At 39.9% G+C, this 65,983-nt stretch overlaps 1 protein-coding gene across 2 annotated transcripts; it reads right to left on the bottom strand.

The window, feature by feature from the left end:
- Window positions 1-21,735: 21,735 nt before the first annotated feature.
- On the bottom strand, window positions 21,736-60,520 carry LOC127570815 (potassium channel subfamily K member 10-like). 2 transcript variants are annotated; one of them, XM_052016667.1, is made up of 8 exons: window positions 59,778-60,520; window positions 58,079-58,348; window positions 57,582-57,904; window positions 51,936-52,053; window positions 46,024-46,184; window positions 39,468-39,654; window positions 30,826-30,968; window positions 21,736-24,186 (listed from the first exon to the last, which is right to left on the bottom strand). In XM_052016667.1, the coding sequence occupies exons 1-8, from the start codon at window positions 59,860-59,862 to the stop codon at window positions 23,581-23,583; spliced, it is 1,893 nt and encodes a 630-aa protein (XP_051872627.1). In that variant the 5' UTR covers window positions 59,863-60,520; the 3' UTR covers window positions 21,736-23,580. The 2 variants fall into 2 exon arrangements, with proteins under 2 accessions (XP_051872627.1, XP_051872636.1); XM_052016676.1 differs by lacking the exon at window positions 58,079-58,348 and having other exon boundaries at window positions 59,778-60,519.
- Between the last annotated feature and the right edge of the window lie 5,463 nt (window positions 60,521-65,983).

Here is a 65,983-nt window from a genome sequence, read left to right on the forward strand (position 1 = left end):
CTGTTGAGCGTACTTGTTATTACTGTAGGAAACCTGGCCACGTGATATCTAATTGTGCCTTTTGAAGAAAAAGAAGGAAGCTGGGCCCAATGCTTGCTTTCAGGCAATTAAAAATCAAAAAGGTTTAGGAGATGCTGTTAAAGATCAGTCCTTGCAAGAGGGAAAAGCGGAAAAGTTGGAGGAGGTGAGAAAAGAATTCCGTTCGTATGTATCAGAGGGTTTTGTTTCACTGAATGATGAGTCACCCCAGGTGCCAGTGAAAATTCTTAGAGATACTGGGGCTAGTCAATCTCTCTTGCTGGACAGTGTTTTAAATTTTGGTGAAGAAAGTGACACTGGTGAAGTAAATCTAGTACGAGGCGTTACAGGTGAGACCATGTCTGTCCCTTTTCACAGGGTGATTTTAAAGTCAAAGTTCGTAGAAGGACCAGTCGAGATAGGGATAAGACCTAGTTTGCCAGTGGAAGGAGTTTCTTTGTTATTGGGAAAATGACCTTGCAGATGGAGAAGTGATCCTGTGGTACGGTTAACGACCAAACCAAGGATTGATGAGTCTGAGAATGATCCAGATGTTTACCCATCATGTGCGGTGACTCGAGCTAGAGCTAGAGAATTAGCCAAGACAGACAGTCCGGTGCAGTCTGATGTGGTTCCTTGTGACAGTCCTAAACAGGAAGAAAATTATGATGCCTTATCTGAGACTTTTCTGTCTTCACTGGAGGATCAACATCCTTATAGTGAGCCTGAATTTAAAGATTTGTCTTTGTCGAGGAAGGATTTTATGGTGGAACAGACAAAGGACCCTGAATTGACAGAATTGAAAGAAAAAGCTCTCTCATGTGAGGAGATTGAAAAAGTGCCAACTGGATACTATGTCAAAAATGGAGTGTTAATGAGGAAATGGAGACCTCCTCATGTTCCTGTTACTGAGGAATGGGAAGTTATTCATCAGGTTGTTGTTCCAAAAGTTTATAGGGATGAGATTTTAAACCTGGCCCACAGTATGCCTTTGGGTGGTCATTTTGGTGTGAATAAAACTGTAGGGAAGATCTTGAAACAATTCTATTGGCCTGGTTTGAGAAAAGATGTGGTGATGTTTTGTCGAACCTGCCACACATGTCAGATGGTAGGTAAACCAAATCAAAACCCCCTGTGGCTCCTTTGAAGCCAATTCCTGCTTTTGGTGAACCCTTTTCGAAGGTGATTGTGGACTGTGTTGGCCCCTTACCAAAGTCTAAGACTGGAAATCAGTATTTGTTAACCATCATGTGTGCCACTTCTAGATTTCCAGAGGCAATACCCCTTAGAAATATTAAGGGCAAGACGGTGTCAAAGGCTCTTGTAAAATTTTTTACCTTGTTTGGTTTGCCAAAAGAAATCCAATCTGATCAAGGTAGTAATTTTATGTCAAAAATTTTTCAACAAATAGTCTATGAGCTGGGAGCAAAGCAGATTGTATCATCTGCATATCACCCAGAATCTCAAGGAACTCTGGAGAGATTTCATTCTACTCTCAAAAATATGCTGAAGACTTATTGCTTTGAAAACACCAAGGATTGGGACGAAGGTATCCATTTACTTTTGTTTGCCGTTAGAGAATCGATCCAGAAGTCAATAGGATTTAGTCCGTTTGAGCTTGTGTTTGGACATAGGGTGAGAGGACCTTTGGAGTTGTTAAGAGAGCAATGGGTTAATGAGGAAGTTCACTTGAGTCTGTTGGACTATGTCCAAAAATTTAAAACTCGGTTGGAGAGAGTCTGCCAGCTAGCGAGAGAGAATTTGAAAACAAGCCAGATAAGAATGAAGACATATTTTGATAGACGTGCTCGGCCTAGGACATTCGCAGTGGGGCAAAAGGTGTTGGTATTTTTCCCTAGCCAAAATAATCCCTTGCAATCTCGTTTTTCTGGACCCTATGTTATTGAATCTCGAGTGACTGATCTAACATATATAATCAAAACACCAGATAGACGCAAGAAAACACAACTCTGTCATGTAAACATGCTAAAACCTTATTATGAGAGGGATTCAGTTGTGGCCTTGGTGGATGGTGTAAAGGTTGTTTCTAGAATGCCTGATGTTGATGTTGAGGAAGGCCAATTTAGACCAAATATTGTTCCATCGAAACTAAAAAACCAAAATATCCTGGAGAACCTTGAAACGAAGTTGGACCATTTACAACTTTCACAAAAACAACAGATGAGAGAATTAATTTTAAAATTTAAAAATCTGTTCCCAGATGTTCCAAACAGAACATCGATAATTACCCATGATGTTGATGTTGGGGATGCAAAACCAATCAAACAACACCCATATCGAATGAATGTGGAAAAAAGTAAACTTGTTGATCAGGAAATAAAGTACATGTTGGAAAATGATATTATTAGACATTCTACTTCAAATTGGAGTTCGCCCTGTGTTATTGTACCTAAACCTGATGGAACTGTTAGATTTTGCACAGATTACAGGAAAGTGAATGCTGTAACAAAGTCAGATGCTTACCCTATTCCTAGGGTGGATGATTGCATAGACAGAGTGGGAAAGGCAAAATTTCTTACAAAGATTGACCTATTAAAAGGGTACTGGTGTGTTCCATTAACAGATAGAGGAAGGGAGATTTCAGCCTTCGTAACCCCTTCTGGATTGTATACACTCTGTACCATAAGAGCAGGAGCTGTGTTGTTGCAGAAGGGTGACCTTGATGATATTGACCATCCTGTAGCTTACTTTTCAAAGAAATTTAATGAGCATCAAAAGAATTATTCCACCATAGAGAAAGAATTACTGTCGCTTGTTTTAGCCTTGCAACATTTCAGTGTATATGTTTGCACTGCTCAGAAACCATTGACTGTGTATACAGATCATAACCCATTGGTGTTTCTGAGCCGAGTCAAAAACAAGAACAGAAGGCTGTTAAACTGGAGTTTAATTTTGCAAGAGTTTGATCTCATGATAACTCACATTAAAGGCAAAGATAATGTGATTGCTGATTGTCTTTCCCGATGTTAAATGGGAAACATGTATCTGTACTAATCTGATAGTCTGTAGTTGTGTAGCATGATAATTATTAACATTACTAACTGTATGCGCGGTTAAAATTTTCTTGGGAAAATTTTTTTTTAGGTGGGAGGTGTTACGGACTCAGTGAAAGTCCCTTTTAGAGAGTGTGTGTGTATGTGTGTGTGGGGCGTGCTTACGTCAATAGAAGATAAAGGACGTAATGACGTTGTTGAAGAAGGCAGAAGAAGAAGGAGAGAGAGAGAGAGAGAAGGGAGAGAGACACCAGCCTGCTTGTTTTCTCTATCGATGGATGAGAAACAATAACTGTGTTTGCCACTGAAATCCATGTATGGAAGTTGGAAGTAATCCGGTGGAGTTCACTTTGTTGCTGACCTGTAGAAGGAAACAGGTATTTGTATGTGGACGACCACGGTTCGGATGCTTTTCGGGGTGAGGAAGTCACTACCGAGTAAACACTGAAGTGTCGTTTGGGTTCCATCGTGGAACATTTGGATTTCGTATGTACTCTCTCTATGTTTTTCTACATCTACATCTTATCTTCAGACAACGGTGGTTGTTGAAGAAGCCCTTGCTCATGTTTCACCTTATGGCTTGCGGAACTGAACTTTAAGAACCATTCCGGAACTGGGAGTTTTGGACTTTGTCACACACACACACGAAGAGTTTAGTTTTGGGGTTAACGTTCCAGGTTTAACACTTTTGAATTCTAACATACTAACATTTTTTTTTAACTTTTATTTTACGTATTATCATAAGTAGTGATTAATAAAATAGTTTTTAACACTGAATCATGCTCAGTGTGTTTCTTTTGTTGCTGGTTTGTGACAAAATTAAGTGCCTGTCTAAATGTCTCTCAAATGTTGTGATAGTATCTGATTCCAGCACTTCCTCTGGCAGCAAGTTCCAGATATCAACCACTCTCTGTGTAAAGCTTCTCCCTCAGATCCCCTTTAAATCTCCTTTCTCTCACCTTAAACTGATGTTCCCTTGTTTTTAATACCCCTACCATGGGAAACTGGCTATCTACCCTATCTACACCCCTTATAATTTTATACACCTTCTTCAGGTTACCCCTCAGACTCCTTTGCTCCAGGGGAAAAGAAAAATCCCAGTTTATCCAATCTCTCCCTATGTCTAAAGTCCTCCAATCCAAGCTACATCCTGATGAATCTCCTCTGTACTATCTCCAGTGCAATCACATGCTTCCCGTGGTGTAGCAACCAGAACTGCACACAATATTCCAAGTGCTGTCTAATCAGTGTTTTGTAAAGTGGCAACACAAAGTCCCAGCTTTTATATTCTGTGCCCTGACCAATGAAGGCAAGCATGCCGTATGCCTACTTCTCCATCCTATAGACCTGTGTTGCCACTTTCAGGGAACTACGCACTTAAATCCCAAAGTCCCTCTATTCTTCAACATTCCTGAGTGCCCTACCGTTTATTGTATATGTCCTACTCCTATTTGACCTCCCAAAATTCATCACATAGCCCTCATCAGGATTAAATTTCAATTACCAATGCTCTGCTCAATTTTTCATCTGATCTATATTCTTCTATAGCCTTGGAAAACCTTCCTCGCTATCCAAACACCACCAACTTTCATGTTATCCACAAATATACTAATCATATCTCCTACATTCACACCCAACTTGCTCACAGGTTAGAACAAGGAAAGGTTTAGAAGGGTTGCTTTGTGTGAAATAGAGGTTATGGATTCAAGACCTCTTTTCATTCACTGGAATATTTTCTTCAACGGATCCATTATCCCGTTGCTTTGACAACCCTATGACCCATGGCAACAGACTTCTATGGCTCATTTTTCTTTGGATTCTGCCTTGAACAAATAATTAAAAATCACTTTGAAAGCTCCTGCCCTTTTTCCAGTCTGAAAATAGTTGATCAATTTTTATCTCAAGCAATAGTTTGATATGTTGATTGACAGATTTTGGTTTTCTAATATTTAAATTGGAATGGTGAGTCGTGAGTTGAATCAAGAATGGTCTGTCTCAGTATTTTTTGTTTTTATTTTAGATTTGTAGCCTTTTAATCTTCCTAATTAAGTTGATGATAACATTAATAAAATGCACATAAATGCAAAATATTTGATAATTTCTGCTTCTTCAAAATATTTTTGCAGCACTTGACTGTACTGTGATACCTATTATATCAGCTGTTGTCAGATCTCTGAACAATTTGCCTGCTTAATAATCCTTCCCAAAGCTTAAGACTTCAACATTAATTGTAATAGTAATAGACACCTGGAATAAGATTCTCTCTGCTTTAGAATCACATGGTTTTGGAACTGCAGCATTCACTACGTTTCAAAGTGAAGGAAAATAAAATATCTTTTACATGCCCTTCACACTAACCTAAAGCACTTCCGAACCAATGAAGTGTGTTGAATTCTGGCCCCTATTGTAATGACGGGAAATGCAGCAGCAATTATGAACACAGCATAGCCTGACATAAGATGTAGGAGCAGGAGTAGGCCACTCAGCCCCTCAGCTCTATGCTGCCATTCAACAAGATCATGCCATGGCAAATCTTCCTCTGTCCCATTTTCCTGTCCTGTACCCATTGTCCTTGATTCCTCTAATATCCAAAAATCTATCAATCTCTGTTTTGAGAGTATTCAGTGACTGACCCTCCATAGCCTTGGGGATAGAGAATTTCAAATATTCACCATCCTTGGAGTGAAGAATGTTTTTTTCATTTTAGTTCTAAATGGCCTACCCCTTATTTTGAAATTGTAACCTCTAGTTCCAGATGCCTCAGCTAAGGGAAACAGCCTCTCTGTATTTACCTTGTTGAGCCCTCTAAGAATATTGTAGGTTTCAATGAGTTCATTCTTCTATACTCTAAAGAATGGAGACTTAGCCACTCAATCTCTCTCATATGACAAACCTGCCATCTTAGGAATGAGTCTAATAAATCTTAGCTATACTCCCTTTATCGCAAGTATATCTTTTTTTAGGTAAGGAGATCAAAATTGTACACAATACTCCAGGTGTGAACTCATCAAGGCTCTATTTAATTGTAATAAGATATCTTCAGTCTTGTACTCAAATCCTCTAGCAATAAAAACCAATCATATTGTTTGCCATCCTACCTGCCCACTGTATCTATATGTTACCTTTCAGTGATGTGGACAAGGACACACTTTGGATATCGGCATTTCTCAGTCACTCACCACTTAAAAAAGACTTTGTATTTCTCTTTCTCAGTGTGATGAAGACCAAATAGCTGGTTTCAGAAATGTTATTTGACAGATAAATTGAATGGTTCCCTTATATGATGAGATGGACTCTGACCTCACTATCTATCTTGTTGTGACCTTGCACCTTACTGTCTACCTGCACTGCACTTCCTCTGTAGCTGTGACACTTTGCTCTGTACTGTTATTGTTTTTACCTGTACTACATCAATGCACTCTGTACTACCTCAATGTAACTGCACTGTGTAATGAATTGACCTGTATGATCGGTATGCAGGACAAGTTTTTCACTGTACCTCAGTACAAGTGACAATAATAAACCAATACCAATAAATTTTAAATGGGACACCATGCTCTTCTTTAAACCAGTGCCATGGGATCTTTTATATCCATGTGAGGGAGCAGACAGGAGCACTCATGCCTCATCTGAAATGTGGCTCTTCCAACAATGCAGCACTCCTGCAATACCACACAGGAGTATCAATTTACACTTTTGTATTCAAGTCTTTGAATTGGAGCGTGAACCCAGAGTATCAAAGTTGAGAGATGCGAGTTCTTTCTGATCTACTCCATGACATTCAGTTATTGATCTGAATGTTTTGTGGAAGTGAAGAATAGGGGCCATGAACAATTGCTTTGGGCTGTGCTGAAAATCGGAGTCCAAGAAAGGTTTGTTTTTGGCCTACACTCATGCACATCTCCACCAATGGTTCAAAGCAATACACAGTCTGGGGGGTAGGTTTCTCAGAATGAACAAAATGAATTTCTAACTAATAATCTGAAATTGCATCAATAAAGTATGATTGCAAAAACAAAATTTCACTCATTGATTTCAGAAGAAGTTATTGTAATTTGTTTATTTTCAAAGGTAATTTGTATCCATGAATATGTAACAGTGATTTATTGCAATTCTAATAGTTGTTGCCTTGACAAATATGAAATGTAAAGAATTAGTTTGAACTGTGGGCCCATTAAAAAGAAAAGTCAATAAATTTTTGCTCAGAAAAATGGAGTTTATATATTCTAGTGGACTATACAATTCAAATTAAAGCATGTTGTAGCTTTTTGTAGTATTGGCATTGATATAAGAGCATTCTGGCACATAACCTGTACTTGAGTTATGATTCATTATGGCTATTTCCATGTCAAATGCTCTTACATTTCATCAAAAAGGTTCAATGATGTGTAAATAAGAAATGAATCATTATGTATTCTTTTTGACTGCATGCAGTAATTGTAGCCTTTAAAGACAAATTTGGAAGTTTAGAATATCTACAGTAAATATATGCATTTATTTAATATACGTGAATAATATTTGAGGCTGATTAGGATTATCTAAGAATAGCAATCTTTGGAGGTAAACAATGGTGTTATATAAAACCACAGAACTATTAATGTTACTATTGAAACCCATTTAGAAACGAGTATTTTTATCACAAAAGGTTCCAACTTTACTTCTAGGTTTGATGATTAAATTATTTATTTTCCTTTCTCTAATCTAGAGAGGGTACAGAAAATATTGACAAGGATTTTTCTGGATTGGAGGGCTTGAGTTATAAGGAGAGATTGGATAGGGTGGGTCTGTTTTCTCTGGAGTGTAGGTGGCTAAGGGGTGACATGATAGACGTATATGAAATTATGAGAGGCATAGAAAGGGTAGAAAGTCAATGTGTCTTTCCCATCGTAGATGTACTTAAAACTGGAGGGCATAGGTCTGAGGTGAGAGGGAGAAGGTTTAAAGGGGATCTGAGCAGTAAATTTTTCATACAAAGAGTAATTGGTATCTGGAACAAGCTGCCAGAGGAGGTGTTGGAGGCAAGAACATTTAAAAGGCATCTGGACAGGTACTAAAATGAGCAAGGCATAGGGGAATATGGAATTAACACAGGCAAGTAGGATTAGTATAGAAAGGCATGATGGTCGGCAGAGACATAGTGGGCCAAAGGGCCTGTTTCTATACTGTACACCTCTGATTCTCTATAACTCCATAACAAAATTTGCAATAGCAACTTTCCAATTGGTGGTAGGGCAGTGAGTGTGGATCGTAAACTTCTGGTTTTAATGGGAATGATTTGCCTTTAATATGAATATTTCAGTCAGGTTCAGTTTCTAAAAGTACTGGAAATAACCCACATCAAAATTTATTGTGTTACTTGACCAGGAAAAGTTTCATTAGTTGTTGACTGAGATCATAAAATTAATTGCACATGGTAGGTAGAGTGTATAACAGTCCAGTAATTTCAGGAATATAATGCCAGGACCCATTATTAGCTTACAAAAAGTCCAACCAATTGCCATGAGAAAGAGATGTCTAATGAGTTGTCAATTTTCACACAGTCTGGATGATTTGCACTAATCTGCTGTTAGCCTTATTGACATCAGCGTCAAATGAAAATGAAGAAATTGCTGGATTTCTGCCAGAAATATACATGACTCTTGCTACAGGAATTTAAGGCTGCAATTTCAAGTGTTCGGACTCTATTAACCATGTAGTTTATCATCGTGACATGAAATGCAAATTTGGGGGCCCAGAAAGGGAACAATTTAAACTGTGGAGCCTTGTGGACAAAATTCTCCTAGAGCTATTCCAAGTTTAAAATTTCTCTCTTTCAAAAGAGCTTTGCAGGACTTCAGTTGTGAGGTTCAAGAGCGATGCTGTTGGGTTTCCTTGCCTAATGCCACAAGGTGTCAGTTTCAGCTTGGTGTTCTCTATTGATCATCTGCATGTTCTTGCAGCTGCCAATATTTAGTTTAGTGGTTGTACACAGCAACCAGCTCTTAAAGGGATATCCCATAACACAAGCACTCTTCAGTGATAGGGAAGTGTTGCTACTTAATGAATGGATATTGCAATGGAAGTGGGAGATTGCTCCCATAAGGGTTAGAGGGGTATATCAATAATTATGGGTTCCTTTAATCTACAAATAGACAGAAAATACAGATGGACAAATGTAGTGTTATGGGGATAGCTTCTTAGAACAGTACATTGTGGAGCCAACCAGAGAGCAGGCTATACCAGACCTGGCACTGAGCAAAAAGATAAGATCAATTAATAATTTCAGAGTGAAAATGCCCCTAGGTAACAGTATCATAATATAATTACATATTGCATTCCACTTGATGGAAAAAAGAATGGGTGCAAGACCAGCATTTTACATTTGAATAAGGCTAATTATGAATGCACAAAAGCAAAGTTAGTTGAGGTGAACTGGCAAATTAGGTTAAGGGATCATCAGTCAAGATGCAGTTGAGCACATTTAAGGAAATCTTCCATAATAAACTGAATAGATATGTTCAAGTGAGAATGAAAAAAAATATTTATGGGGGTCTGACCATCCATGGTTAAATAAAAAAAGTTAAAGATGTTATCAGACTTACAGAAAAATCATATAATTGTATGAAGGCAGGTGGCATGTCAGGAGATTGGACAGAACGTAAAAAAACAAGGAACTGGAAATTAATGAGGAAAGAAAAGTAAGAATACGCAAATCTATCTAAAAACAAATAGCAGGAGTTTCTATACTTTAAAAAAATAAAGTTAACAATGTGAGTGTTGGTCCAATAGAAAGTGAGTCCAGGGAATGAATAATGGAAAATAAGGAGCTGACAAATGAACTAAGCAGGTATTTTGCACTGGTCTTAATTATAGAGGGTACAAGTAACATCCCAGAAGTAGCTGTAAATTGGGAAATGGAGGAAAGGAGAAACTTATAAAATTACAATCACCAAGGAAGGGGTACAGAGCAAATTCTTAGACTTGTAGGCTGAGTCCTAATAGACTTCATTCTTGGGTTTTAAAGGAAATGAGTAATGAAATTGTTGATGTGTTGGCTTTAATTTTCCAAGATTCCCGACATTTGGGAAGATTCCATTTGACTGGAACATGGCAAATGTAAGTCCTCTACTCAAAGAAGGAGGGAGACAGAAAGATACTGGCCAGTTGGCTTAAAATCTGTCATAGAGAAAAAGTCAGAAGGCAAAATCAGAAAAGCTGCAGATGCTGGAAATATGAAATAAAAATAGAAAATGCTGGAAAATGCATCAAAAGCTATTAGCAACAGACTATAACAGGATACTTCAGAAAAATTGAAGATAACCACACAAAGTCAACATGGTTTTTTGAATGGGAAATCATGTTTGACCATTTTATTGGAGTCCTTTGAAGCAGTGCTATGGATGAAAGGGAACCAGTCATTCAGTGTTGGGGTATCAACTTCTAAAAATTATATAAGTGACTTGGATGAAGGTACATTGCAGACTTTCAGGCTGTTATAATGAGGTCCATCATGTGTTTGTGGAACAGGACCTCATCTTCTGACTGGGCATGTTCTGGACTCAATATCAAATTCAATGATTTCAGTTAATTCAGTCTACTTGCATCAGAACAGGCCAGTTTTGCTGTTGGTCCTCCATATGTAAAATTGGCTCTGTATTCCTCTCTCCCTATTGACATTCCCTACAGTTTTGCATTTCACAACCTTTACATTTCCTTTGCTTGGCAGGCACGGTGGTGTAGCGGTTAGTGTAACACTTTACAGCCCCAGCGACCTGGGTTCGATTCCGGCCGCTGTCTGTAAGGAGTTTGTACATTCTCCCTGTGTCTGCGTGGGTTTCCTCCAAGTGCTCCGGTTTCCTTGCACATTCCAAAGACATACAAGTTAGGAAGTTGTGGGCATGCTATGTTGGCGCCAGAAGCATGGTGACACTTGCGGGCTGCCCCCGGAACACTACGCAAAAGATGCATTTCACTGTGTGTTTTGATGTACATGTGACTAATAAAGATATCTTACTTATCTTTAACTTTCCTCATTAACCCAACAAATAAATAGCTTTATCGATGGCTTATCCCTAAGGCAACCCTGAAGTTAACCTATCAGAGATATTCCCTTTATCTTATCCATGCCTGTCAGGTTTTCAACCTGTAATGTTAACTCTTGTTTCTCTCTGTGCACATGCCACCTGACCTGTGGAGTGTCTCCAGGGCTTTCTGTTTTTATTTCAGACTTATAGCATCTGCAGTATTGTTGTTTGGCTTTCATTATAGGGAGGAAATTCAATCCTCATGACTTAATAAGGTAAGATATAAGACTTCGAAACTTATCTTAACTTTACTAGAGAGAAAAGGATAGGAAGATAATCAATAACATTCTGCTATTATAGTTTTCATAATTTTATTTTAAATTACTACTACCATAATTCTGTTATTTATAACTATCTCTATATCTCATTTAACTTATGAAGATAGATACATGGACGGGAGAGGTCTGAAGAGTTATGGACTGGGTACAGGTAAATGGAACTAGTGGAATATCGTTTCAGCACAGACTAGAAGGGCCGAATGGCCTGTTTTCTGTGCTGTAGTGTTCTATGGTTCTATGGTTTTCATATTATGGCAGAAACTTCCTAAGTGGGCATAACGATGTGGGCTGCAGGCTGATAAACTCATTGGAGCAGTACATTTCCAGAAAAATGCTGGTTCATTGAATTCTCTGATGAACAGAGGAATTTCAGGAGGATGCTCTCAATAAAATGTTTTGCAACATACAATGACTTTTATTTTCAGACTCTATAAAAGTGAATGTATACAAGTTGCATTTACATAGTAACTGTTCATGGAAACCAAACACCTCAAACTTGCATCCTTTCAATAAGAAGGAATACTTATACCTATTTCTGTTTCTACATTCAATTTGCATTCCTGCTTTGATAGTCAATTCCTACCTTACCTCCCAGTGGAGAGGAGGTGGTCAGCTAGGAGATGTGCCACAGAGTTTGTGAACTGAGGGATAGGAAAGATGCATTCTTCAGCGACACAGACAGCTAATTTAATGGCCAAAGCTACACCTCAATCGCATTTTATGTAAGCCCAACTAAGGGTCACACTCTCAAATCCAGCAACAAGAACAAGCTGAGCTAGGGAAACTTTTAATGATTTCTTGTGGACCAGGTAGAGACAGAGAGATGCCTGAAGGACCATCTTTAACTGAAGTGCCCAAAGCATGCAAAATTGCCTTCCTTACAAGCACTCAATACTGAGGCAAAAACAAAGAGCAACAATGCTCTTAACCCTATTTCATGATTCATAAATACCACAAGTTCCTTATTTTCTCTCACTCAGATGAAGCTTTCACAACTCCTTCTTAACCTAATTTTTTTACTTCTCTAATTTAATGGCTCGCTATCAAAATGGTTAAATATAGTGTTAAATGCATTGAACAATCATGGGCTTGTTTGTGCATTCTCTCTCTGGGAGGTTTGCTAAATGCTGCTATCATGCATGGTCACTTATATTGTAAAGTCAGGAAACATATGAACATGCCCTATGACATTATAGAGACAAATACATTTCTCCTCCTTCCAGGACTGAGGCAGGATTCATCCTTTCACCAACTTTTAGCCCTGCAACAACACTATCCCCTTCTGCTTTAGGATCTCAGCCTTACTCCAACCAACTTACCATCTCAGGAGCAGAATGACTTTACGAGCAACCAGCAACCATTGAAAAGCAGACTGTATCAAACATTTCCACTCAATCCTCATGGCTCTCCAAAGAGACTTGTGCTGTGTTCCAAGATTGAAGCCATATCTGGTAATCAAGTTATCTCATGTTTTTACTTGAAGTTAGCTAATAGAGTCAGGTGAAATGGGTTTGGAGGAAGTTCATGTGAAATTTAGATACTAGCAAGGATACTTGCACCAAATGGTCTGCCTAAATACTGTAAGAGTTATGAAATTCTATGTGAGGGGACTGCAAAGTGATGCAATATTAGGGAGAAAGTTGCATTTAGTTCCTTACAATATTCTCCAAATTTAAACAAAAAAATGACTGCTTCACTGAAACAAAAATAATTTAGGCTTGATGAGGAGGATGGCTGCTGTGCAATTTGCATTTCCATTACAAAGAAATGGCTCTAAATACTTTAAAAAGAACAAAGTGCATTTAGAAATTTAGTCAATAGATCTTGCATAACCACCTCTCCCTCCTGCACAGTAGAACCAGTTTTTATGGAATTCCTTGTGTGCTCACAATAAAATCTGCTATTTTAGATGAAGTATTACAATTAGTTTGTGGGAATTTATAGGAGATAATTTCACCAATTAATCAAAATCAGTCCCTGTGGAATTGTTGTCACAGTGTTTGCTTAAGTACAGTGTTCTGTAAAGGAACCTCATCCACAGAAGTGCATTCAACTTCCATATGTTCAATGATCATACCCTCCTCAACTCTACAACCAGCTCTGTAGCGTCAGACTAGACGCCTGATCTGAAGCCACAGCTCCTTCAATTTACATCAGAAAATTGTGTCATCATTTTCAGTCCCCAGTTACGCTCTGATTTCATTCCCCTTCCTGGCCAAGCACTTGGAATGAACCCAGCAGTACAAATTCTTGAATACTTGATCGATCTCACATTAGTCCAAGAAAACCAGCTATTTCTGCCTGCATGATGTTGCCCAATCTGCCACGTTCTAGCTCCATCCCCATGGAAACACTAATCAATACTTTGATGTCTTCAAAAACAGATATTCTAAACCCGTCTCTTACCTGCCATTCTCTACAAAACATAAGCTAGTTGTCCACATCTGTCCCAAAATCTATAGCTACTTTTACAGATAATACAGACAAAATGAACATAAATTACTTCTTAAATTATTCTCACGTTGCCAAGATGTGCAGAAGTGTCATCTGGGCCCAAGTGCATTTTCAGGTGTTGCTGCTGCCACAGGATCTCCTTTCATCGTCATGAATCTCCCTCTTCCTGGTCTGGTAGACTCTGTGACTCTATATTGCATCAGCCTGAATCAGCCTGAAGCAGGCAACAGGTTTTGGGACATTTGTCTGATGCGTTAAGCACTTTGGTTCTATTCAAATAAGGTAGCCCCCGCCTGCTTACTCCTAGCACAGTGGGCCATGGATTATTCTGCTGATTCACCCACCCAATTCCTAATATCTCCCCTGCACATACCACAGCCCCAGGTGTGTTGAGCATTCATTTAGCTTTTGGATGGCTTTACTGGAGAAGTGTGCCATTACCCAAGTGCAAGGGGAGGTAACACCACATTCTACGTTAGCTTCACTTAAACAAAGCTACCCATTGGTATCCAGTTGCGATTTGTTAGATTCAGGCAAACAAAACCTCAGATAGGTGATTTGCTGTAAGGACAATCTGGGGGGAGGGTTGGACAGGTAGGTGAAGTGAGAGTGGAGGAAGGTGGAGATGGCGGCAACTCTATTTCCCAACCATGAAGGAGGAGACCCCTGGAAAATCAGCCTTCCTGCTCATCTTTCTGAGGCCTGGCAGAGCAATTACACACTTCTTGGATCCATAGAAATCAGTCTAAACTTGTCTTATTCCTCTTTGTGAATCATGTGAAGTTCCTTACTACTGCTAACTGGGCTCTGGCATAGTACAGAAAATGCCTTATTTGCATTTTACAAGGACCATCAAAACACCTGTGCAGATTGAACACTAAAATGAAAGCCCCTTTAGAAGTGAAGCAGTGACAAGTCAAACAATTGAGGCCCTTAGCATTTTTCTCATTGTGATTTGGCTAAATTGGTCCCATTATGCTGTTCTATTAAGTCTTTTCCTGAAGTCTCCGTTGATACTTATTACGTTTAGTCTTCCTATATTCCTTCCACCGAACCTCTGTTTTAATTATGTACCTTCCCTCATCTAAATTATATGAGTCATTCCCAGGGAAGTTACAAATGTTAAGCTAAAAGGAGCAAAACATATTATTTTAAAGCACTCTGTTCTAATATTTCAGGATGTTAATAACAATCAACCATATAGAAATAGTGATAAAAAACTTATGGCCTGAATTTTGTTAGTAAATGTCGACAGTTTATCCTTTTCATTCTCAGCAGATCCCAGACTTCCAAACATGCCAAGTTATATGCAAAAGTCTCAAATCCAATGAGTTTAGTGGCTGTTGTATGTTTCAATACACTCCAATGCTGCTCTTCTATGAAGGTGAGACCAGGCAAATGATCCTTGTTCCCAGTGAGTTTAAAGGGAATGCACAATTGTAGGGAACAAAGGCAATTGGAAATTTGGTTCTTTTATTAAATTATTTTGAATGTATTTAATGTTTTAAACAATTAATAAATGTTCTTATTTGTTGTTTCATTGTTATAAACAATTTAATAACTTTTTAAAAGTTACTTTAGTTGTTTTTAAATGTTTCTGATTCATTGGGGCATTCAAACACATTTATTATTCTCTGACAGTTTTGACAGCTGGCAAAACTGGGATCTGGAACTTTCTGCCTGTCCATCAAAGCTTCTCATAGTGTTTTGGGGTAAGTTTTTTTCCAGTGCGGTGCTCGAAACCCAGCTCAGGCCTTGCTTCTGGAGCCTGGGATATTTCAAGTTTTTGGATAGGTCCTCTGTATCTTGATCAAGTAGGTTTTGATGAGGGATTACCGTGGATAGCAGTTGCACATGGTGGGCCCACGCTTGCAAGATCTGGCCCATTTAATTTGTTTAGAACCATTATTTCTCTCTATACATATGATGTTCTTTGTTGCTTTATCAAGTGTTCTTGGATAATGAATATCCATACAACTGCCTCAGGAAACAAGACGTAGCATCATGGTTCATGTGCAGGAAATGGCAAGGAATCACTGGATGTGAATTCAAAATAGCTCTTGTCATGCCCCAGGCCATTGGCCAAATGAGGACCACTTGCAAGGAAGAAAGTGAAAGAGAACTGATTGGTACTGATGGGATTGCTATGAGAGCCAGAACATACTTGATGGGCTGAATAGCTTCCTTCTATGTGTAAGGACATATGAAGATAAACCACAGTAACTTCATGGCACCATTTAACTAACATCCCTCACACATTTTCCCTATACCATGAGGAAAACAAATGGATATATGGGGGTGAGGGGGGCAGGCAGAGAAATTCAAGTTTAGTCCCCAGCACTAATTAGATCAAATTCTAACTTATTTTCTCTCCTTCCCCATTTTGACAAAGGGTCTTTGACCCAAAACATATATCTCTGTTTCTCTTTCCACAGATGCTGCCTGATCTGCTGTGAGTTTGCAGTGTTTTCTGTTTTCATTTCTAAATCGATGGAACAGTATTAGCTGACAGTTGCACTTGCTGCCCTCTCCCTGGCCCATGTCTCCACTACAGTTGAGAAGTGAACACGTATCAAAGTGAACACATAAGAAAAGGCAAGATTTTGCTGAGGGATTTTAAAGTAACAGTTTGCACCATCTGCAGTTAGTGAATCATAAGAGATTGTGAGATCAAGTGAATCGGTTTGGGAGAGGACTATTAGGTATAAGGATAGTGTTGCCTTCAGTGGATTCATCACCACCACTGGCTACAGCCTTGGGAATGGTGTTCTTTTATTTACTAGTTCCACCTTGTCCAAGGGGATTGGGGTTACAGGTGCACCTTTCTTGCTACCTCTGATTGTGCATCACCTTCTCTCGCTAGAGAGAGGTACAGTAAGTGTGTCATTGAGACTGGATTACGTAGTTGTTCTAGTGAAATAGCTGATAATATGTGTAAACTGAGTGATGTTGGTGCGAGACTTGCAGCAGTATTAAATATATGAGGGTGTGGTAATGCTTATGAATATTAGATATGAGAGTTGATTGATAAAGGTTGTTGGTACATGAATATTTGGTGTGTTAATTAATAATCGAGGAGTGTCTGAGGCTGAAGGTGCACATGGTAGAATATTGCATTAACATAGTATTATGTAAGGCATACTGTAGAGGAAAAGGCCATTGCCCCATGCTAACATTAATGTTGCTTTCGAGCCTAATCCCATATTTGCTCATCTACATCTACTGGTGTAACGCTTTACTCCCTTTTCCCTCATATCCTTATCCAATCTCTTAAATGCATCAATATATTTATTTCAACCATTCACTGCTATCACAAGTTGCTTGCTTTACTTTGGCTACTTGTATCAGGTCATTAAATTTCTTGCAGCATTGCATCCATTCTCTTGGCATTGACCTCCTGGGGTATAAATTCCCACTACTTTCTCTTTATAGGTCTGGAGAACCTCCAACCCTCTTACCCACTTTAAATATCTCCCCTTTTCCATCTCTTTGACAAATACCCCACCTTCGTGCAGGATCAGAAAATTTGGATTAATCCACAGCACTACATCAATGATCTCAGCAGCTCTGGCAACCATAATTCTCCTTCTCTTTAAGAGGCGTGCACTGCCTTGATGCAATGATTGCTCATTTAAAATATTGGGCCCCAAATGTAAGATGCAGCCAATGAATAGAACTGTTTGCACTGGCTGCATGCAACATTCATAATGAACATGCTGTATGGACACACAGTAACTATGCATCAAGATCCTAACATGCAACTAAGTGCCCCACACCCCCTCACATCCAGCACACATAGTAAAGCTTTCCTGATCTACCTGAAGGAACCATTTGACCTCTTGTGGCCCTTTAATATATCTCACTTTATTATCATTTTGGGATCTCCAACAAGTGTACAAGAAAATAGCCCACATTCAGATTTAGGTCCATATCTACCTCCACACTGAGAGATACACAATTGGTGGGGCAGATCTGGTCACTGCATAATACTGGGTATAGTACAGGTGGGCACAGCTCGCTTGCTGGGACTTACTGAATCTCAAAGAGCACCTTTAAAGAGCTGGTGCAGGCTTGACAGGGTGTAAGTTTTTTTTTAAGTTAGCATTCCTCTCAATGTCTGCTGTCTGATATTATTCCTTTTGGAGATAGCCATGTATGATTGAATTTGAGCTGTTCACAGATAAAGCTGGTGGTGCAAAGTAGAGTGATTGTTGAGAGTGGGCAAGGAAGAAATGTGTGCATCTTCCTGACAGAAGCAAACATTAGATTCTTTGTTTTTTCTGAATAACCTGCAGTGTTGCCGTTAGAACTTACCCCTCAATGCAATAGCACACATATTGAGAACTGCACTACTGCCAAAGGTGGTCAGATTTCAGGAACAGGTAGATGGCAGATACAATATAATGTTTTCTTTTCCCCCTATATGCCATTTTACAGCATTTTATTGTAATGTTCACTGTTACAGCAGAGAGCTTGGCCCAGAGACACTGTGCTGGTCTCAGGATCTTCTGTAGTAAAGGACACAAAAGTCCAGTTCCACAAACACCACTGAAACAAGCCCCACCCACAAGAGAATGTGTGAGCCTACAGTTCCCTGTTTGATGCCTGTTTGACCTGAGTATCAATAATCATAATCCCCCGCCATCTGCTGAAAGATTTCAACCACTGGCTTTAACTTATTGCCATTCCCAGTGCCGGTCCTCAGCTCATTATCATATCTGATTGCTCTACAGTGGCACCACAACATTCACCACAGCACATTGGCACCAAAACAAAGAGATGCCTCTGGGAGAAGATACCTATGTCAGAAGCTAATGGAAAATTATATGTCACAACAAGACATCCTTGATGTCATTCTACCCAGAATGCAACATACCTCCAGGGCTCTTGGGAATTCATAGAATCATACGGTTGTAGAGTCGTATATTTATATCAGGTTACCTCTGAGCTGCCTCTGCTGCAGGGAAAACAAACCCAGCCTTTCCAATCTCTCCCCATATCTAAAGTCCTCCAATCCAGGCAACATCCTACACTCCCTCCAGCGCAATCACATGCTTCCTATAGTGTGGCAACCAGAACTGCATGCAGTACACCTAATGTAGCCTAACCATTGTTTTGTAAAATTGCAACATAACATCCCAACTTTCATTTTCTATGCCCTAAACTATAAAGTCAAGCATGCCACATGCTTATGACCTGTGTTGTCACCTATTGACTGCTGTTGCTATTTTCAGGGAACTATGAACTTGGAACTTTATATCTCTCTATTTATCAACATTCCTTCATGTTCTGCAATCTTCTGTATCCCCATTTGAATTCCCAAAATGCATCACCTCGCACCTGTCGGGATTGAATTCCGTCTGCCAATGCTCCACCAACCTTCCTATCTCATTTATATCCTGCAGTAGCCTCAGACAACATTCCTCTCCATCCACAACACCACCAATTTTTGTGTCATTTGCAAGCTTACTCATCATACCTCCAACATTCACAATCGAGTTGCTAACATATATCACAAACAGCAAAGGTCCCAGTACCCATCCCTGTGGTACCCCACTGGTCACAGATTTCTAGTCAGAAAAATGTTCTTCCACCACTACCCTCTGTTGCCTATCACCAAGCCAACTTTGGAACCAATTAACCACTTCAGCTTGGATCCATATGCCCCAACCTTCTGGGCCAGCTTACCCTGCAAAACTTCGTCAAATGCCTTACTAAAGTCCATGCAGACAGCATCTATTACTCTGCCTTCATCAATTTCCTTTGTCACCTCCATAAAAATCTCAATCATATTAGTGAGGCAGGATTCCCCCACACAAAGCCATGCTGACTATCCCTAATTAGTCCCTGCTTTTCCAAATGTACATCAGTCCTGTTCCTTGGAATTTTCTCCAATGATTTCCCTGCCACTGACATAAGGCTCAACGGATTTAACTTTTCTGAAAAAAACTTCCAAGCTATTCTTAATTAAATTAAGAGGACAGTTTACAAACTGCCTTTGTTCAGGACCTAAAGTTCAATGGCACTACCTAACACCTCTCTGTTTTTTGGCACTAAATGGGCATTGAGCTTTAAATATAGTGGGCAGGAAACTTGGGTTCATTTTGAGCAAGAAGCACACATCTCACTATATCTGAATATAAAAAATAAGTAGGTATCCGTAATGATGTAAAAGTTTGATTGCCAGTTTGTTACCCTGTGTAATGTTGATTTTCCCCAAGGTTGCCAGCGCCAAGTTTAAAATCAGCCGGTTGGGCAGTCCCTACAATAACTGCTGTAGGCTGCACCACAAAGGTGAAAATGCCCACAATATTCAACTGAATGTGAATTTGGACATGGCAGGGATGTTCCTCCTGAATATTTAATAAAACCACAGCATATATTGCTAATTATGACCAAAATCCTCCCACATTACCAATAGAATCCACCCCACCCACCCTTTCTCCAGCTAATCCCACCCCAATCTGACTGGTACCCTCCTGAACATCCCCTCTCCCATTTGGCCCCATTGGGAACATAGCTGAGGTTTGGTACCAACTGTACAGGGACTTGATACTTGAGGTTTCTTCTCTGGTGAACTGCTGGGAAAGACATTAAGTGTCTTCAGCTTGTAGGTTTGATGATAATGTGACTTAAATCCCAATATTAGGTGTTCATTGCATCTACTCAATCAGACAAATGCCCATTTTTGAGCATAAAAAGTTCTAAACACACTGTGTTACAAAATGTTCTACAGAAAGAAACAAACACAATAAACTCCTGATCTGTAAAATTCTATGCTATGGGCTGTATGTTTACAGACACAAATCTATCCTGGTTTAATCTTTGCAGTAGAACTGTGATTACCACCACTTGTACTGAGGGTATCAAATTCAAGCAGTGGGTTAAGGTTAGGTTTCAAACAAAGAAATCTGTAAAGGACCATCATGAGTATCTTTGAATACACTGTTGGGTTGGGAAACAGTAATGTTGCCTTGGCTCGCTACCATGGGGAAACAAAGAGGAAGGTTCTAAGCAACATTTTAAAGGAGGAAAGAGAGATAGTGAGACAGAAAGGCTTAGGAAATTTCTGAGCTTTGGACCTTGGCATCTAAAGGGGCAACTGCCCCTGGTGGAGTGATTAAATTCAGGGATGAGCAGGAAGCTCTTAGATATCTCAGAGAATTATACTGCTGGAGGAGATTATGCATTGCAAAAGCAGAAGACCCTTATGCATAAGAATAGTTTGAAGTTTATGAGGGAAGATAGAAGAATAATTAGAGAAAGATAAACATTTGATAACCTACATGTGCACAAAAATCAGAAATCAGCTGTCAGTTTCACGGGCAGCATACACTGACAGTCTTGTCATCAATAATACCTTAGTGGTTAATCATGTAGATCAATGTATCTTCATATTCTTTGAGTGATCAATCACCTACACCTTGTCAGAAGAATATCACATGTCCATGGTGCCAGACTCCTATTTTGGAAAAGAATTAGAAGTATTAAATGCAATGGGATAAATTGCACTAGGAAATTTCTGTAGAGCTGTTATTTCTGTGGGTTTATTCTTCGCTTGGAAAAATTGCATTGCATTCTAGAATTGAAATAGTATCACATAATGGCACAACAGTAGCACAAATGTTATTTTCCTGAGGAGTTTATGATGTGCGTTATGTCAAAATTTGAGCCCAATAGGTTTTCTAGAATATTACTTATCTTTAACTTCAGGAGATGAAATCTGATGGAACACAGTCATCAATGCTGACAAAAAAAATCACAGAAAGAAAACATTTGAAAATTATTAATTCTTTAGTTCAAAAATTTTACAACTTTACAGAAAAATAAATATGAAAAATATGAAAATTGGATTTTCAATTAACCAGTTGTAAATAATCTTACATTAATCCAATATGATCTTCAATCTGAAACATTAACTCTGTTTCTCTTTGCACAGATGCTGCCTGACCCTCTGAGTATCTCCAGCATGTTCTGATTTTATTTCAGAATTTAAGCATCTGCATTTTTATTGATTTTCATTTGCATAATTCTAATGCTGCTTCAAAATGTACTATGCATAGATTGTTCTATGCTTAAAAACATAGCCACAATTTAGGGCCTAAATTTGTTGAACTTTTCAGCAGATTCCTCATATAACTTTATGAGAGAGCCTGTTGGAACTGCCACAAAATCAGCCAGGCTTCCTTCAGTTAGCAGTCTCTGAAGCCCAGCTCCAGTGTTGAGTCAGCACAGAACCTCAGGTGCATTTGCAACAAGAGACATGGGATCCCATTGATGCAGGCCAGAAAAGCTTTGATAGATTGCACGTGGCTCCCTGACAGGGTAAGGTGCTAGGGACAGGGCAAGAGGGGAAAAAAAACACAGGCAGTGGCCCAGTTTGGAATGTTTCCAGATTCTATTGCCAGAGCCATAACAGAGACACAGCCAAGTCACTGAAGGCCTAATTACTAAGGTCCTTTCTGCATCCTGTGAAATTTGGTGTGGTTTGGAGTCCAAAGTGTGCAAAGCATTTAAGCCAGAAAACAGTCCTTGGTCCATGCATTTCCAAGGTCTTTGTCTTTTGCGTGTTAAAACCATTTGGGTAAATTCCCGAGGTTGCAGGTTTCAGTCTGGACAATTTCTGACATAAATATATCAGGTATCCTGTGAATTTTGCTCATCTGTTCCCAATCAGACATAAATTAAGAGTTCTACAGAGGAGAAATGTCTGACCCTGTAAAAATATCCTTTTGATCTTTTTCAACTGCAGCACCTGCACTCTGAGCAACTTCAGGATGTCTAACCTGTTTTACCAGCCTCTTCAACAGGAGGCTGAATCAAGGGTGTAGCCTTAATACCAAGGAAAAGAAAAAAGTGGTAAAACATTGATTAAAAATACCTGCTTAACTTTATCAGGCTCTGTCTTCATTTTATTGATATTAATTTTCAAGAACCAATACCAATTAATTGTATTAATTGCAGAAGAATCACAGACAACAAGAGAATGATCGTAGATCAGTATAACCAACATGCTTTCTTTGAATTATTACTTGTGTGTAATATTATTCCCAACACCCTATAATATTTAAAACCTAATATAGGAAACTTTGTAACAGCAGGACAAGAGAGCCCTGAGAAATCAACATTTATCAAGATGTTGCATATTAAATTACAAAGATATGAACATGCAGACTTTTGTTGAGTGCTTATGTTACTCTTTAGCAATTACACAAGGAAATTGTAACAATGTAACTTTGCTGCATTGTTTTGCTGCAGAAGTCTTATCCTTATCACAAATGTAACATCTTAAAAGGGTCATACAGCACACGCCAAGCAGATGCACAAGATGTTTGCACAAACTGTGTTTAAAAATTGTATAACAGTTATAATAAATTAGAGGAAATAAATATTCCAAAGGTGAATCCTCTCAGTAGTAAACATATACAGAGATTAAGTGGGACTTCTGATAACAATGTATAGAGCCATCCACTTCCTTCCTAAGATATACTGCATTGGTAATGAGCACTGGGTCCTCTTAAAATGTTCCCAAATTTGTATTGTCCATCTCAAAACACATTGTCATAGTTCAAACAGCTGATGTTTGATATTTGGTAGTGAAACCCTTATATCACAGTGGCACAATAAATCAGTCTAAAGGTTGTGTGGATCATGCATGTGTGTAAAATAACTTTCTCACATTTTGAAAATGGTAAGGCACATGTCAAGAATTTTAAAAATCCTCAAACTTCTTACATTGTTCACTGTACAACGTTATATCTTTTTTTCAAGTAAGTTCCTGTTCTCTGGATTTTTGGTTTCATTGGGTATCCCATCATCCTCTGCCTCTGGGTGCTGAACGTAATTCGTTATAGCTGGAACATCTGGGTTGCTTTCTTTCTCTTTTTCACTATCCTTTTTCTCTTGATCCAGTGCACAATTCCCAAATGTTTCATATATTTTTCTAACATCCTCTGGTATTTCTTTTTTAAGTTCTTTATTTTTGTATCTCTTGGTTCCTCTTGAAGAAGATCCAAATTTATTGATAATATTGTCTTCTGACGCTCCTTGCATGTGTTTGTCATATTGCCTTGTTTCTTTCTGCTGTAGATTGTTAGCATTGCCATTTATACTTTCCTGAGATGATGCCTTGAATTGGCCTGTCTCCAGACCCGCAAATGCCATCCGTTTCTCAGGGGAGAGCATGTCCAGAGAATGAGCTCGTTGGTCCAAGCCAAGCCGCCTTCGCTCCATGTTCCGGATCGTTGCCGCCCTCTGAAGTTTGTCGTGAATCTCCACACTTAGTCGTCTCCGTGTTTCCCTGAATTCTGCTGTCACATTTGCTTTCCATTCAGCAGCGTGTGCTTTAATTTCACCAACCTGCAGCCACGTACAAATCATTATTTACTGTTACACAACATTAATTAATAGAACATAGAACACAAAACAGTACAGCACAGGAACAAGCCCTTTGGCCCATGATGTCTGCGCCAAACACAATGACAAATTAAACTAAATCTCTTCTGCCTGCACATGATCCATATCCCTCCATTTCTTGCGTCCATCAAAAAGCGTCTTAAATGCCACTATCATATCTGCCTCCACCACTACCCCTAGTAGTGTATTCCAGGCACCCACAACTTTCTGTGTAAAAAAACTTGCCTCACACATCTCCTTTAAACTGTTCCCCTCTCACCTTAAATACATGTCCTCTAGTATTTGCCATTTCTACCCTGGGACAAAGATGCTGAATGTCTACCTTATCTATGCCCCTCATAATTTTATAAACTTCTATCAGCCTCTGATGCTCCAGAGCAAACAACCTAATATGCAAAGTAATTTATGCAAGCTTAACACTGGTGCCAAACAGAGGCATATTTGCATAAATAATATCTCCAAAACCAAAAGTTTGTGGCCGTATCAATAGTTCCCTCCTTGCCAGAATTTTATTTCCCCTCCAAAAGTGATCTTTTATTTAAGAAGGGCAGTGGGGAGAAGCCGGATAACTATAGGCTGGTGAGCATTATGTCAATGGTAGAAAAATTCTAAGAGATAGGATTTATGTACCTTTGGAAAGGGAGGGGGGGCCGAACAGGAATAATGGTGCAAAAGGTTAGGGCACATGGGATCCAAGTCAAACTGGCGATTTGGATCTAAAATTGGCTTGGTGGTAGGAGGCAGAGGATAATGGTGGAGGATAGTTTTCTGATTGGAAGTCTGTGACCAGCGGTGCACTGTAGCAATTGGGACCTTTATTGTTTGTAATAAATATTAATGACTTAGGTGCAAGTGTAGGAGGTATGAATTTGGTATGTTTGCAAATGACACAGAAATTTAAGATATTGTTGATAGTGAGGAAGGTTGTCTGAGGCTACAGCAGGATATAGATATGTTGGAAATTCGGGTGGAGCATTGACGGACGGAACGAATCCAAACAAGTGTGAGATAATGCATTCGGGAAGTCAAATATTGGTAAGGCATGTAAAGTAAGTGATTGAGTGCTAAGGAATGCTGATGAACACAGAAACCTTGGAATGCAAATCTCTAGCTCCCTGAAAGTGGCAACACAGGTAGATAGAGTGGTAAAGAAAGCATATGACATGCTTGCCTTCATAGGTCAGGGCTAGAATACAAGAGATGGGAAATTGCATCTGGTTAGACTGCACTTCTTGGAGTAGTGTGCGCAGTTCTGGTCACCACACTATAGCAAGGATGAGATTACACTGGAGGGAGTGCGAGGAGATTTGCTAGGGTATTGACTGGATTGGAGGTCTTTACTCATGGGGAGAGATTGGATAGGCTGGGCTTGTCTTCCCTGGAGCGTAGGATGGTGAAGAGTAATCTGATAGAGATGTATAAGATTATGAGAGTCATAAATGGGTAGATAGTCAGAATCTTTTCCCATGGTAAGGGTATCAAATGCAAGAGGGCAGAGGTTTAAGGTGAGAGAATGGATCTTTAAAGGGGATCTGAGGAAATTTTTTTTTTACACAGAAGCTGGTTGATATCTAGAACCTATTGCCAGAGAAGGTATTGGAATCAGACACAATCACTATGTTTAGGTGGCACTTAAATAGTCAAGGCACAGAAGGATAGGGACCTAATGTGGGCAAGTGGGATTAGTATAGACGGCCATAATGGTAGATGTGTTGGGCTGAAGGGCCCATTTCTGTGCTGTATGATTCCATAACTCTATGAAAACGAACAAAATCTGAACAGGGAATAACAGAACAAAGTTTTTTAAAATCTTAAGATTCCACGAGGAAGGAAAGACTGAAAAAGATAAGGAAGTTCTACAGTTTAAGCCACCACATCTGTAGATGTTAACTTGGAACATTAACTAACAAATCCATTCAATGCACAAGTCACCAAGTTAGAAAGAGTTCTAAGACTGGGAAATAGTATTAGTGATTAATAAAAAAAATAAAAATAAAAATCTCCAGAATTCTCAGGCTGCAATCCTTACAGTAACATCGAGCTCAGGCATAATGCCAGCCTTGGTTAAGATTAACATGCTGCCTTTGAGGTTGTCAGTTGAAGTCCAATTTGAAAGGTTTGAGCATTAATCTAGCCTGATGCCCCAAATCCTTTCCACCATCTACAAGGAAAAACTCTGGAGCATGATGGAATACTTTCCACTTGCCTGGATGAGTGCAGCACCAACAGCACTCAAGAAGTTCGACACCATCCAGGGCAAAGCAGCCTGCTTGATTGGCACCCTAAGCATTCATTTCCTCCATCACCGGTGCATCAGGATTGCAGTACATGCCATCTACAAATGAAGTGTAGTTACTTGCCCAAACCACTCCAATAGCACCTCCCACAACTCCACCACAAAGAAAGACATGGGCAGCAGGTTTATAGGAAGACCACCATCTGAATGTTTCCCTCCATGCTGCGCCTCATGCTGACTTGGAAATATATTGCCATTCCTTTACTATTGCTGCCTTTAAATCCTTGAATTCCATATTGAACAGTTCTGTTGGAATACCTTTACCAGACGAACTGGAGTGGTTCATGAAGTTAGCTCACCATCACCTTTTCAAGGCCAATGAGGGATGAAAATTAATGTTGGCCTTGCCAGTAATGCCCATATTCCAAAAAAGGAATTTTAAAAAAAGCTTCCATGCTGTACCGGGAGTGTGCTATACCGGGAGTGTGCTGTACCGGGAGTGTGCTGCTCTGTCTGAAGTGCCAAGTTTTGAATGAGATGTTAAAAGATACCGTGTCAGCCCTCCCAGAATTGCAAAAGATACTATTTTGATCATAATATTTGTACCAGCTTCTTGGAAAAGCTATCCAATTATCCCACCCCCCTAGAAGAACAAAGGACTGCAGATGTTGGAATCTAGATGAAAAACACCATGATGCTGGAGGAACTCAGCAGACCAGGCAGCATCCGTGGAGGTGGGAGTGCTCCCACCCCGGGAAGTTTCCATTGCCCCTGCCATAGGTGCGACACCTGCCCCTACACCGCCTCCATCACCTCCATCCAGGGACTCAAACAGTCCTTTCAGGTGAGACAGAGGTTCACCTGCACCTCGCTTAATATCATCTACTGCATTCGGTGCTCCAAGTGTGGCCTCCTCTACGTTGGCGAGACCAAACGCTGACTAGGTGACCGTTTTGCAGAACTCCTGCGCTCTGTCTGTAACCAGAATCTGCATCTCCCCGTTGCCAGTCACTTCAACTCCCCCTCCCACACTATCACTGATATGTCAGTCCTCAGCCTCCTCCACTGCCAGGAGAGTTCCAAGCGCAAACTGGAGGAACAGCACCTCATTCTCCGTCTTGGAACCTTGCAGCCTAATGGCATGAACATTGAATTCTCCCACTTTAGGTAATCCCCATCCGCCCCCCACCCCCCCCCCCCCACAACCAAGCCTCTTCTTTTCTTCCCTTTCCCAGCCTATCTCTCTTTTCCCTACCCCCCTTTTTTCCACCTTACTTTTGACCCATCCCCTGGTGGATCTGCTCTCCCCTGCTCCCCCTCACCTGCCTATCACTATCTCTTACCTGCATCTACCTATCACCACCTTGTGCCTACCCCGCCTCTCCTTTTTTGTCCACCTATCACTGCTTTGCTTTCCCCTCCTTTCTATTGGGCTTCCCCTTTTCCTATCTTCAGTCCTGAAGAAGGGTCCTGACCCGAAATGTTGACCACCTGCTTTTCTCCACGGATGCTGCCTGGCCTGCTGAGTTCCTCCAGCATTCACTCATTCATTTCCAAAGACCCTTCTTTTATATTTCTGGCCCAAACATCCCATGATAGCATTTGAGGCCCTGCCTCTGCTCCAGTCCTCACTGCTCAGTCCTGAAATTGTCTCGGCTGGTGATGGCCATGTTCCAGATCTTGACCAGGTTAGCTTGGGGTAATGGGGATTGTGGGTAATGAGTACTGGTGTTGGGCACAAGCTGAAAAATTTAAGCCAATAAGCTCTGGATTTTTTTTAAATGAAGAATTATTTTTGATTGTTCTGACATCGAAATTTGAGATTTCAAGAATTACCTTTGGGATCCATTCACAAATAACAACATTGCAAGCCAATTAATGCTTTTTAAAGAAAATTCCTAGTTGTTGTTTGAGATCCCCAGGTACTAACCCAAGACATCTGAATTCATTTCAGTCTAGTGCACCCCTTAGAGTGAAGGCTTTAATTACACCTGTCTGAACAGGTCCCACAAGTGTTCTGGACCCATGCAATGCAGGTGAATGCATCATAGGTCATTTATGAGTTGTTATTGAAAAAAGTTATCGTTAATGTTTGTGGCATCTTTAGATTTAGGGTTTTCCATTGAGTTTGTAATTTAGTACTAAAGCCTTGCATTTTATCTCTGATTCTACAATGCTCTGCTACAATTGTGGAGCTTTACTGGTGATGACTATGTCAGATGCAGATGTTTCCTGTATTGAATTTTGTAATCAATAAAGGAAACAAAGTCTGTTTTTAATTAAATTTCATGATTTTGGTACATGTCTGCACAATGTACCTTGCCTGTACAAATGATAATTTAAATCTAAATAAAAGTCATGTTTGAGTTGAAGATGTACTGTAGATTTATTATTCTTGGCATTAAGCACTTAACTTCTTGTCTCATTGTTTTGCCTGTGTATTTCTGCCTTTTTGGTAAAGCCTTCGGTTTATTGCGAACTACTGTATAGTCCCAATGTATTTGATGAGGAGGTCAGTTTTATAAGGGTTCAAGATCTTCATTAGCAATATTATGTTCACCCATCAACATCTAAGGATGTTTAGAGACCACACCACACCTCTCTAATTAATCCAATGATACTCGACTCTACAGCTTCATTTAACTGTAGAAACATTGTGTTGTGGGTTGCCTCATAAGTAAATGTATTGAATGGGACCACACTTCAGCAAGCTGCAAAGGTGTCAGTAGCTCTGCAATGGCATATCACTTAGTGATATGGGGCAAAAAAAATGCATCAGCATATGATGAAAGTGATTGATGGTAATTTATCAGGAATAACTATTCACCACTCACCCAATGGAAACCAGAGTAGGCACAGAACATTTTTGGTGGCAACTTTCCTAAGAATTCAGGTTAGATAAAATGGAACAGCAGGTAATCAATGTTCCACAAATAAATTCTAATACATTGACTGGAAAGGACACCAGGACTTAAGTATTCAAATAACTTCTACAAGTTAATGTCTATTGTCATGAAATTGTCCATGAAGCGTTTATGCATTCCATAGTGTCTATATAAGGAGTAGTGCTCAAAAGACATCCATGTCCAACCTTTGCATCTGTCTCATGTCCCAAAATGTAAAAGCCACATAGCAATGTATGAGTGCCATTCACACAGTTCAACATACCCCAAGGTTACTAAAAAACCTATTCCATTATTTGCACTACATGAGAAGATGTCACTCTACATTACTCCTAAGGTCTCTGTAATCATTGCCACCTTTCAGAACAATTTGCCATTCAATTAAGACTAAAAGGTTAATGTCCTCATGTGGCCATAAAAAAGGTTGAAGCAGTGACGAGCTTGACATGGTGAATAGTTAGGTACACTGGTAAGTTTTTTTTTAGCCATCTTGAACATTTTCCAATAGAGGATTCACATACCACTGAACTATTTTGTTTTTGCTATAAAAACCCTCACATTGTCCCATCCAAGAACATACCACGCATTCCTTATCCTACAGCTAACTGCCAGTATTCAGAGTAAATGGAAGTTTTTAAAAAAGCAGATACTGGAAACCTGAGACAACAATAGTAAACGCTGGAACTACTCAACAGGTTCAGTTAGCGACAGTGGAAAGAGCAACCTAGTTAAAGTTTCAGGTTCTAATGAAGGGTCTTCCATCTGGAACATTAATTCTGCCTCTCTTTCCACAGATTCTGCCTGACCTGCTGAATGTTTCTGGAATTTCCTGTTTATCTGCCTGTTTTCAGATCTGTCTGAACTCCCTCTCTGTGTGAACGAACAAACAAAGTGTTTTGCAGTACTCATATTCAGGGCAACAGTGATCCCTGCCCTCCTGAGAACCAGAATACCTACAGTGACCAGCTCAAGGCACCACAAGGCTATGTCTGCAAAATCTCCCAGATTCACTAAATGATAAGCAAACTAATGTCAGTATCTTCTTCCAGGGCAACATCTCCATCTTTAGGACCCCAGTTATAATGAATCAGACTCTACCGTTCTCATGCCCAACATCAGACAACCTGTCCTGGTCTCTGTCATGGGAACAGATGACCAGCTAGGCAGAGGAAAAGATTCAGGGATATGCACAAGGCTTCCCTGAAGAAATGCAGCATGCACTCTGACACCTAGGAGTCTCTGGCCCATGACCATTCAAGGTAAAGCATGTTTTACAATGATGGCTGTGCCTATCCTGGCGTTTCTCCTCATGGATTTGAACCTGTTATACATTTGTTACCAGGATCAATTGGATCTGGCATACAATCTTAACCTATTCCGTGACAAAATCCCACTCCTATAAATTGTTTAGTGATATTTACAGGAGCAAATATAACATCTTACCTCCTCCTTTGTTTTCTTGGATATCACACGCAGCCAGTCTCCAATCATGCTGAGGACAGCTGCAAAGTAGGCCAGGCCTACCAAGATCCAGAACCAGACCAATGGTTTATACCATTCTCGATAATGAATAACTATGTTTCCACCTGCATAAACAGATGACACAGAACTAAGTGCACAGAATGCAACTTTTAATTGCTACTTGCTAAATTGGAAAATGATGATCTAATTTCACAACAACATCTGTCTCCAACCTCCATCACCTGAGGAAATGATTCAGTTACAGTAGGAACACAGGCACCAGATTCATGATCAGCATGGCCGGAAACATCAGTGATGTCAAATTAACCGTTCAAGTTCACCAAAGTTCTCACCATTTCAAAAGGAAGCACTATTAGTTTTAAGAACATTGTCCTTGATTTTGATTTTTAGTTTGATTGAAACTGGTCTACATCGAGATGGAATTAAAAAGCTAAAGTTACTTTATCCAATTAGAAATCAATATGAAAAAGAAAATCTGATTTGTCACCATCAACAATACTCTGATTACACATTGTATTTTTGTCGGTCTGGACAGGAATACAACACAAACAGTTGTTTGTCTAATTTCAAGATTTAGTGTTAGAATATAAGCAACTGGAGCAGAAGTAGGCCATTTGGTCCTTTGAGCCTGCACTGGCATTCAACCAGATTGTGGCTGGTCTTCTACTCAAATACTTTTTTTCCTGCCCTATCCCTGTATCCCTTGAACCCTTTACTTCCCAGAAATCTATTAATCTCTGTTTTCAGTGCAAGCAATTCCAGAGCTTCCACAGCCATGCGGGCAGAGAATTCCAAAAATTTACCACCCATGAGTAAAGGAAGTCCTTCTCATTTCAATCCTAAATGGCCTACCCCTTGTTTTGAGAATGTGATCCCTGGATCCTAACTCCTTACCCAGAGGAAATTTGCTCCCAGCATCTACTCTGTTGAGCCCTTGAAGAACTTTGCACATTTCAATGAGGTCAAGTCTCATGCTTCTTACTTGAGGTCAGTCTTAGGCTTCTTACTCTCCTCTACAGCAAGTATAAGACCAACATTGTACTCAGTAGTTCAGGGTGACCTCACCAACGCCCTGTATAATTGCAGTAAGATATCTTTACTCTTGCATTCAAATTCTCTCATTATAAAGGCCAATATGCCACCTGCCTTCCTAATTGCCTGCTGGATCTGCATCTGGCCGGTTCATTCTTTTGCCATTATTACAATTCTCTGTAAAGTTCATTTACATTGATTTGTGTTGTGCATCATGCTCTTTCAATTACTTATCTCTTTACTAAGCATAATACATTCTGCAATGAGATTATCCTGACACAGAACCCTGTAGCTGGAGAAGCATCAAAAAATGCATGAAGCCAACCAATAGGAAAATTCAGGAAATTTAATGAAACCCCATAAGGTTGGATTGCCCATAAAAGCATGCTCTCAAATGGCACTGCTTGGGCTGTCACAACAACTTCTTCAGTGAAAACTAAAACTTAGCAATATATTTTCGTGTCAAAATGAAATGTCTGCTTCTTTTTTCAATTAATTTTGTGATTTGCTTTTGCCTTTTTTTTTAGGTCCACAAGCTTCATAATTGTCCTACCTCACAGAGCAGGGGAGTGATCTATCAGCATATGTCCACAGGTAAAACAGGTAATGAAGGTAAAACAAGTGTAAACCAAAGAGTAAAGAACCAAGAGTTAAAACATTTCACAAAAAATCAACACATTCAAACAAAAATTGCTATTTCATTCATTCACTTGTTCCAATCATTTCTAAATTTTCTACAATTATATACACTGTATAATTTCCCACTGAGTATTAGCAACAATAGAATAGCTAGCTAATAATTTGATATTGAATTCCAGATATTATTTTCTTGCAATTTATGGGGTATTTTCAAAGAAGAGATACTTGTTCCAAAAGTCACAACCAAAGCAGGACAAGATAGTAGCACAGCTCTAGTAGCATCAACTCGTTACTGTGGTAATTGTTTGCCTTCTGTCTGATATTAAACCCTTCAACAACGTCTAACAGAACAAATTATCTGGTCAATGTAAATTTTTTAAAAATCTACAGATGCTGTAAATCTGAAGATGAAGCAAAAGTGCTGGAAAAACTCAGCAGGTCAAGCAGCATCTGTGGAAAAGTTTCCCATCTGCCACTGATGGTACCTGACCTGTTGACCCTTTCCAGCACTTTTTGGTCTTGTTTCAAATTATATGGTCACTTATTTCATTTTTGTTTGTGGAACCTGCTGAACTGAAAATGGCTGTTCTATTTCCTGCATTGCAACAGTGAATGCACGACAAGAAAAGAAGAGGTTGTGAAAGGCACTGCTTGAATACATGTTTATCTGCACCTATTGATCATGCATAATATTGCCTCAGATTTGGGAAGAACTAAAGCTACTGAGGGTAGCACAACTGTCTTCTCATTTTGTCTGCATAACTATTTTCATCAGTCCAGCACAAATTGACAGATTTTAACTGTCATATTAATGTACATTGTAATTTCATAAGCTGGAACTTACCATCAGGCTTTTTAGAATCTTCCATAAACAGCCTTAGTGGAGATTCAAACAATAATTCATTCATTATGGCTTGAACTTCACTGCAGTACATTTGTAACTACCTTGGGTTTAATGTATATGTGGGTTTTTATTATTACTCTCTATAGTGCTATAATGCTAAGAATACGATAAATTACTAAGACTCATGGAGAGCTGCAAAGACACAAGCATCTTGTTAATTTCACACTTTCTAAATGCACTGTGCAAGAACGCATACATCATACACATACGCAATGCTGCTTTCCCCTCTTTGAAGAGAAAGAGTGACGCACATTTTCATATTATTTACAGATTTAACCTATCCACAGATTTTCTGAGTCTCTTTCACCATTTCAAAGAATTTTCATTCTGTCATATTCTTGACTTGGGGAAGGGATCACTGCCATATTCAATTTGGTTGAATCTTGTGTCATTTCAATCCTAAATTCCACAGTTCTCAATTCGAGCATGACTTTTCTCAGTTCTGTCAATGTACAAACACTGTTGATTTTTTGGTCATTGCCCATTACGTGACATGTAACAGCTCCTACTTCATAATGTCACAGGGCATTGTTTGTATTGTTACACGAGATAACATGTACATTTTAACATAGTGAACTTATAAAGACGCATTTTTATGACTCGTCTTACATACTTCATGTGCCTTTTGTTGTGCCTTGCCTCAATTCCATTTTTTGCCTTTCTCCTTCACTCATGTAATGGCATCCATACTGTTACAAGCTGTAACATTGCACTGTACTATGACAAGGAATGGCCTAAGTCCTGCAATGTTTTCAAGTTTCCTTGCCTTCACAATTGGTTCCACTTTTTCTTTGACTACTTGCAATTCATTTGCATTACCTTTTCACCCAAGGTAATCTTTTTTTTCTGTATGAATGCACATTTGTACCTTCTGAGTTTATCAGTCTGTTCATGTAGTTGCCTTCTAACATTTTATTTTTCAGTACTTGTGATTATTAGTTCATCATCTTAATTGCATAGACAATGACTTATAACATATTTTCTTATTCATGGTAGCTTGAAAGGACCTTGGAGATGATTTCACACCATAAGGTAGATTTGTGCAAAAATTCAGATTTTATGTATATTATTTGTCAAATATTACTCACAATCTTTATCTATATTCAACTGAGTATGTGCATAAACCAATCTACCTTGATGAAAGCTTTCCATATAGATCCTGTGAAGTAGAATATTGTTTCTGAAATAAAAACAGAAAATGCTGGAAACACTCAGCAGCTCAGGCAATATCTGCAGAGCAAGAAATCGTGTTAACATTTCAGTCCGAAGACTTCATCAGAGCTCTTTCCAGTTCTGACAAAGAGCCGTTAACCTGAAATGTTAATTCTTTGCCTCCTTTCACAGGCACTACCTGACCCACTGCATACTCCCTGTGTTTTCTGGTTCTTTTTCATATTTCCAGCACCTTCAGTTTTTTGATCTTCAGGTCATCAACTGCCATTGTCAACTGTCCATCATCAGCTGCCTGTTTCATTGTCACCTTGTAATGATCACTAATTCAAAGAATCTTGTCCACTTTAGACTCTACTATAATTGTTATTGCCTAGTCACTCTGGCTTGTCTGCATTAGAACTCAATTTCTTTCTAATTTATCTGACCTTCCCTCCATCTAGTTTGTCAATGCATGTGGGACAGGCCGAGGCTGTCAGTAAATTAGTTTTGCATCTGGCTTGATACATACCGGCATTATAACTTGTATGTACCCACACAGATATCCTAGAACTTTGCTACATTCTTTCCCAATCATATTTCCCAGCGTGTTTCTGAAGCATCTCTGTTGAACTCCTCTTTCCAGTCCACATTCAATTATCTAAGCCAATATTTGTCATCAATGTTGGTTGATTAGTATAATCAGCCACAATCAACAGCAGTTCTATTTCCTGACCATTATGATTCACCAAACATTCCGTTTCTCCTCAAGCTTTCGGTATTCTGCTTGAATATGGTTTCAGATTCACTTTACTCTTCGTTAGTGGAACTTGACCAAACTGACTTAGGTAGAAGTTTGCCCATAATTGAGCAAGCTGCTGCCATGTTGACAATCATGTCAATCCAGTGACCACTTAAGTATATCTTTGAGCAGAGGTCATTCTGTTTGCTGTGGATGGCAGAAATGCTATGTAAGGCCAGTTTTCCATCATTCACATTAGCTCCGCTACTTTGTGGATTTCCTCTCAGTGGCAACTATGAAAGTTTCTCTTCTGTGAAGAAATTACACTACTGAAGCTGCTATGATTAACTACCTTGGCTTTAGACATGCATGCCAAGGACATGTGCCCTTTTTTCTGTTTTGTATTGACATAAGTAGATGGTTTCCATTAGATCTGTTGCAGCAATTTGCACCAATCTGATCTACGTGCTTCAGATTTGGCTTTAGAACTCTAGCTTCACTTCTACATCTGTAAACTGCAAACTGGTGACAAAGATGCAAATACAAACCTCATGTGAGAGAAGAGGTTAAGGTAGATCTTACCTGCGCAATAACACTGTTGATGGCTACGGTGGCAATTTGAAGTACTGGCATGTGTGGGCATAGGAGAGAACACTGGTCAAAACTCTGTGTGAAAAAGGGGAACTGTGCAGTTTGGGAGGCTCCTGGGAAAACATTTTGAAGAAAAATGCAAGGTTTCACCTTTACATTTCATCTATGGAGTGATTTGAAGTGTGTTTGCACCAGGATAAAAGAGCTCCCAACAGGCTCACATTCGAATTGCAATGATATCCTATTGTACATTTTAATATGTAAATATTATGAATATAACAGAAATATAATGAATCACTAAAAGACAAAGAGAATTGCTGAAACTCATATGTCTTTGCTTTTTCCACTCCATCCAACTACACTGTGCAAGTGTGCATATATCACACATATACCTCATGCATCTAGATATACTCATGCGACATTACTATGGCTTTAGCAAACGTTGCAGAAGGGAATAACTGAGATGGAGTCAACATTTTAGTTGATAAGATATGAGCAATTTGAATTTACAGTAGACAGGACTAAATGTAGATGAAGGAACAGAAAAGGTTACTACAAGAGTTATTAAATACTATGAATATATATCTTTGAATTTTGCTTACAAATTCAGTCATTTTTAGAAAAATCTTAAAACCTATCCTTTGCATATGTTTGAGAAAAAATATTGCAAGCTAAGTGTGAAGTCACTTTTTCAAATAAGCATCTCCTTAAAAAAATCACAAGAATAAAATGTACAATAGGATATCCTTATTTATCAAATGTCAAATCTGTGTAGTGTAGTGGATGTGATGAATCATTTATCTATTGCACATTTTGTTCAAAACTTTTTCTAAAATTTAATCAAGGTGGGAAGCTCACTTTTGTGGGGAAGTGTGAGGAGTAATGTCTGAACTAGGTGAGTTTTTTGCTCATTCTTTTAAAGCTCTGTGGAAAATTATAGTGCCCTACATATCGTTGGCCTAAATGTTCCACATTATTTGAACTCAGTTATCGTTTAATCTGGATGGAATTAAATGGAATAGTGTTAAATAGTGCAGAATGTTCAGTGTTGGAAACAACTACCTAAACATTGGAGTGTCCACAAGCTTTGAAACTGGTTCAGAAGTCCATTTGCTCATAGGGGTTCTTTCCAACAATACTGTCATCCCCAGTGTGGAAATGTCATTGATTGTGTCCATTTGGATATATTCAACACATTGTGCAATGATGCCAAAGTGCAGAAGTACCCACTGTCGCATCAGTTAGATGAAATGAGATGAGATAAGATGAGATGTATCCCAGGCTGCAGTAGGAGGCAAGGGAGGAGATTCCTGGAGCCCTGGTGGAGATTTTAACATCACAGGTAAGACGTTGGAAAATGTGGTACCTTTTTCAAGAAGGGCAGCTGGGATAAGCCAAATAAATATAGGGCAGCTAGTCCAAAATCAGTGAGAGGGAAAGTTTTGGAAAAATTTCTGAGGGACAGATTTATTCTAAACTTGGAAAGGCAGAGACTAATCAGAGAGTCAGCAAAGGGTTTGCTTGTGAGAAATCCTGTCTGACTAATTTAAATTAGTCTTTTTGTAAAGGTAACTAAATGAAGGGCAGTGTGGTTCACGTGGTTTACATGGACTTCAGTAAGACCACTGATTAGACCCATGTGAAAGGCTGGTCCAAAAGGTTAGAGCCCATGGGATCCAAGGCAAGTTGGCAAATTGGATCCAAAATTGACTTGATGGTAGAAAACAGAGGGTGATGGTGGAGTGTTGCTGTTGTGATTGGAAGCCTGTGACCAGTGGGATACCAAAGGGATTGGTGCTGGGACCTTTGCAGTTGGTAATATACATTAAAGACTCAAATGTCAATGCAGGAGGTATGACTGGTAAATTTGCAGATGATGCAAAAAGTAATGGTGTTGACAATGAGGAGTGTGGTGCTAAGCTATGGACCAAGTGCTTGTAAATGGAATTAGTATAGATATGTGGCGACTCACCGTTTAGTCGGGCGAACCGGCTCGGCAGTCGGGTCACGCGGCGTCGGAGTGACAAGGCCCAAGATGGCGGCGGGCCTCGTCTTTCCGAGCGACGGGGAGAACCCGCGCGTGGGAAAGTCTTGATGACGTAATACTTACGTCATTGCCGGTTTCATTGGGCGGGAACAGTCTCCCTTAAAGGGCCCGCGCAAGGCGGGAAAATAAACCAGTTCTTGTTCGGCAATGCTCCGACTAGCGTCTTGTTTTATTCCGCGGTAGCAACCGCTACAGATAGGCTCTTGATGGTTGGCATAGATTTGTCTGCTGTATGACTATGAATCTATGATTCTAATCCAACACTACTTGTCTGACCAGAATTAACTGAAGGTTAATTCTGAGTAGGTCTGTTTCTCCTTTTGATGCTGCTATAAAGCCACATTAATCTAGACTCAGTTTACAGTGATATAAACTCAATAATTTAGGTGCCTTGTGGCCAGCTCTCAATGAAGCCAAGTAGATGTGTTTAGCTCTGCTGTTGTAGTCAGGGTTCAGAGATGAATGTCTTACCATGTGATCTTTAGGCTGACTAGAGAAATTATTTTGGCTCACTAAAGATCTTTACACAATCACGTTCAATGACTAGTAACCCCATTGATCCTGTACATTTCTAGATCAGTTACATTTGGATGTGCTGCTTGATTGCAATGTTTCATGATAGATTTAATGTTCAGGTTATATCACTGAGTTTGTGCAAAATTTTTGATACTACTTCAGCAAAATAGGACCAGTGTCCAGTACAAGCTGGCAGTTAATTCTATCTTTAGCACAAAATAAGAACTTAAAAACATAAGAAATAGCAGAATAAATAACCATTCATCCCCTTGAATCTGACCTAGCAATAAATGTGATCATGGTCTCCATTAAGCTTCTTACCTGATCCCTATAGTTCTCAATTCACCTATAGTATACAAACTTATCTCAGCCTTGAATACACTAAACTGCATACAGTTAACTTTACATTAAAACATCAATTGCATCATGCACCAGAGATTGTATAATTGTGCTTTAAGTGAATTCTGGGAAATCTGGGATGCCTTGGGTTTTGCCTAACATTAAGGGGTATTTTCAATTAAAAGCATGAAATCATTATATTTATCTTCTTTATAAATAATAAACCTATTTCTGAGTTGTAACAGAGCGAGAGCAGAACTCCCGTTATTAAGATTTATGGTACAGGCTGTTTCCATTGTCAGGGCCAATTAAACAGAGATACTGCAATGCCCTGCCTGCCAAGGATCAGCTCAGAACATCATTATCTTCTAATCACTGGCTTACCTGCCTTTTAACTGGAATGGCTCAGACCCTTGTCTCAAATTGACATTCATTCCTACTTAGGCAAATCATAGCGTCAGCAAACTAGAATTCTGACCACCCATTCTGGTCATACTAAGTCGTTTGATCTAATCATGGATATATAAGTGCAAAGCTCATCTCTATACAATTTTCATAAATACATAAATCAAACAGCTATAGTGATATTTTGTTAAAGCCATATGCTTATACCTGTTACAATCTTAGAGCAGTAAACTAGTTACCTGCTACATAATCACCAAATCCTACTGTCGTCAAGGTGATAACAACAAAATAGATGGAGTCCAGCGTTGTCCATCCTTCGATGTGTTTAAAAATAATTGCTGGGATAGTCACAAAAACAAGGCAACCCGCTAAAATGAAAAGGATTGTGGAGATGACTCGTATTTTAGTTTGACTCACTTGCTTTTTCTGGAAAAAGATAAAATAATTAGGGTTTACATTTAAAACTGATGGCATAAATTGAATTAACGTAAATGCTAGATATTGAAATGACAAATTGGTTGTTGATAGAAATAAATATAAATGAATAGTCACTATTAGGGTCACAAATAATCTAGTGAAAAATAGAACTTTTGGAGAAATGCACAAATACATTTTCCACATTATTTGAACTTAGTTATCATTTAATCTGAATGGGATAAAATGAAATAATGCTAAAGAGTGCAGAATTTTACATGTTGGACAAAACCACATAAATGTTGGAGTGTCTACAGGCCTTGAAACTGGTTCAGAAGCCCATAGTAGTTCTTTCCAACAATACTGTTGTCCCCAGTGTGGAATGACATATTTCCATTGACTATTTCCATTTGGATCTATTTAACACATTGTGCAACGATGCTGAAGTGCCAAAGTACCCATAGCAGCTGGGATAAGCCAGGTAAATATAGGGCAGCTGGTTATACAAATAGAAGACAAATAAGGGACAAAAAGAGGAACATGTCATTTACTTCTGAGATTTCATTTTTGGGGGTAGGATGGTTGGAGTAGGGTGTGCCTAAATGGGGTAAATTAGACCATAAGACCATAGGAGCAGAATTAGACCATTCAACCCATCGAGTCTGCTCTGTCATTCGATCATGGCTGATTTATTATTCCCTCCCAACCCCATTCTCCTGCCTTCTCCCATAACCTTTGACACCCTTACTAATCAAAAACCTATCAAGTTCTGCTTTAAGTATACTGAATGACTTGGCCTCCACAGCCATCTGTGGCAATGAATTCCACAGATTCACCACCCTCTGGCTAAGGAACTTCTTCCTCATCTTTGTTCTAAAGGGACGTCCTTTTATTCTGAAGCTGTGCCGTCTGGTCCTAGACTCTCCCACTATTGGAAACATCTTCTCCACATTCACTCTATCCAGGCCTTTCAATATTCAGTAGCTTTCAATGAGATCCCCCCTCATCCATCAAAACTCCAGCAAGTCCAGGCCAAGAGGCATCAAACCCTCCTCAAACGTTAACCCTTTCATCCCCGGGATCATTCTCGTAAACCTCCTCTGGATCCTCTCCAATGCCAGCACATCGTTCCTTAGATATGGGGCCCTAAACTGCACACAATACTCCAAATGTGGTCTGATCAATGCCTCATAAAGCCTCAGCATTACATCCTTACTTTTATATTCTAATTGGAAGTCCTTTAGCTTCTAGGAACTCAGTTAAACCATATGAAGAAACTGTCTTTTACAACTTAATTATGGGCCACCACTGCTGTTCAAACAGAGTAAGTTGCTCTTGCATTAGTGAGGAGGTCTACTGATTTATCTTTGGCTGGCCTTTATAAATACTGTTATCATTACGTCCTATAGATACTTGGTTGATTCTACACTAACATACAATGTACAAAGGATATATGACTTCATCTATATTGACAGCAATTTGGCAAAAGGGAGCTCACAAACGATTACTCTAGAAAATGGTATTGTTGGACATGTTTCTGAGGGCTGGTTGCCAGCACTGTAATCCTTCATTTTATAAGCACAAAACTTAGCATTATTTTAAAAATAGATTCATGAGTATTATTTTCTGAATAATTAAGTCAGTATATATAAAAAATATGCTTGTCAAATAGCCATCAGATAGAGGTGCCCAGTTTGATCAAAGAGAATTTCCCCCAGATTTTCCTGATCTTCTGGCCAAGCTCAAAAGCAGATCAATGTGTTAACAGCTGCTTTGAACATTTATGCAATTTCACTGGGGATTCTGCTTATCTCCAAGAAGAGAACATCAGTGGAAATTCAAGGTGTCTATCTCTGAGGTCCAGGTAGCACTGTAATGTTTCAGGAAATACATACCCAAAATTGAATCATAATTTGAGTTTTGGATTCAGGAAGCTGAATGCATTTGGATTTTGAAATATTATCAACCCTTTTGATGTAGTTTCAGCTGTTACCATTTATTGTCTCTATAACTAACTTCATTTGAATTGGGTAGAAGAGCCATCTGAATTCCAAATTGATGTGAGGTTTTGCATTGAGGGATAGGACGGAAGCACAGCATGTTGACACTTCAAAGCACTATGCTGTAGAATGGTAGGCTTTGGGTTCCCCTTTCCAACCCTACCCTTAGCCCTACTCTCAGTGTTAGGGGCGGAATAAAACAGCAAAATATTTTCTTGTAGGCTGGTGGGAAAATCAAAAGGCAAAACAAACAGGACATTCTTGCTAGCCCTATGCACCTCCTTGTAGTAAATTCAAGAACAATACTGGTTAATTAATTGCCAATTCAATTGGATGTGGCATAAGTAAACAGTGCAGTTTGAGGGTAGTTTTCCTCTGAATGCATAGTTCTCAGAGTGTGGACTTCAGTGAGTAAGAGCACATCAGTGAGGTAGGTCAATGGTGAGTGGGCTCAATAGGAGCAACTCAGCACTGGTATTGGCCTGAAATTGTGATGTCACAGTTTGAATGTGATCTTGACAGAAGGCCTGTGATTGGTGGGAAACTGGTGAGTATTTTCTGATAAATTTCAACTCTATAAGGTTATTTCTGAAGGTAAAGGTGAGGCAAGGCAGTTAAGCCAAGTGGACAATGAATCCCATGTCAAGTGGACACTTCTTGTGCACTAGACAACCGCATCTCCAGCTGCAGCAGCTTGAACTCCGGTAATTGGAGCTGGAATGGCAGCTGAAGTCATTGGGGCATATCCGCAAGGTGGAGGATTTTGTGATTAGTACATCAACAGCGAAGCTGAAGATGATGTGATAGAAAATGGATGACCTCCAGGCAAACTGGAAGGATCAAGCAGATAGTCCAGGAGTTCCCTGAGCCCATCTCACTTACTACCAGATTTTCCATTTTGGGTACTTATGGCTCCTCAGGGGACTGCAACCAGAGAGCCATGAGGGAAGAAAGAAGAAAATGAGAGCAATAGTGATCAGAGATCCAACAGTTAGGAGGACAGACAGGTGTTTCTGTAGTTGTCAATGTGAATCCCAAAATGGTATGTTGCTTTCCTGGTGCTATAGCCAGTGATGTCACTAAACAGCTACAGAGTGACCTGAAAGGGGGAGGGTGAAGAGTCAGCTGTGGTCCACATTTGTTCCCATGACAAATTAGTACTAACAATGTAGAGGATGAATTCCTGGAATGGATACAAATGGATTCATATGGAATGGATACAGAATGGATATAATTATCATTATGTTGAGGAACTGACTCAGTAACAAGCTATTTTAAATCTAGTGCTGTTCAACAAGAAAGGAATAATCAATAATCCAGCTGTAAAGTTAGAGTGAAGATAGAATGTCACATTTAATTTGAAAGTTCAGGCTGAAAGCCGTGTTTTCAATCGAAGCAAAGGCAATTATAAAGGTCTGAGAGGCAAAGTGGCTGTGGTAGATTGGGTCGCAACATTAAAGGGTGTCATAATAGATATTCAATGAGTAGCAGTGAAAGAAATAATAGCTGACTTGCAACAATTATATATGCCTTTAGGGTACAAAAGCACAACTGTGGTCCAACCATAGATTTTAGGAGGGATTAAAGATTAAACCAAATCTAGGAAAAAGTTTTAAAAGGTTACCAGTGAAAAGCCATTAGCCTAAGGACTGAGATTGCTCTAGACATCACTAAAGGATGAACAAAACACTAATGAAAAATAGAAAATAAATGTAAACCAGTGAGAAATATAAAAGCAGACTGTCAGAGCTTCCATGATTTTGTAAGAAGGAAGAGGTGGGCGAGGACAAATGTGGGTCATTTTTACAGATAGAGATGAGTAGAATTTATAATGTGGAATAAGGAAATGGCAGGTGAGTTAAACAAATTATTTGTGTCTCTGTTCATGAAGAAGACACATAAAAAACCTCCCAAAAATATGAGGAAATGAGATAAATAAAGAAATAGATATTTGCAAAGTAATACTACGAGAGAAATCTGGAAAACCTTAAATTCCAAGGACCTGATTATCTACAGCCCAGAGCTTTGAAGGATGGGGCTAAAGAGATAATGGATACTCTGGTTATGAACTTCCAAATTTTATGGTTCTGAAGTGGCTCCTGTGGATTGGAGGATAGCATATGTGGCCTCACTGTTTTAAGAAATGAGGGAGAGAAAAAAAAGACAGGAAACTACCAGTCTTTTGGTCTGACATCTGTAATAAAAGATGTGATAACAAGACACAGTTAACATGGACTAATGAAAGGGAAACTATGTTTGACTAATCTATTGCAAGTTCTTTGAGGATGTAACTAGTAGATGAAAAGGAACTAATGGTTGCGGTGTGGTTGGATTGTAAGAAGGCTTTTGTTAAGTCCCATACGGGAGGTTAGTGAACAAGATCGGATCATATGGAATTGGGGGGTACTAAATTAGTATGGATTAAGAGTTGGCTATCAGGTTTCAGTGTTAGGATAGTCTCATTTCTTAATTTATTACTCTTTAAAAAGAGATAAATAATTGAAAGAGCAAGATGCCCAATATATAATAATAATATGAATAAACTTTACAGAAGATTGAAATAATAGTGATAGATGCAAGTGCAAGGGGTAAGAGAATGGCAAATGTTTTGGGACCTTTTTTGATAAGGAAAAACTATCACAGTAATGACATCTTACGACAATTACATTGGGCCCTGGTGAGACCACGTCATGAATATTATGAACAATTTTATCTCCTTACCTACAATCTCACTTACCTTCTATATACTTGCTATAGAAGGAGTGGAGCAAAGATTCACCAGACTAATTCCTGGTCTCTCTCTATTCTCTAGATTTTAGAAGATTGGGAGTTAATGCAGGGAGAATGTTTTCTCCTAGAACTAGGGGATACAACCTGAAAGTAAGGTACAGGCCATATAGGATTGAAATAAGGAAAAATTTCTTTACTCAAAGGGTAGTGAATGTTTGGAACTCTCTACTTATGGGGTTGTGGCTCAGTCATTGAGTGCATTCAAAACAGAGATTGATACATTTCTGTATTTTAGTGGAATTAAGGGATATGGGAATGGTGCAGGAAAATAACGTTCTGGTAGAAGATCAGCCATAATCTTTTTGAGTAATGTGACAAGCTCGAGGGGCTGAATAGCCTTCCCCTGTTCCTCATTGTCATGATCTTATGTCCTTAATGAACTAAAGTATCTTATGGGCATTAATCTGAATTAATTAATCTAACTCAAATTGCGTGACTTACTCCGAGTCTATGTGTAGTGTGTGGTCGGTGTCAAATTTTTGATGGCACCGATTCCCGATGGGCTGCTCTGCCACCTCAAGAATGGTGGAATGGAATCCATGGACACTCAAACTGAATTGAACAAACTATATCCTAAATTGCTGGCATAATTATTAGTACATTCAGCGCTATTGGTCAGTATCTGTAAGGTAGCATCAGAAGCACCTGCTGCAATACATAGACAACCAATTAGATTTTAACCAAGACTGTTACAAGGCTGATTATAAACCAACACAGAAGGATCTTGGTCTCTAATAAGAAGTCCCCATAATTCAGGAAACATAAAATAATTAATTGTCTCTAGGAATTACTACATTACTTCAGGCGATGTCTGGGACCTTTCCACAAATCTGGATTGCAGTCTATTTGAAGTTAATCAAGCCTGAACTCCAATGAGACCATTTCAAGGTAAGTTAGGCCTTCTTGATATATTTCTTTTTGTGGTGGGCAGGAGGTGGATGATTATGGAAGGTCAAGACTACTCATTCTTTAGAAAATAGTTGACTCATTTTCCTAGTCCCTGATCAGGCAATTTGTTCCCAGAACTGTCACAGGTCTGAGGGAACTTTGACATTCAAATCTCTTCATTCTCTTTAGAAGTGATGTAGCCCAATATAATTTCCCAAATATCCTTCACACATATTACTCTATCAACATTTATCTTCACACACATGCAGAGTGTAAGGGTTAATTTTGCTCTGAGATGCACTGCTACTATGCTGTGCTGCATTCCATCTGGTAGTCAGGCCAGGAAAGGTCTTTATTGGGACAAAGTAATTTTAACCTCAGTAAGTATTAGATTCCGAACTCAGAACCCCTTGGATGGCAATAGTTCTGAAAGAATTGCTGAGAAACTGGTGCAAGATATTTCATGAAACAGAAAGCCAGATCTACTTTGCCTGTAAAAGCAACACAAAGAACTTTGAACGAGGTTTTTTTCACATACTCTTTAAGCCATTTTAGTTGACAACCTTTGTAATGCAACAAATTTGGTTAGGTTATCTATATAATTGCATTAGTAACATGACTAATAGACAAACAATAGCTGAGATTCATTTCAGTCATGGTGGATAAAACAATACATTAAAATAATAAGTATCTTTCAACTTACTCTGAATACCTTCTCCACTCTTGCAATACTTTTACCGAAGATTGTGCCTAATTGATCCCCAATCCCTGCTAACAGAAAGCCGAAAAGTGGAATGCCAAATAATGCATATAAGATGCAGAATATTTTCCCTCCTTCAGTACTGGGTGCAATATTCCCATAGCCTATTAAAATAGATAAGAACATGTTTTGGGGATAAAACAACATAAACAGTCTTGTCTGCTGCTGCTTAATAAATGGTTGTTACGAACTAATACATTAGATCATCAAACAGTTCTAAAGACAGGCAAAAGATACAGCATAGAAATACAGCACAGAGGTTCAAATCCAGTAACCATCAATCTGCAATAATTAAACTGTTGCACTATCTTTTATTTCTAGATATCTTGTTCCTTTCATAAGGAGGTACATGGAGTAAATGTTTTCAGCAGTTTTACAGTGTCAAGTTAAGCTAGTGCCCTCAACTTGTGCAAGAAATGCATGTCGCTGGGGGATCATCCAGTGAGGTTTTACGGGTGGAACTTAGAAATAAGAAGGGAGTGATCACTTTGATGGGATTTCACTATAGGCTCCCACAACAGTCAGCAGGAACTAGAAGAGTAAATATGCAGAAAGATAGCGGATGGCTGTAAAGTAAGAGGGTTGTAATTGTAAGTGATTTTAACTTCCCTAATATTGACTGGGACTACCAGAGCCCCAAGGGCTTGAATGGGATGGAATTTGTTAAGTGTGTCCAGGAAAGTTTTCTCATGTAATATGTAGATGGCCCTACTAGAGACAGGGAAACACTCAACCCTCTATTGGAAAATGAGGCAGGGCAAGTGATTGAAGTGCCAGAGGGTGAGTACTTTGGGACCTGTGACCATAATTCTGAGTTTTACAATAGTTATGGAAAAAGGTAGAACTGGTCCACAAGTTAGTCCTGAGTTAGGTCAAGGCTAATTTTGATGGCATTAGACAGGAACTTGCAAAGGTTGATTCGAAGAGGCTGTTTGCAGGTCGAAGAACTTCTAGCAAGTGGAGGCTTTTAAAAATGAGGTAGGCAGAATTCAGGGACAGCATTTTCCTGTTAGAGTGAAGGGAAAAGCTGGCAGGATTATGGAATCTGGGTTGATGTGGGATATAGAGGGTCTGCTCAGGAAAAAGAAGGAAGTATGTGTCATGTATCGGCAGCTCGGATCAAGTGAGTCCGCCTTGAGGACTATAAGGGATGGAGGAGTACACTTAAGAGGGAAATCAGGAGGGCAAAAATATGACATGGGATAGCTTTGGCAAATAAGGTGTAGGAGAATCCTAAGAGATTGTATAAGTATATTAAGAGCAAAAGGGTAATGAGGAAGAGGATAGGTCCACTTAAGGATTAATGTGGTCACCTGTGTGTGGAGCTACAGGAGATGGACAAGGTCTTAAATGAATATCTCTTGTCTGTACTTACCATGGAGAAGGTTGTGGAAGCTAGGGAATTCAGGGAAGTGAATAGTGAAGTTGTAAAACATATCCACATTACAAAAGTGGTGCTAGCAATCTTAAAGCACATAACGGTGGATAAATCCTGGAGGCCTGACAAGTGTTTCTAGTACATTGTGGGAATCCAGGCGAAAATATTGCTGGGGCTCTGTTAGAGATATCTGTATCATTGTCAGCCATGGGTGAGGTACTTGAAGTCTAGAGGGTGGCTAATGTTGTGCCTTTATTTAAGAAGGGCTGCAAGGACAAGCCATGGAACTACAGACTAGTGAGCCTAACATCAGTGGTGGAAGAGTTACTGGAGGGGATTCTGAGAGACAGGAGCTACCAGCATTTGGAAAGGCGAGAACTGATTAGGGATTGTCAGCATGGTTTTGTGCGTGGGAAATTGGGTCTCGAAAAATTTGATAGAGTTTCTTGAAGGGGTGACCAAGGGGATTGACAAGGGCAGGGTGACAGACATAGTCTACATGGAATTTAGCAAGGCTTTTAACAAGGTCCCACGTGGTAGATTGATCTGGAAGGTGGGATCACATGAGAACCAGGGTAAGCTAGCCAATTGGATACAAAATTGGCTTGGTGAAAGGAGTAAGAGGATGGTAGTGGAGGGTTGTTTTTCAAATTGGAGGTCTGTGACCAGCGGTGTGCTGCAGGAATCGGTGCTGGGTTACCTGATGTTTGTCATCTATATTAATGATTTGGATGAGAATGTAGGTGGCATGTAGGTTTGCGGATGATGCCAAAATTGATGGTATAGTAGACAGTGAAGAACGTTATCTAAGATTACAACAGGATCTAGATCAACAGGGAAAGTGGGCCAAGGGATGGAAGATGGAATTGAACTCAGACAAGTGTGAACTGTTGCACTTTGGGGTGTTCAACCAGGGAAGGACTTACACAGTAAATGGCAGAGCCCTGGAGAGTGTTGTAGAACAGAAAGACCTAGGGGTACAAGTACATAGTGACGGCATAGGGTGCAGAAGAAAGTGTTCGGCCCGCTTCCCTTCATTGGCCAGGGCATTGAGTACAAGAGTTGGGATGTCATATTACTACTGTACAGGATGTTGTTGAGACTGTACTTGGAGTATTGTGTGCAGTTCTGGTTGTCTAGCTATAGGAAGGATGTCATTAAGCTGGAAAGGGTGCTGAAAAGATTGACAAAGATGTTGCTGGGAGTGAAGGGCTTAAGCATAAGGAGAGACTGGATAGGTTGGGGCTTTATTCCCTCGAGCATAGGAGGCTGTGAGGTGACCTTATAGAGGTAAATAAAATCATGAGAGGCATAGATAAAGTGGATGGTTATAGTCTTTTTCCCAGGGTAAGGAAGGCCATAGGTTAAGGTGAAAGGGGAAAGATTTAAAGGGAACGTGAGGGGCAACTTTTTCATACAAAGGGTGGTGGGTATATGGAACAATCTGCCAGAGGTAATGGTAGAGGCAGGTACAACTACAACATTTAAAAGACATTGAGAAAGGTTCATTGATAGGAAAGGTCCCAGTGCAGGTAAATGGGACTAGCTCAGGTAGGCAGCTTGGTTGGCATGGATGAGTTGTGCCGAACTGTTTAACTCTACGACTCTGTGATTCTATGTTATATTGTTTTAACTGGGAAACCCAAATAAGCAATCTATTGGAGAATCATATCAACCAAAAAATCAGCATTCGGTTTCTAATAACATGTTGAAACCTGAATGACCTGTATATCTGTCAAATATGTTCAACCAATTAAGTGAGCAAAGTTCAGAAAGAAACAATTCAAAAGTGATAAATGAAACATAGTATTCATAAATGCATCTTTAGTCTTCAAGTTTTACTTTACATAATAAGGAGAAAATAAGAACAAGTTCTTAGTTGTTTCAGCAACAACTTTTTCTCTTTTTGTTCAACCAATTAAGTGAGCAAAGTTCAGAAAGAAACAATTCAAAAGTGATAAATGAAACATAGTATTCATAAATGCATCTTTAGTCTTCAAGTTTTACTTTACATAATAAGGAGAAAATAAGAACAAGTTCTTAGTTGTTTCAGCAACAACTTTTTCTCTTGTTATTGGTACATGAAAATTGTTAACTTTATGTTATTAAGAATGACATATTATACTAATCAGATCTAACCTACATGCCCAGGCTAGCTATCTTAATCTAATTAGCAAGACTAATTCTCAACAGCAAATTGTTGATGAGAAAAGTGATTTAATTTGCAAATGATATTTTGTATAATTATAAAAGTAATGGTCCTCTGTAGCTTAAAGCCACCAAGGCTTGTTTTTTTAAAATATTAGTACATACTGGTATAGCCATCCCTTAGTTAACCTTAGTGTATGCAATAGATCTTCTTAAAACACAACCCTGGCTAAATAAAACATGTTTCATTTAGATTCCATATCACATAGGAAATTAAACAAATGTTTTAATTTTGATTTTCTTTTTTCTTCTTTATTTCTTTGATTTAACATGAAATTTAATTTACTCATTAACAATGTTATTGATGTAATGTTCCATCATAGCTCATGTAAAACTCTGGATGATTTCATTGGACTTGCATGAAAAGTTAATTCAGTGAGCTGCAACAGGTGACTATTTCTCTTGCACATTATGACGATCCAATGATTGATCAGTTGTAATCTTTTATGTAACAATATTAAAAATGTTTAAAATTAGTTTTGCCCTTTATAATTAAAGTGGTCATACAGCCACTGCCAATATTTCATAAAAGATACCTAAACATTCAAAAGGCTTAATAATGTAATTAGTGTTAACCAGAAGTATTACTTCACTGACGTCTTTGAAAATGTTAGCCCCCAGTACTGGCGGAAGCAAAAACCAGATTTTCCTGTTTCTCTATTGATAAGACATTATATCAAAAATTTAATTACAATTCTATCCATTCCATTATTTGAAACAAGCCATGGCTTAGATTTTTGCAAATGTGTCCACCACTGATCTAAAAGAAATCTGCCTAAAAGGAACTCTAAAATTCTGTGGCATGGGCTTCCCTTTCTTCAGTGTCAATTGCTGTCAGGCATCAGTTCTAGGGCATACTGAGCATACAACAACAATTATGTCGAAAAGCTGACTGAGCAGCCAATCAATTTGAAGACTCCTCACAGACAGCAAACCATAAAGGCAAAAGTCCAATCTGAACTAATATTTTAAGCACTTTAGAGAGAGCAAAATAAAAACTGTAACTTCCATGTGAAATTAAGGTAGAAACTGCTGTCATATGTAAAAGCTTTAAAAAATTGGGAAGCATAATTACTACCATGTTAGATTTCATTCCAGTTTTAAATTGTTACCTGAGGAAATTACAATCCATCTATGCAGAACTAGTGAGTTTAGAGTCAGAACAGTAATTATACCTCAGAAGTTATTAAAAATAATGGGAATCAACTCCCAGATCCTGTGTCAGGTGAGATATGAGACAATGATTTCAAGTGGGATTGCCAGGTTGTGGATATTAAACAAAAAGGAAAGTAAGTAACTTTCATATTTAATTAATTCTGTTCAATGTTCTAATTATTTTAAAATGTTTTGGTGTTTTTTTTACGTAGCATAATTTTTACATCTTTAAGATTTTTATTTATTTAAAATATTTATTACTTTTGGTAGTTCTCGAATGCTTCTGACATTTGGATACATTTGAAATAAGATACCAAATATTCATCAAATGCACAGGTCTCATTTAGGGAAGGACGATATTTGTCACTTTCTTACTTGACTCTCCTTGTAAGGTGTGTCAAATTACCACACCTGGGAAGGCAGAGCCACTCCGAAAGGTGACTATTCAGCCAGTTGAGATTGGGGCAACAACAATCAAATAACTGTGTAACCATTTTGCAGGAAGGTGAAAAAAAGGGTATATGGTTGATTATTCTGTGTATTTCCACACCCACATATCCCAGGCCCTCCAAATTAATATCAAATTCAAGAACGCAAATTAGTTTTTAGATGGATGAACGGAATGAAAAGATTGGTGTCAGAGAAAAATTGTGTATGCACTTGTGTATGGAAACAGTTTACAGTAAAGTGTTTTCAGTGCTGTGGCATTTGGCATAATTTGTGGTTCATAAAAAGCATCAATCTTGAATTGGTATCCTTACTCAGTGCATGAATTAGAAGATCACTTTTGATCAGTTTGAGTCACACCTATTCCAGTTGTACATTGATTTGATACTATTCAAAAGAGGAAACATGTGAAGATACTTTATCTAGGAGATTAACTGCAGACCTTTGGTCATTACTTAACCTCCATAAATTGGAGCTCATCTATTAACCCATTCCACTTTTACCCCTTAGGTGTGATACTGGTAGAGTTTGCACACAAGAAGGGAATTGCAAAGGAAGATAACAGATAAAGGAGTAAACTATCACAAAATCTATAGGGTGCTTTACATCCACTAAAAATGTTTTCATGTATACAAATTGTATTGGTAACAATTTTTAAGAAAGTTACCTATGGTGGTTATCACAGTCCCAGCAAAGAAAAACGCACTGCCAAGTTCCCAGTGACTTGTATTGTTAGTTGAGTCACCTATAGGGTTTACTCCTGCCCCAAGAGCTTCAATTGCATGCTGAAAAGAAACAAATGTATGTACATTGTACTTCCAAATAATCATCAACAATAGAGCAATATAAATTTATACTTGGGCAGGAATAAACCGAAGTCTTGGTGGAGGTGTCTAATATGTATTATTCAAGTCAAATACAGCTGTGGATCCTAACCATGAATCAGAACTCTGAGTTACTCTCTCTCTCTCTCTCTCTCTCTCTTTCTGGCCATACTAGAAATAGAGAAGTAAAGTGAAGCCCTCTGTAATGTAACTTGAAGGGAATTATTGTAACCATTTTCAGCTCCTGATTGGGATTATGAAGTATTGTTTTACTTCTGTCCTTTCAATTTGGTCATTTGGATTGTGATCATTCATACCTAGACTATTGGGTTTCACCGTTTTGCAGCTAAGAGGCCCATTGAGAAATAAGTTTGATTACAACCGGTTTGAATATTGAAATCATGTTTATTATTTTTGCATGTAACTCAGTCAAGGCATAAAATTCTGGAAACACTCAAAATGTCAGGCATTATCCTTGCAGATGAGGGCATGCAGAGGCATGACTATCTTCCTGCTAACCATGTAAAAGATAACACAGATTGATGGGTTTGTATTTAATATAAGTGTTTAATGTGCCTCACCAAATGCAGTCAAATTTTTTTGTGTGTTCATGATTGCTGAAGAGAAGATAAAGTTAAAGATTCAGGTCAATGATCTTCCAGCGATATAATATTTTGGTACTTCTCCAATGGGCAATATTAATTGGAACAAAGTTATAGAAGAAAAATCCCTCAAAAAATCTGCAGAATTTAACCAACCATAGAACCATACAGCACAAAACAGGCCCTTCGGCCCACCATGTTGTGCCATCCATCAGACCACCCTCACACTACCTAACCCCTTCCTCCCGCATATCCCTCTATCTCACATTCCTCCATATGCCTATCCAACAAGCTCTTGAACCTGTTCAATGTATCTGCCTCCACCACCACCCCAGGCAGTGCATTCCATGCACCAACCACTCTCTGGGTGAAAAACCTCCCTCTGACATCTCCCCTGAACCTCCCACCCATAACCTTAAAGCCATGACCTCTCGTCTTGAGCATTGGTGCACTGGGAAGGAGGCGTTGACTGTCTACTCTATCTATTCCTCTCAATATTTTATATACCTCTATCATGTCTCCTCTCATCCTCCTGCTTTCCAGTGAATAAAGCCCTAGCACCTTAAGCCTCTCCTCATATTCAATACTCTCCAATCCAGGCAGCATCCTGGTAAATCTCCTCTGCACCCTCTCCAATGCCTCCACATCCTTCCTATAATGAGACGACCAGAACTGAACACAGTACTCTAAGTGTGGCCTAACTAGAGTTTTGTAAAGCTGCATCATCACCTCGCGGCTCTTAAACTCAATCCCGCGACTTATGAAAGCCAACATCCCATTGGCCTTCTTAACTGCTCTTTCCACCTGTGAGGCAACTTTCAATGAACTGTGAATATGAACCCCCAGATCCCTCCGCTCCTCCACACCACCAAGTACCTTGCCATTTACCCAGTACTCTGCCCTGGAGTTTGTCCTTCCAAAGTGTACCACCTCACACTTCTCCGGATTGAACTCCATCTGCCACTTGTCAGTCCAGCTCTGCATCCTATCAACATCCCTCTGTAAGCTCCGACAGCCCTCCACACTATCCACAACACCGCCCATCTTAGTGTCATCCGTAAACTTACTAACCCAGCCCTCCACCCCCTCATCTAAGTCATCTATAAATATCACAAAAAGTAGAGGGCCAGAACCAATCCCTGCGGGACACCACTAGTCACTGCCTTCCAATCCGAGGGCACTCCTTCCACCACAACCCTCTGCTTTCTACATGCAAGCCAATTCCTAATCTACACAGCCAAGCTTCCTTGGATCCCTTGGCCTCTGACCTTCTGAAGAAGCCTACCATGAGGAACCTTATCAAATGCCTTACTAAAATCCATGTAAACCACATCCACTGCACTGCCCTCATCAATCTTCCTGGTCACCTCCTCAAAGAACTCTATCAGGCTTGTGAGGCAAGATCTTCCCTTCACAAAGCCATGCTGGCTGTCCCTAATCAGTCCATGATTCTCAAGGTGTTCATAAATCCTATCCCTTAGAATCCTTTCTAACAGCTTACCCACCACAGATGTGAGACTCCCGGTCTATAATTCCCTGGCCTATCCCTATTACCTTTTTTGAACAAGGGGACCACATTCGCAACCCTCCAATCCTCTGGCACCACCCCTGTAGACAACGAGGACTCAAAGATCCTTACCAGCGGTTCAGCAATCTCCTCCCTAGCCTCTCGAAGCAGCCTGGGGAAAATCCCGTCAGGCCCCGGAGATTTATCTGTCTTAATATTATTTAACAACCTCAACACATCCTCTCTCTTGATATCAACAACCTCGAGAACATTACCCCTACCAGCACTCCCTTCCGCATCATCAAGACCCCTCTCCCTGGTGAATACCGAAGAGAAGTACTCATTCAGAACTTCTCCCACTTCCGCCGCCTCCAGGCAAATTCTCCCACCTTTGTCCTTAATCGGACCTACCTTCACCCTAGCCATCCTCCTACCCTTCACGTACTTGAAAAAGGCCTTGGGATTTTCCTTAACCCTACTAGCCAAAGCCTTTTCATGTCCCCTTCTAGCTCTCCTCAGCCCTTTCTTAAGTTTATTTATAATAGATTTCTTCATAAGGATCAATCACCAAAATTATAACTAATTCTGATATATTTATTTAGTAATTCATTAAGCATTGCTGTTTCTAAATTTAAGTACATACCCATTTCATAACTTTAATAATTCACCAACACCAAGTAAAAGAATCTATATCGCTATCTGAAGAACAGCAAAGCCTTTTTGCAATATTTATTCTTAACAAATTAGTCTCTCAAAAAACATTATTAAACAATATAATTTTTGCTGGAATCTGGAATGCATCAGGTTGGGAAGATTGTAGGGAGTCACCATGAAACATTATCAACACACACAAAATGCTGGAGGAACTCAGCTGGTCAGGTAGCATCCATGGAGGGAAATGAACAGTTGATGTTTCGGACCAAGACCCTTCATCAGACTGGAAAGAAAGAGGGTAGAAGCCAGAATAAAAGGGTGGGGGGAGGGGAAGGAGCACGAGCTGGTGGGTGATAGGTGAATCCAGGTTAGAGGTAGGTAGGTGGGGGAGGGGGGTGGTGGAAATGATGTGAGAAGCTGGGAGGTGATAAGTAGGAGAGGCAAAGGGCTGAAGAAGATGGAATCTGATAGGAGAGGACATTAGACCATCGAATAAAGGAAAGGAGGTGGGGAACCAGAGGCAGGAAGATGTGGGTGATGGGCAGTTCATGGGGGTGGGAGAGGGGAAAGAGAAGAGGTAAAGGGGCCAGAGGGATAAGGGAAAACAAAGGGGGAACAGAGGGGAATGGTTACTGGAAGTTAGAGAAATCAATGTTGATGATGTCAGGTTGGAGACTACCAAGACGGAATATGAGGTGCACGTTATCATCCTTCTAGTGAAGTTACTCTCACATTGTTGTTGGGTCCAAGGTTCTAGGGTTTAGATTCAGCCACAGTGAAGGAACACTGATACATTTATAATCAGGATGGCATGTTTTTGAGGGGAATCTGCTGTAGGTACTGTGGATTCCCCTCAAAAACATGTACCTAAATTGCTTCTATGTGCACTCTCTAGAAGACAACCCCCACTATACAATGCTACCCTTAGACAATAAAAAATATTGCAAAAGGTGGATGAATTCCCCCATCTCAGCAGATACTGATGATGACATTAACCATCACCTTCAGTGCATTTGCACACTTTAGCCACCTAAAGGAATGGGTGTTTGATGATCATACCCTCAAACCTGGGACATAATTTATGGTCTACCAGATGATAGTCATCCCTGCCCTCTTCTATACGTCTAAGACTTTGAATAATCAATAGCAGGCACATCAAACCACTGTAGCAGTGCCACCAATGCAGATTTTGCAAGATCCTCCAAATCCACCAACAGGTTAACCTAACCAATTTACAGCATCCTCTCCCAGGCTAATACCCCTGGCATTGAGGACCTAATTACAATCAGTCAGCTCCAATGGAAATTCTGTTGGCCATGTGCATGCCATTTGCATGCCCAACGGCCGACTCCTTAAATGCTCATTTCTGAGCTCTGTTATGGGAAGAGGTTATCATGCAGACACAGAAAGGGTTCAAAGAGTGCTTGAAAAAAATGAAATATCCCTACCAACTTCTGGGAATCTTTGGCCCGTGGCTATTCAAAGTGGAGTAGGAGCATTTAGGATAGCACAGACAACTTCGGGTCCATTCATCAGGAACTTTCAGAAGTGGAAGGAGCACACCATCTCCCAAACTACCCACCCAGCAAAATGCACCTTCTGCCTCATCTGTGATAAAATCTCCAGGTCCTGCACTGGCCTCATTAGTCATCTCAAAACCCACAGAACTGGGCTGGAAGCAGACCAGCATAATGAGGGTTCACCTAAAAAGTCACAATGTCACCGAGTGTGTGAAAACAGCTCCTATGGCTCACTGAGTCCATGGAAACCATCAAACACCCAGTCACGCTAATCTACACTAATCCCATTTGTTCTCCGCACGTTCCTATCAAAAGAAGACATCCCTCGTCCTTCTCACTGTTTAGGAGATGATGAGATTTGGGTGACAGTATAGATACAAGAATGGTGTTTCCGACTCCTGGTATATCTAGATCCAGGAGCCAAGGTCTCAAAACTGCGCAACCATTCAGTTCAGAAACGAGAAGGACCTTCTTCACGCAGAGAATAACGAATCTTTGGAATTAACTACCCAGGAGGGCGGCGGAGCTCAGTGGCTGAATGTATTCTTGAGAGAGCTTGATAAATGTTTCGATATTCAGGGAATCAAGGAATATGCGGGGTTAGTGTAGGAAAGCGGCGTTGAGATAAAAAATCAGCCATGATGTTATTGATAGGAGGAGCAGGCGCGAGGGACCGAATGGCCTACTCCTGTCTCTGTTCATTATGAACTGAAAAATAGATTCGTGAATCATCTGCGCGTATTGTTCAGGAGGGCTGAATTAAAATTGTCTGGAGAACCACCAATCCATTGAAAAGCAAAAGCAAATATAGCAAGTTATTACTTGCTCTCGATTCGATCTTAGGAAATCCTACACCTTTCTGCATTTATGCCTAACCGCCATGTAACCTTCAAAACGACTAAGATGTTTACATTAAATGGGACGATACTTAAATATAACGCATTGTAACAGCAACAATATGATAATCCTCCTTGGTGTTTGAACACCTGTCAGTGGTTAGTTGGGAATCAAGGTGATCATGCAGGTAAAAAAAGGTAAGTCGAATTCATTTCTCAATGAATACAGGGGTAAATCGCGTTCGTTCATCAAAACCCGTCGAGCGCTCTCCTTCATGGACTTTCTTTTTGCTCTGAAAAGTTCAAGTGAGCAAATCACTTTGGTTCAGGAGGTGCACAAAGCTGAACCCGAGCACACATCTGTCCTTACCTCAATCAGCGCATCAAGCTCCCCGGGGTTCACACATGGGTGATTTCGAAGGAAGTTGGATTTCTCCGCCGTGATCTTACTCTTCTGCTTGCTCTCAAAAGGTTTTTCCAGAGCTCTAAAGATCGTGCCTCCGATCACCAGGTAAACCACAACCACGACGAAAATGGCCAGCACCGTCTTCCATTTCATGACTGTGGGCGATGTCTGGGGACAACTGTCCATGCTAGCTATCACCGTGGTTCTGGAGGATATGGACAACCTGGACACGGGGTAGTGTCCGTTGGTCTTTGAGTCACAGGCTTGCACAGTGGATTGAACAGCCACTGAAACAAAAATAATGAAACATAACTCCGACCCCAGGGTAAACTGAAAACAATAACAAAAGTTATCTACGGGTTTATCTAGCAATCTGATACCAGTTTAGGATACATCATAACTAGCAATCGGATACCAATTTAGCATACAAACTAACTTCATACTTTCCTTCCGAGTCTGACCTTGTGACCAGGATGTTTCCTGGAGGTGTGCAGATTGGTGAAACGCCCACTGTTTCAGCTGCATGTAACTCGGCCTTTTTAAGTTTGTTCTGTGCAGTCGTGTCATGCAAAAGCGTTCCCATTGTTGGAGTAGTATTTTCTCAGTTTTAAACAGGCGCATGCCAATAGCACTTCCTGGTGATGGTGACATCATTGTGCTCCATTCCCATAAAGTGATCTCCTGTGGTTGTATCAGGTTACACTTGTAGACCCCGGAGTGGGGCAATCTGCCTTCAGTATGTAAAGTAAATGGAACCGTCAAACTATATTAAAGGTGTCAGTGCCGTCATGCTCCAGAATTCAATCGCTTACTTCGACCCCTCACCCCACACCAGCGTATCTGCTTCGTTATAAAGTTAGGTAAAATATGTCAACCGTAACGAACTACGTCGAATGTTTATTAACTGGTACTATATCACTCAGAGTTGACCCCGTGCCAATATGCAGTGATAAACAGTGCATAGCTTTAGTGTTGTTCTTCTGACCATTGATACCATTTTATGAGAGCGTCTAGAAGCAGAAGCATTAACTGCATTAGCAGAAACTGACATCCTGTGTAGGGTTACCGGAAACGATCGATCTCCCTATAATTTATTCTGCACATAACAAAACTCCAGGCAACGGTTGTTATTGTACTCTGTGGCCAAGCATTGTCTAAAAAGGATCACCAACTCATTATGCGAGGGCTTAATCCAAAAGTCGGTTTGGATATTTGTATTATATTTCTAAAACCGTCTGCAAATTTCCAAAAATGCTTCAGATTTTGGTGTCTACGAGTAACTGACAACTGGTTGGTATGACGCCAGTAATAGAACACAGTCTATAGGTTAATGTTGTCCGTTTTGCAGTTAGGGATACACAGATTTCTGCAAGTAATCTTGCTGAACCAGTGCTTTGAAATTGTTGTGGAGTGTATGTTATGGATGCTGTAAGGGAGGAACAGTTTTCAAACAACGCGTCAACGGGAGTTCAACCAGACAGCAATAGAGGATAGCGAATGGGGAAACGGGTAAGAAGCTGAATAGAAATCCACATTTTAGCGTTCCATTTTAATACCCCAAGAAAATATATTCTTGGTAGAAATCTATGAAGCAGTAATTTTTCTCAATGCTTTTTGATTGTTCTTTTCCGCACCACACTGCGGTCTTTTTTTTCGCTGTAGCGACCCGATACATCCAACAAAAAATATACACCAGGTCACAGCTGCGCGGGGGAATCTAAAGAATCGATTAATTAAACAGAGAAAAGTGTGAGTAAAATTATATTCCCAGTATGCATTCTGGAAATGGATAGCGATTTACATATTCAAAATAACCCTTCTGTTGAGATCCAAGCCGTGCGGTTGGGTGACACGATGTAACTGCTCAGTTAACAGTGCAGCATATCCCTCACAAAATGGTTATTGCGAGGATCTGGATGTAGAACCCCACTTAGATGTGAATATCGATGAAATGAAGAAACCGCTTGGCTATTTGAAGACAACAGTTGCTCGTTCACGCAATCGCCCATCGATTTGCTTATACATAAATACATTAAATGATATAAGAACAATATCAACCCCATGGACAAATATAATTGAATTCACGAAACAAAAATCCCGATGACACACACAGACACGTACACACCACATATATATTCTTACTGCGTTACAGCTACAAACCTGGTGGCTCACAATTAGTGTGTTTTCTTGACGATTCTATTGGAAATTTCATCTTAGATCGCCAAAACCTTGCCTTTTCTTGCATCCGCAAATTGTAACCAGTTATTCTGAATGCGCCTATTTAAGATGAGGGGCCATCCTTTGGAGTCAACATTTTACGTATGCGTGCTTTATTCCAAGCAAGTCGATAAAATAAAGAAAATGAATATAAAGCAAAACTCATAAACCAGGCTCAGGCTGAGGATCGCAACAACAGAAACGATTCGTGCGTGAAAGATCTCACACTGCAGAGAAAATTGCATGCGTCTGCCTGTTATATGTATTTTTTTCTTTTTTAAATAAAAGTATATTATCTTTGGAGAAAATAGCAGCTCTTGCTTCCGGAGTGGCTGGAGTGGCAGAACTCACTCTTTATGGCTGAGATGAAGGCTGTGTGTGGCGGTGTCGTGTTGTTAGGTGGAGTTGTGAGTCGGAGTCACGCTCGGCTTCTCGGCACATGGCAATGTCCTGCGGCAGGCAACAGCCACCTCATCAAACATTCCCCACACAAAGAAGGCAGGGGCGGCAGCAGCAGGTAGCTTGGAAGGGATTCTAACACGGCAACGATTGTTTACACCACTGTTTCTGTAACGCGTAAACTGTGTATTGGTACCATTCGTACCTACTTGGACAACGTATGCATAAAGCATCAATTTGGATTCAGAGACCATACATGCATTTGTCTCACAAGAACCAGTTGTAACACTCCACCGTCTGCCAAATGCAGACGCCTACATTACGCAAACATACTCTTTGCGATGTTAGAGATTACGTCTAACAACATGTGTCGGTTCATTTATATTTTCGAATAATATCAACTTTTAAAGACCTTATTCTTATCTGAACAACGCGCTACATAACGTATGTTTTGCAGGCACAGGTTATGCTCATAAACTACCTGCACATCTCTGTTCGGGCGTGGCTCTCGTGAAAATAAATAAAAGGAGTAATTTAGACGGGTGGCATGAAATCATTGTCGATGTCACTTCGAAGTTCAACTGGTGACTGCATTTTTCATTACTTAATCGCATTGCGTCGCAACCGGTATTCCTGAGTCTTCAAACCTGCCTGGAATGTTAATAAGGTTATGCCGGGTGGCGGTTTTATCTGCAGCCACTGCTCACGCCGAGTGAGCCTTTTAGCGTTTGAGGCGAGAACAAAGGAGAGGGTAAAAGTAAAATAAAATCTGGGAGGGGTTGGGAATACGGTTCGTTTATTCCCTGCAGCAGATGTCTTCAAAAAGTTTTCTAAATGATCGATGTATCAAACACAATGGAAACACTGTATACACGGTGGAGTAAAGTACAATCAGCCTAGAGTATAAACAAGGCAACCGTTCGCAGTAAAAATACAATGGCAGAATTTAAGCTGTTACGTGCAGATGTCTGCGTCGTTTTCCACAAGGCTGCCCATCCCTTGTTTCTCATACACCTGCCACCGTTATTAGAACTGCGGCATTCCTATTCCAAGGATTTCTCGGTCTTCAATTCAGAATCACTAAACCAATCATCTTCGTGCTCTAAAACTAAACACGGTATCTTAAAAATGGATGCACAATTTTGCAACCTCGACATAGTAGGCATTATTTTATGTTCAACTACGGAACAAAATAACTCGAAAACCTATTTGCTTTTCCTGTTGTCCTTTGGATCTTCATCCTTACCACCCCTCCTACCCCTCCATCCTGCTCCATAATGACCAACAGGTACCTTTCCTACATCGTAAGGGGTTGGCCATTGATTACTGAAACGGAGAGAAATTTCTCTATCTCAGAGGTTCAGTCATGGTGGTGTTCAAAATAAAGATTGATAGATTTCTGGGGTTTAAAAGAATCAAGAGATGTGGGGATGGGGCAACAAAATAGTGGTGAGGAAGAGAAGCAGGTGTGAGCTCGCTGAAGGGCAGTGCAGGCTCCAGAGGCTGAATGGCTCCGAGTTCTGATGTTCTGTGAAGCAGTCACTCTCCTTAGATTGAGTGTTGCATAATTAAAGACGTTGCCTGAGTGCTAGACAGGAATTTGGGGAGAGGGAGGCAGAAAAGATCCCTGCTGTGGTGGTCCGCATGGAAACTAATGATAGAGATAGGACAAAGAAGGAGATTCTGTTGACACACTCTCCCATATCCCTTGGTTCCTTTAAGGTCCAGAAATGTATCAATCTCCACTTTGAATGACAATAGGAGTATATATAGGATCAGCCTTTCAATACTGCTGCTTCATTCATTAGAACTGTTGGTAGGTTAATTGGCAGCTGTAAATTGCCCCTAGTGCGTAGATGAATGGTAGAATCTGTAGGGGGTTGATGGGAATGTTAGAAGGATAAAATGGGATTAGTGGATGATTGGTGTAGCTGGGTACTTGATGGTCAGTGCAGATTTGATGGGCCTTGAGGCGCTGCATGACTCTAGGAACCTATGACAATTTGGCTGATCATTTGCATCAATACCATATTCCTACCCTTTCACTATGCCCCTTGATGTCTTTTGCACCCACAAATTTATCTTTCCCCTTCTTAGAAACATTTAATGACTTGGCCTCTTCAGCCCTCTGTGGTAGCAAATTCCACAGGTTCATCACTGTCTAAGTGAAGACATTTCTTCATCTCAGTTTTACATTTCTTAATCTGTAATCTGGGAGTGTTCCAGACATCCCAGTTGAGGGAAAATCCTTCCCAGATCCAGTCTGTCCAACCTTGTCAGAATTTTTAATCTGAAATTTGTAAGTTTCATTTTGACCCCCACATTCTTCTCAACTCTAATGAATACAAAGCTAGTCAATTTAATCTCTCCACATATGGCAGTCCTATCATTCCAGAACAAACTAAATAACTGAGACTCCACAGCCTCAGGGGCAGGGAATTGCAAAGATTCCCCTTCTCAATTCTATGCAGCTTACTTCTTATTCTGAATCTGTGGCCCCCTGGTTCTAACCTCCCTACATCTAGCTTATTAAGTCCTGCAAGATTTTTGTGTTTCAATGTGATCTCCTGCCTTTCTTCTAAAGTTTAGAGAATGCAGCAGTCAAGACAATCTTTCCTCATAGTAAAGCTTTGCTATTCCTGGAACCAATCCAGCTAATCTTCCCTACACTCCCTCCATTGCACGCAACCTTTTACTGGTAAGGAGACCAAAATGATACACCATACTCTGGATGCAGTCTCACCAAGGCCCTATATCATTACTGAAAAAAGAGGTCATCTCTGATGTCCTGGAATGGAAAGCCTCATCTTAAGAACAAATGCAGTGGAAGCGGAGGAACTGAGGGAAGGGAATAGCATCCTTACAAGTGCCAGGGTGGGATGAGGTGTAGTCAAGGTAACTGTGGGAGTCAGTGTGTTTGTAAAAGTTGTCGGCGGATAATCTGTCTCTGGAGATGGAGACAGAGAGATCAGGAAAGGGGAGGGAGGTGTTGGAGGTGGACCAAGTAAATCTGAGGGCAGGGTGGAAGTTGGAGCCAAAGTTGTTGAAATTGATGAGCTCAGCATTGGTGCAGGAAGCAGAACCAATGCAGTCATAAATGTAGTGGAAAAGAATTGGGGAGCGTTACTGGTGTAGGCTTGAAACATGGACTGTTCAATGTAGTCGACGAAAATCACCACCAGCATTCAGGGCCCCAGACAGTCCTTCCAGGTGAGGCAGCACTTCACCTGTGAATCTGAGGGTGTCATTTATTGCATCCAGTGATCCCAGTGCAGCCTCCTGTACATTGGTGAGACCTGACGCAGATTGGGTGACTGCTTCATTGAGCACCTTCGCTCTGTCTGCCACAACAGCCAGGATCTCTCAGTGGCCAGCCACTTCAATTGCACTTCCCATTCCCATATTGACACGTCTATCCATGGCCTCCTCTACTGCCACGTTGAGGCCAGATGCAGGTTGGAGGAACAACACCTCATATTCCATCTTGGTAGTCTCCAACCTGCTGGCATCAACATTGATTTCTCTAACTTCTAGTAACCCCTCCCCTCTGTTTTCCCCTCCCTCCCTGTTTTCCCTCATTCCTGTGGCCCCCTTACCCCTTCTCTTTCCCCTCCCCCACCCACATGACCTGCCCATCATCTCCCTCTGGTTCCCCACCTCATCCCCTTTATTCCATGGTCTACTGTCCTCTCCTATTGGATTCCTTCTTCTCTAGCCCTTAGTCTCTTCCACCTATCACCTCCTAACTTTCCCCTTCGTCACCCCTCCCCCACCCACCCACCTTCCCCCTCTCACCTGGACTCACTTATCACCTGCCAGCTTGTGCTGCTCCCCCTCCCTCCACCTTTCTTATTCTGGTTTCTGCCCTCTTCCTTTCCAGTCCTGATGAAGGGTCTCAACCTGAAACATCGACTGCTTAATTCCCTCCATAGATGCTCCTGACCTGCTTAGTTCCTCCAGTTTTTTGTGATGTGCTGATGTGTTTTCTTGATCACCATGTCAGTAATAAGGGAGTGGGTGAAGTTGCTGGTGATTTGGATGCGTAGATTTAGAGACAGGAGAGAGAGTATTGTGTGATCAGTTGTTTTTGATTTAGAGCAAGATATATGGTGGTGCTCCCCAAGGACACCTAATAGGACCACTGTGTTCCCTTATATTTATAAATGGCTTGCACTTGGGTGAACAGGACACCATTTTAAAATTTGCAAATGTCACAAAACTTGTAAATATGGTAAGGATGATAGTATTAGATTGCAAGAGTACATAGACTGAGAAGTACTAAAAGATACAGTTTACCTAGAATAATATAATATAAAGGGTGGAATTCTAATGGAGGTACAAGAAGATAATTGAATATGTAAACAAATCTTTGAAGGTGCAAGTATAGTATAAGATAGCAATTTTTAAAAATCAGGATCCTGCCTTTATAAACTGAAGCATAGAGTATAGAAGAAAGCAGGTTATATTGAACCTCTACAAAATACTAATTTGGTGTGAGTATTTTGTCAATCTGGTCACTATATGATAAGAAGGATGTGGAAGCCCAAGGGAAGGCACAGAGTTAAAGTGTCTTACAAAAGAACCACAGGCAAACTCTATGAGCCTTTGTAATTTCCAGCTCCCTTCAATGAAATTTGTTACATCTCCTACTTAAGTGTCATCTGCAAACTTGAATATACAGCTCTCTTTCTTCTTCTGGGCCAGTATTATATATATATGGTGGGTTCCAGAATCAATCCATGGGGAACTTATTTTACCTAACCTATCCAGCAGAATAACCAATCCCTGTAATTTCTGTACTAATCCACTGAACCTACATTGTATGAATATGCTGACAGCTTACTTATAATTAACTTTTAACGAAAAGTAGAAAACACTCTTTTCATTTTATTTTGACTTGGTCACAAAGATGATGAGAAGGGGACAATACATTATTATATATTCAAAATGGTGTAGACACGGAAGACAGATCAGGAATAGATGGCATAATAAATGTAACAGTCTGTGACACATTGAAAACAGTTGGAGCTACCTAATGTAATGTGACAAGGAACCCCAAGGGAAACAATACAATTCCATTCTTAGAAACAAACAAGTTAAAAAAGAAATCAAAAAAGGTCATGGGATACACGATAGGTACATGACACAATCTTGAACTGGGAAGGATTGACTTCTTTTCTCCTTCATGTTCACAATAGTCCATCCTTCTTCTTGCCCCTCCCTATCACATTTTCCTAGCATCCATTTAATTCCCTACTTTTCCCTTTTCCATCCATTTGATTTATAATTCATTCTCAGTCATGTTTCCTTTACACTTTTTGTAACCTGCCTCTCTCTTCTCTTCTATTTTACACCCTCTTCCATGTATTCCTCTTACCTCCACCTTCCTACCATCCCTGCTTTTCTTTCTGTATCTCCTCTACAAAATCACTCAAATGCCAGTTTCCTCTCAATCTCCTTCCTCCAGACTCTTTATCTATTCATCTTCATTCCCTCCACTGCATTCATTCCTCTGCAGTTTTACCCTCACATGTTTTTGCCTCTCTTCCCTTGCACACACTTTTACCTCTTCATTCTATCCTCCTTTAAAATTTTATCCTTTCTTTTGTACCTTCTGACTCCACGGTTCCTCCCTCCCTTTCATCCACCCTTACGTCCCACGCTCATTCTGAATCTCTCTCCCCTCCTCACTCTCCCTTCTCTCACCCACTCTCCATCCCTCCTTGTTCTTCACTCAGTGTCCATTCCTC

The sequence above is a fragment of the Pristis pectinata genome, chromosome 1 (assembly GCF_009764475.1).
Source record: "Pristis pectinata isolate sPriPec2 chromosome 1, sPriPec2.1.pri, whole genome shotgun sequence".
Lineage (NCBI taxonomy): Eukaryota > Metazoa > Chordata > Chondrichthyes > Rhinopristiformes > Pristidae > Pristis > Pristis pectinata.

Coding starts and splice junctions, on each gene's coding strand:
- LOC127570815 (XM_052016667.1), bottom strand. CDS start 59,862: ATGCAAGAAAAGGCAAGGTTTTGGCGATCTAAGATGAAATTTCCAATA. Junction 46,185..51,935: donor GACTGTGATAACCACCATAG/GTAACTTTCTTA, acceptor CTATTTTAATAG/GCTATGGGAATATTGCACCC. Junction 30,969..39,467: donor ATTTGGTGATTATGTAGCAG/GTAACTAGTTTA, acceptor CTGTTTATGCAG/GTGGAAACATAGTTATTCAT.